Source organism: Zea mays, chromosome 7 (genome assembly GCF_902167145.1).
Source record: "Zea mays cultivar B73 chromosome 7, Zm-B73-REFERENCE-NAM-5.0, whole genome shotgun sequence".
In the NCBI taxonomy this organism is placed as follows: Eukaryota; Viridiplantae; Streptophyta; class Magnoliopsida; order Poales; family Poaceae; genus Zea; species Zea mays.
In genome coordinates this window covers 145,310,294-145,380,796 of record NC_050102.1, presented here as the reverse complement: position 1 = coordinate 145,380,796, position 70,503 = coordinate 145,310,294, and the positions used below count along the sequence as shown (strand labels likewise).

Genomic DNA, 70,503 nt, shown 5'->3' with positions numbered 1-70,503 from the left:
CCGGTGGTGCACCGGACTGTCCGGTGCGCCAGGCGACAGAAGGCAAAAATTGCCTTCCTGGAATGCTCTCAATGGCTCCTAGCTGCCTTGGGGCTATAAAAGGGACCCCTAGGCGCATGGAGGAGTACACCAAGTATTCTCTAAGCATTCCTAAGCACCAAGACTTCAAATCCGCGCATTCGATACTTTGTGATAGCAACTAGAGCTCCATTTGAGTAGAGCAATCTTTGAGTTGTGTTGAGAGCTCGTGTTGTGACTTGTGTGCGTATTGTCGCTCTGATTTTGTGTCTTGTGTGCGTTGCTCATCCCTTCCTTACTTCTGTGCTTCTTTGTGAACATCATATTGTAAGGGCGAGAGGTTCCAAGTTGTGGAGATTCCTCGCAAGCAGGATATAGTAAAGTGAAAGCAAAACACCGTGGTATTCAAGTGGGTCTTTGGACCGCTTGAAAGGGGTTGAGTGCAACCCTCGTCTGTTGGGACGCCACAACGTGGAGTAGGCAAGTGTTGGACTTGGCCGAACCACGGGATAAACCACTGTGCCATCTTTGTGTTTTTATTCTTATGGTTATCGTGGTGTGCAAGAATTCCTCTCTAGCCACTTGGCTTTATTGTGCTAACTCTTAACCAAGTTTTGTGGATTAAGTTTCAAGTTTTTACAGGATCACCTATTCACCCCCCCCCCCCTCTAGGTGCTCTCAGGTGGACACGGAGCCCTTTCCGATGAACATGATCGACTTTGAGGGCAAGAAAGTCCTGGTTCGGCCAAACACAACTGATAAAGGCAAAGGCAAAGAGATAGTCATCGGCAATACAAGAGAGGCCGATGAGAATCATAAAATTTCTTGTAGGAAAGTAGTGGTTGAGAAGACTCCTGATGGAGTGGAGACTCTTAAAGTGACCATCATGACCTCCGGCACTGGGGGGCAAGTACGGGCCAAGGAGTAGGAACCCGTGCTACGCATCCCGGACGGTTCGACACACAGGCGCGAACGGTCCGGGACCACGTCGGACGGTCCGGATAATTCCAGCGGACGGTCTGGTCCTACTCAAGACTCGCAACGGCCATATACCTTCAAACCACGACGACCAGAGATAGGTACGTGGAAAACAAATACATTCAAGGCAGCTGGTCGGTTGGTCAAAACCGGCCCGACTTTCGATCAATTATTGTCTAAATACGTGAAAAAGAAGGTCGTCCCCAGTGACCGGCCAGCAAAGCGACCCCGCTCACCCATTCATGAGCAACGTCAGGTCAGGCCGATTGGACCACCCCACCCATTGGAAGAAATGAAAGATCATACTGTACAAGTGAGACCTAACATACCTACATGGACACCTCCACCCCCTTATCCGCCTATGCCATATCTATACACATATTTACCTCCACCATATGTCCCAAATAAAATGTGGGGCATGCCACCATATCCATTTGGGATGGCACAGTACCCCGCTTGGGGCACCCCAAACATCTGTATTCAACAGGTTGGCACCTCCAGTACAAGACCGATTGAGCGCCGCTCAATCCGGTCATCAGGCACAGGCCCAACAAGAGTGCCGGAGTACTCGGCCTCAAAGGCCGACCAATCCGGCAGGGGGGCATATACCTGCAGCGACCGAAAGAACAACAAAAAAGGACATCATCAAAATAGGTACTGCAGATGTTGTCATACAGGAAGATAATAAAGGGCTGATGATTTTTGGTGAATCGGCCAACACAACCAAAAAAGAAGATACGGCTACCATCAAAACAGCCGATCCAAAATACTCCATGCCTCGATGGTGCCCAGCAGGATTGACACGGTCCCAAAAGCGGAAATTACAACGCCTAAGAGCGAAGGAGAGCCAGGAGAAGGAGGCGGAAAAGATATTCAATGACACACATCCACAGTACCCGCCATCGCAAAAGAAATGGAGACCAAAGGCCGTTGAGGAAAAACAAACGGCCACAAAAATAGAAAATAAAACAGCACTTGTGCAGCACCCTACAGGTATGGCAGATAGCATGGCCAACAAGGCCGGACAATCTGCACCAGGCGCGGACCGTCCGCCCCCGGAGTCCGGACCGTCCGCACCACACCAGGAAGCCTCCAACGACATGCCAACATCAATGGAAGAGGATGACCTACTGGGAGAAGATCTGGTCGACTACGAAGCTTCTCCAGAGCGCCCAGGTATGGATGTAAATGTTATTACATTTTCCGCCGACTGTACTATTGTCGGCGACGATGAACCTATTGTTGCCCAGTTTGATTTTGGTCCTAAAGAAGCCGCCTTTACTAAACCAAAGGAATTGGTAAATCATTTAAAGTCGCTCTTCGTGCGCGGTCACATTGATGGGATACCGATTGCTAAAATGTTGGTAGATGGAGGGGCGGCTGTAAATCTAATGCCTTATTCATTATACAGAAAATTAGGTAAACAAGATGACGAACTTGTCAAGACCAACATGACTCTTAGCGGCGTTGGAACTGATAGTTTGATCAAAGCCAGGGGAGTCACGTCCGTTGAATTAACCATCGGGACTAAGACCCTTATTGCTGCATTCTTCGTCGTTGATGTAGAAGGAAATTACAGTTTAATCCTAGGCAAAGATTGGATTCATGCCAATCAATGTATACCTTCTACATTACATCAAATGTTAATACAATGGGTAGGCGATGATGTAGAACAAGTACATGCTGATGTATCGGCCTGTATCGCTGTGGTCGATGCCTCTGTACTCTGGACTTATGAGACTGCTACATGTCTCACAGGAGTAGATTTTTCTGATTATCAGTTCATAAGTATAGACTAGGTGAATGCCCGTGCGTTGCAACAGAAACATATAATACCATAATAACTTATGTACAAATATGTGTTATAATGTTATGAGAAAAGATTTGATCTTGCACAAACACACTATTTTCACCTCTAACTTGCAATAGAGTCATAAATCTTTGTATTTATAAGAAAAGAATGTCCGAAGTACAAGCCTTCCTATAAAGGGAGGATGAGATCCACCAAATAACAGAATTACATCTATACTACTAAACAAAAAAACGCAAACCCCAGACACAGTACGCCTAAAAATAATCCAGATGACTCCAAATCAAACAAACACATACTATTGATTCCAGATTTTCACCATTTGAAAAAAATAAATGAAGGTTAACCTTACAATACAAAATAAACTTCCGTCTTGCGAGGAACAGTAGATTGTTTCTATGAAACAAATGCAAGTACTGTGAGGGTATGGCGGCGTGGTGGCCAGGTCGGGATTGACGCAGTTTGTGGGGTCTCATACAAAGAAAAAGGTATCTACAAGTCAAGAATCAAGTAAAACCAGATTCTTAGTCATTTCTCCAGATGTAAAAAGTAAAAGTGGGCTGCAGTTTTAATAAGTGCACCATGACAGGGAATACGGACACAGAACATTGCTGGATCACACATCGTTTTTAGCTTTTAGGTAATAGTATGATTTTAGAAGGATTACAGTTCAACAGTTTTATACTAAGAGGCGATGCAACAGAAATCACAATAAAGTTGAAATGCAAAAGAATTGAAAAATATTACATCCATCAAAAGAAAGTCATGTGCGGTTGTACACTGAACTGTAGCCTTCTAGTCACAAAAACTAAGAAGCACAAAAACATGTTTGTGAGTCATGCTGGCAACACAAGCGTAGGTTCAGGCACATAAACGTGTGATGAGCCCATGTAATATCATCACAAATCGCTGCATGTTTCTTTGGGTGCAGAATGAGAATAATAAACGCAAATTAAAAGGTCAGACGTGTACTAACTTGAGAAGAACAATGAAGATTTTTGGGAACCAACCATTCTACAGGGTGGAAAGAGATGGACCAAATTAAATTCTGTACATAGTAAATTTTATAGTTAATGTTACTGCTAGAAAGTTTACTTGGAGTAGAACTGAAAACTCCCTGAAGAAGATGACAATAGCTATTGCTGCATGCAACAAGTGAAACACCTCATGAAATAACTATTTAAACAAGATACAAATGTAAACAAGTTTGTACTCTCAAGATGATAATAAGCATGTAATGAATCAAGCATTGCTTATAAGTGTAAGCCATCATAGCACTTAGCAGTTAGATTTAGGACAGACCCAGTGCTGGCGGCTCCCACATGACTGGAGTCTAAGGAAAGAATAACCAAGGCAAGCCTTAACGCTGTTTTTTGCAGAGAGACTTCGTCAAAGCGAGGACCTTTGGCTCAGTGGGGAGGCTTCTCACCACTGTGCCAGACCTGTCCTTCACTTAGCAGTCAGATTATAAAAATAAAGAAGTGAAAGCCTAGATGTTATGTACCTGAGACCTGACTAATAATTTTGTATCATGACACCCAGTGTCATCCAATAAACCCAACATGTTCAAATGTCTTCCATAATGCAATGGGGGAAAACGACAGAATTGTTGGACTTGCTGTGGTAGCATAAACTTTAATCCAGTCCAAACCAAAATACAACTTTGGATAAAGAACAAGAGCAATTCCTAAACCCAACTTGGACAGGAAACCTTATAGAAATTACCCTATACAACTTCTATAGTTTGATAAATGAAAGTTTAATCCTGTGTTGCAGCCATATGAACAACTCATGACTACAAGCAGCCACTGATTTTAATTTATCCAAGTTATGAGAAATCTGATCATTTATGCATAATGGAATAGTAAATGTCACATATAAATGTCTGTCAAAACAGTGGATTTGGAACTTGCACTAACAGCACAAGAACTTAGGAAGACACATTAAGACTTGACTATCAAAGGAACATTGTTAGTGCACAAGTATAACACAAAACTTTCGCCCCTACACACGAACAAATGACAAAACACAACAGATAATAATAGGAATCAAAATGCTTCAAATGCTTAAGCAAAGCACGTGTATGATAGTTGCGTGTACCTAGGAAACGGAGGGCAGCGGGGCGGTCAGGAGTACTAATCTCCTTCAACCGCGGTGACAAGATAATGGAGTCCTCTCCTTGATCACCAAACTCCTGAAGAAAAGACACAATGAAATCAGAAGCGAACAGCCCTACCATATTTTCTCTTGAAACAAAGTTGAACCATCGTCACCAAGGGAGAAAGAGAAAAACAACACTTTCCTGCTCGGTTTCATGTGCGTTTAAGATTTTTCTAGTTCAATTTCTCTGATTGGTCAGATATTTTTATATCTACGATTAAGCACGAGAAGAAATCATGAGAATTCCAAGTCGCCACCGCCACGAATTGGCATCCAAAGGTGTGCTCACCTCCATGAAGCTGCGGAGAGTCTCCCCTACTCCTGCCATCGCCTCCTTCTTTGGCTCCTCCTGCTCCACCTCGCTGCCCACCGCGGCGTTCTCAACTACGAACAATTTCCCCACCATGAGACGGACGCAGTATCCTTGAACCTATTCATGATAGCATAACTATCATATGAGTAGCAGTATCCTTTATTTAATTTCTCTATTAAATATCTCAATAGGTGCAGTAAGTAGAGCACTACATAACTGAAAATGACAACTATCAAAAATAGTTCTAGAAATTTAAAATTATAGCCTTGAGTCTTGACACATTACTAATATTCTTATGAATAAGCATTTATTAAATTCCATCTGTGATTTGGCTAGAAAGGGAGAACCTTATTAGTTACAGAAACTCTTCCCATGAGCATATGGACAAGACACTATGTTCAACCTTTTCCTTGTGCCCAGGATCAACCTTACCAAAGCTTATAATTGCTTAAAACAAGAATGAAAGATTGTCAGTACATTATAGCTTATCCACATAGCCAGAAAATTTATCGAACTTACTTTTCAAATATTTTGTTGCATTGGGAAATGTCATGAGCATCTGAAAAGAACAATGAATTATTTGAAATGCCTAAGCTTAGACATCATTCAAGGATCCAAAGCTAGCCAAAAATATTAACTACTCCAAACAAGGAAGATATTCAGGGCCGTATTTTAAAATATTAAAGCATGAGAAAAATAATTGTTGAAAAAAGTCTAGGGCATGTAACATATTTCATTCGATGCCATCTCGTGTCACTGTACATACTACAAAAAAAACTATTGAGCCATTATAGTGGGTTAGCAAAGCCATCCAGTCAAACTAAAAATATTAATATCAAGGGGGTGCTTATGACTTTGTATCATGGTCACACAATAGAAAACCAAATATATTTCACACAGTAAGATCAAATAACATTTCTAACAGTAACATGATATTTGGGCGGCAGTCAATAAAGCAGGGAACAGTAAGCAAAAGATAAACCTGTCAATTATGCAAATAAGTGCATAAACATGTCTGACAACTCTCCAAAGGAAGAATTGGGTAATTATGACACCAAAACAAGTATAGCAGAGCGATTTCATGTCTCCAGCTTCATCATACATAAAAATTAAGGAATAAGTAAATGTAATACTCTTCAAATGGAATCCAGTACATGGAGAAAACAAGAATAACTATAGTGCTGATGACTGGTTTAAATGAAAGACGAAGTTTATCTAGAAAATAAACTATCTTCACATATGAAAACTGCTACAGGGTCGTGACAATAAGACAATACATGTAGTATCTTTTTTATTTAAAAATAATCAATGGATTCCCAAAATAAAAAAAAATGCAATAGCATGAGAAGTCTGGCATAATCTGGAGCAACAAAACTAAGATATTCATAATTTCATAACATGTTGTCCCTTTAGAGTGGTAGAGTTCTGCAAATATTAAGGGTTCAAAATTCATCCCACAACCAATCAACTCCTAAGGCTCCTGCATTATCCCTACCTAGCAGCGAGGGCCTAATGAATTCAACAATTAGGCCACTGGCATGATCATCTGTGTTGGATACTACAGTTTATTTTCAACCCAAACTATTCAATCACTTGTTAAATGGGTGGTGACCTTTCATAATTTGTAGTTCAAATAAAATATGCAAATACTGGAACTTGTGATGAATGCTAAATAACTGGTCCAGTTTACACCTTCCCTACTAAACAGCTATCCGTGGAAGGTCGCTGAAAACTAACAGCCAAATCACACCCAACAGGCCAGTAGGAAGCCAGGATACAACATAGTAGAAACATGCTAGTATTAGAAAAAATATAATCACGGTCTATTAGTCTGTCAAACATGGAGAAATATGTGATAACCTATACTTCCATGGAGAAACATGGAGGAACTAATGGTCGTCGGAAACTTCAAACAAACCATATTTAAACAACGATATGCAAAGCACGTAACAAAACCAGGTACCAACATTTTGGCTCTAGAATATGATTTAGCCTCTAGAAAAGGAGAAAGGACAAGAACAATGATTAGTTCCTCTAGGTTTATCTCGTTTCTCTTAGGCGGCTAAATCCTAAATGGTGCTAAAAGCGACACCAAGTGCAGGATTGGGGAGGCACATGCTGTGCGGACTTTTTCACATGGAAAATTGTAGTGCCCTGATATCATTTAGGTGTAGGTGCGAACATAAATACGTCACAAAATGACATTGCCCAAAGAACGTCGAGAGCAGCAAAAGCCATTAAAAGAGAAGGACTGGCTCCTGCAAGGATTAGAACTGCTCCTGAAACTGAAAAGAGCGCAAGAAAAGAAGTGATGGACTATGAGGAACAGAGGAATATTATTGACATGTCAGCACGACGAGGCCCATAAGGCCATAACAGAGGAGAATATTGGTCGTTTCAAGAACGCCAAGACAATAAACAGTGGTAAAAGTAAAGATTTCATAAATACAGGAAAGCCGCTAGATGAATTACACAAACAGAAGAAGAGAAGGAACCACTGCAGGCACATCACACATTGTGAAGGGGGGTGAACCACAAGGATTTGTTGTTTATTACCGACGGACATGAGGATGTCGACGGGGACGGGTACAGGCATGACTTTGATCTCTTATACCTGTACCAACAACAAGATAACACTAAGCAAAGCTATACCAACAAAAAGTTATACCAACACATGGGCATACATTGTAGTATTAATTTATCGGCTACACATTAAATAACTAAAATGTAGCACCAAGGTTATTAAAACGACGAAACGTTGAAACGCTCATGGGTGGAGTTTTAACTTTTAAACGGTTTAAACAAAGTTTAAACGTAGTTTTAAACAACATAGAGAAATTTCAATATATAATAATTTCAGACAATAACATAAAGTCAAATACCAAACAACCAACATAAGTTCACATAATAATATTGTGCAAAATAAAGTGGAATGCAATGTCCACAACCACAAGCACACATGTGTTACTCAAGCACTCAATAACCATCATCCAAATCATCTAAACCAACATCATCCGTGCTAAAATCAGCCATTTCTCCTCCAATCTATTCTGCAATAATGGAATGCATGTTCAGAACACAGCACTTCAATCCTTCAGCAAGCGAGCAACAGGCAAGCTGTTCGCTTGAGCAACTGCTGAAGTGCTGAAGCAACAGCAAGCGTGCAACATCAACTGAATGCAATGTTGTTCGCTTGAGCAATGAGCATACCAGATAGATTAAACGTCGTCTGATGGGGATAGTGCTTGAGCATACCAGATAGTGCTGGAGCAAGCGAGCAGGCGGACTGGCCCTGCTTGGCGGGTGGCGGACGTCCCTGTTGTGGCCTTGTGGGGGCGGCGGATGGGCGGACGCGGACAGGGATGGCGCTGCCTGGCACAGGCGATGGCGGCCTGGACTCCTGGAGGCGCCGCGGCGGCTGCACCAGATGGGCGTGGGCGGACAGGGACAGGGACGGCGCGGACTGGAGGCACCGCAGCGGCTACAGCGGACTGGACGGACTGGGCGGGCGGAATCCCTATTCCCTAATTGGGCTGGCCGCTGGGCCAAAATTTGCTGGCGGAAGTAAAACGCCCGAAACGCGGCGTTTAACGCTATTTTGCGTTTAAACGTCAAAACGTGACGTTTAAACGTCGTAAAACGACGTTTTACGCGCAAGTGTTAAACGTTTTAGCGTTTCGGTGTTCTGGCAGCGTTTTATAGTTTAAACGTCGTTTAAACGACATTTTAACGTCGTTTTAATAAGCATGTGTAGCACTTTACTTAGACTCAAAATCCATATCCAGATTGCATAGCCTGTCCAAATTCACATAAAGATAATGAAAATTGTGAGAGGTAATTACCTTTTTCCAATCCTCCATCCTCCTCCTACTCACTATATCCTTGCATCGGCCCTTCCCTTTTAGGTCCCTCTCGATCAAACTACTCTCAAGCTGCTGCAGAATCGGATAGACAATTGCTGCAATGGAAGAAGGCTTATGAGAATTCCAGTCCAAAGCAGATTGATGCAGGGGTTACAACATGCCCATATAGGCTAGAGACTACCATAGAATTCCCTAAGGCTTGCTCGCCTTTCATATGTCGACACTGAGCTATCTCCATCAGCATAAACCTGCGAAAACAAAACATAACAGATTTTAATGCATGAAACCCAGGTCTCCTGTACAGAAAAATATATATAAGAGGTCCAAATTTCAGAACCACATACTGCAATTTTACCTTGCAATAATCAGTTTATCCCGTTGGAGTTCTTATATGTTTTAGTAGTTCTTCTATAGGAGAAAAAACTGCAATACCTAGGAACAGATGTACGAAACAGCACACAATAAAATCAAGAAACGTGAACTAATCAGTAATTAGAAGCTCCCCCCAAAATCTGGTTATGCGTGTTATTTTAGAGCAACCAACACTACATGCCTCTTATAGTGAAATATGAGTTTCTGTCCATCAATGGTTTAAGTTATAGGAAAACAAGCACATGGCACACTGAACACATTGGCGTCAAGCATGCCATTTCAATACCTTGTTTTAAGTACAATATGAGTTTCTATCCATCAATGTTTTCAGTATTGAAATCAAGTAAATACATTAATCTGAGAGAAAAGACACAATAACGAGATTTAGTACTATTCACCATCAACAAAAGTAGGATGTTGTCAATATAAGAAATGCCATTAGAGCCCCCCCACAATAGCAGTCCTTTGATATTAGATGTTAATACTATAACCAAAAAATGTAAATGCAATAATAAAATTAGAGCACAAATATCTATCGAGTTCCAAGTTTTGTGCATCAGGGTTTCTTATATCAATGAAGACATCTTGTGAATTTAGTGTCACCTAGTGTCCATGGAAGTGCAGATATAAGAAGAGGAATATAAATATTAGGGCATTAAGCCATAGCATTCCTGTAGACAAAGAAGAAATCACTGACTTTAGTTGCTGAAACAATCTAGGACTGGAGAAGAAACTGTAAGAGGACTGTTAAGGACTGCTAACTTAAGGGCTTTGTTTGAGTGATTCCCTGCCTACGTAGGTTCATGTTTGGTTTTGGGTTCGCAGTTTAGCTAGAGTGCTACGAGCTAACTTAAGTTCCCAAAACTTGAGTGGATATTACACAAGGAATCCAGGACTGCTAACTTAAGAGTTGAAAGGTGGCAACGTATGAAATATCCACTCAACTTGAGTTCCCAAAAGACTATGGATCTACATGATATCAACAATAGGATTCCGTTGATTTTCTCAATGCAAAACAAGAGAACCAACAACTGACCAACGAATATGCAGGAACGGGAGATGCGCGTATGGATAGGTATGGGATTAGCACCTGGTGGCCGAAGCAAACGCGCCAAGGATGCGCTTGACGGCAGCGTGGAGGCGAGGGATGAGGTCGAGGAGGCCGAAGATCCAGGGCTGGTCACCATGCACGTTAGCACAGCTCTGAAGATTACGATCCCTTCGAAGCTGACCGTCTCATCGTCAGTGGGGAGCTCCTCTTCGTCGAGGCCAGCTGCTCGTAGGGGTCCCGCGGCAGCGCCGCCAGGAGCTCGTCCGGCAGCACGAAGTCCTTCGCCTCCGCGTCGTCGCCCAGTGGCATCGCCTCCACCGCCAGATCTCTCCGTGGAGGCCGGGCGAGATGGGTGAGACAGAAGCCTAATCGGATCGGGCGGGTGCCTGGTTTTGCCCGCTGTTGCGCTTTGGAGCGGGCTGCTTCCATCGCGCGTGGGAGGGTGCGCGGTTGTGTGGCTAGCGCGAGATCCGCGGCGGGGCGGCGAGGGAAGAGTGGAAGGGCAGGCGGGGGTAGGGCGGGGGCTGGCGCAAGATCCGCTAGGGTGCGATCCGGGGCGGCGGGGAAGGTGCCTGCTTCCAAGCGCGTGCGTGGGAGAGATCGGCAGAACCGTGCCCCAATCTGTTGTGTGGACGCCTACACTAGTAACTTAAGTAGTAGTAGAGATAAGAAGGGTTTCATTCCTGTAATGCTAGAGCCGATGGAGAATCGGCTAAATCCTAAATAAAGTTTAAATGATGAGTACACACAAAGTTCATGAGTCTTTAGTCACGGACAGTTCGGCTTCTAAGGCCGGATGGTCTGGTCTTTCGCAAAACAGTTCAGACTTTAAGACCGAACATCTACCGCAGCGTAAAGACAGTATTACGGATGATCTAGTCCCCAAGACCGGAACACCCGCCATCACACAAAGATCATTTGATTCCTCTGCGGGGAACATGATAGAGGAATTCAGAGATCTTGATAAACTAGGACAGGGGTTTACATCAGCTGATCCTTTGGAGGAGATTGACATAGGAGATGGTAAAACTCCAAGGACGACTTTTGTAAACAAGACCATGGAGACCGATCCTAGAAATGAGATGATCGATCTATTGAATGAATATTCAGATTGCTTTGCTTGGAATTACACTGAGATGCCTGGATTAAGCCGAGAGATCGTAGAGCATCGGCTGCCTATTAAGTCCGGTTTCAGACCTTTCAAGCAGAAAGCTAGAACATTTCGTCCAGATCTTCTCCCACAGATCAAGGACGAAATCCATCGGCTGCTAGAAACTGATTTTATAGACCTTGCAGATACGCAGAATGGGTCTCCAATATTGTGCCGGTGGAGAAGGAGTCGGGTAAGCTTAGAGTATGCATTGATTTTCGCAATTTAAATAGAGCAACTCCTAAAGATGAGTATCCCATGCCCATAGCCGACACATTAATCAATAATGCATCAGGAAATAGAATTATTAGCTTTCTTGATGGTAATGCTGGATATAACCAGATCTTCATGACCGAAGAGGATACGTCTAAAACGGACTTTATATGTCCAGGCTTCATTGATTTATTTGAATGAGTTGTCATGACATTTGGTCTTAAAAGTGCTGGTGCTACTTATCAGAGGGCTATGAATTTGATCTTCCATGAGTTGTTAGGAAACACTGTGGAAGTCTATATTGATGATATTGTAGTCAAATCGACTGAGTTTAGTTCTCATAAAGCTGATTTGCGCAAAGCCTTTGATAAAATGCGTCGGTATGGTTTGAAAATGAACCCACGTAAATGTGCTTTTGGAGTGTCGGCTGGTAAGTTTTTAGGATTTGTCATCCATGGACATGGTATAGAGATAGACCCTGACCGAATCAAGTCTATTCGGAATGTGGGACCTCCGACCTGTAAAGTCGAAGTGCAGAAGTTTCTCAGCAAGGTGAATTATTTATGAAGGTTTATTTCTAACCTAGCCAGGAAGATTGATGCCTTCACCCCTATCCTTCGGCTTAAGAATGATGTCGAATTCACTTGGGGGCAGAGCAGCAGGAAGCATTTGATCTCATTAAAAAATACTTGTCTTCGGCTCCTATATTAAAAGCACCACAAGCAGAAGTACCATTTCGATTATACATTGCAGCTGAAGATAAGGTCATTGGGGCTGTTCTGACACAAGAAACTGAAGGAAAGGAGCATGTGGTGACGTATCTAAGTCGGAGGTTGGTGGATGCTGAAATGAGGTACACTTTTATTGAGAAGTTATGCTTATGCTTGTTTTATGCATGCACCAAGTGTAGATGTTATTTACTGTCTAGTCATTGCACTGTTCTGGTCAAGCCGATGTGATCAAATACATGTTGCATAACCCAATTATGAGTGGTAGAATTGGTAAGTGGGCTTATGCACTCATAGAATATGACTTGGCCTATGAACCATTGAAATCTATGAAAGGTCAAGTCGTAGCGGATTTTATTGTAGAACATCGGATTAATGATATTCATAAACTAGACATGTCATACCTCACTATTACTCCTTGGACTTCTCTACTAATAATTAAGATCCCTCTGTAGACCGCCCCCGCCCCCTAAAACCCCGCGCCCACCTCCGCCCACCTGCGCACGCCGGAAACGTCGCCACCAAATCCGCCCACCTCCGCTCGCCGGAAACGCTCGCCTCGATCCCAAGCCGCAGTCCCGCCTCAGTCCGCCACGAAATCTGTGCCGCCCACCTCCGCTCGCCTGTGTGCGCCGGAAACGTCGCCGCCAAATCCGCTCACCACCGCCCACCTCCGCTCGCCTCGATCCCAAGCCGCAGTCCCGCCTCAGTCCGCCGCGAAATCTGCGATGCCGCCCCACCATCCCCACGCCGCGCCGCAAGCCCGCTGAGACCGCCGCGAAAGCCACTCGCACGCCGCAATCCCACACGCCCCACACGCCTCTGCATCCGACGCGACCTTCACGAACCGCCCGCGCCGACCATTGCCGCACACCATGGTGGATCCATGGAACCCCGCACGCCCGACCTCCGGATTCCTAGCTGCGGCGCGATTCTCGGCAGGATTTGGATGGGGCGACGCAATCCGTTCGCCGCGGCTACCTACAATCCTGAGCCCCCCGTCGCAATCCCGTCTGTCGCATCGTCAACGCTGCATACTCCGTCGCGCGCTCCGAGCTCAATCCCCCGCACGCGAAGCCCCGAGCTCAATCCCCCATGCACCGGACCGAGCTCAATCCGCCTCCACCTCGCACGCCTCGCCTTCACCTCTGCTCGCCCTCGCCCGACGCCTCGACCCTGGCCCCAATCACACCAGAACCGTTGCCGTCCTCCAACCTCGAGCGCCTCGCCTCCACCTCAGCCTCGCCCCCGCTCGACGTTTTGAGTCTGGCCCTGATGATACTGGAGCCGCTGCCGACCTCAACCTCACGTGCCTCGCCCCACCCAACGCTTCGACCATGGCCTCGACGCGACAAAGAGAAAGGACAGCCGCCGCCGACTAGGGTTTTCCTAACCTCCTGATCTTTTTTGGCAGTTCATGCGCCTTGGTCATGGCGAGTGGGGCGAAGGCGTGGCTGATGTCGCGGCATCGAATCTCAGCGTCGCGAATCTCAGGGATCCTCGGTCTCTTTGCCCATGAGGTTCTACTTCCCGTGCTGATTCTCAACTCCACTCCTGACGTGTTGTTCTGAGTTTCTGTTCTGTTGGTTTGGTCTATCCTCTGCAGGAGAGGCACGACAATGGTTGGGAACGATGGGCCGACCAACTTGGAGAAGGAGCAGGTAAGTTGGCGCACCTTGCTCCTCCATTTCCTGTTTCAGTTTATGTATTTGTTGTATATCGTGTTCTACAACAGCGGTGGCAGCCCCATCGACGTCGTTGTCGTTGGTGGATGCAGGATGTGAAGTAAAATTTGTTTGATATATTTTCATACCTGTTCGAGAGATACTGATAGGAGTCCTTGCATTGCATTGCATTGGTGGAGAAGCAGGGAATTTTTGAGTCAACACATGAATTATTTGGTATACACACGCATGTCAATGCATTACTGTACTGTAATGATCAACTTCGTTTCTTTTACAAACTTTAAGCTCTCATGACAATTCTTCAGACTCTGTTGATAGTTCTTTAGAAAAAGAACACATACGCACTATGAATTACCAGTGGAGAAGCAGAGAAATTTTGGGTCGACACATGGTTTCCTTGTTATATAGACATCAATGCATTACTGTAATTATCTCTTTTACAAAATCTAGCTCTTCTGATAGTTCTCCAGAAAAAACATATACACATGGGCCTGATTGGATTGGTGCTAAGATGAGCTTGGCTGAGCTAGGATAGGCCTATTACGTGCAACATATTTTGTTTGGTTTCCTGCTTTCTGTCTTGCAGCTGTATTAGTTCTCCCCCATGAGCGAGTCTTGGAGGAAACATAATTGATTCTTGTTTTCCCCATGGCCAGGCTCAGCAAAGATAAATTAAGGTGAGAGATAGAGAGAAGTAGAGATAAGATGTATTGGAAAAAGAGAAAGATGTATTGAGAAAAGAGAAATGTGTATCGAAAAGTGAGAAGGTCTAAATGTTTCACGATGAATTTTGAATCCTATAATGGTCTTCTATTATCGAAAGAGGGAATTGTTATCTGTGTGTGTATATATAGAAATGCTATTGTTACAAACACATATGGACTATATGCAGTTACAACTATATGCAGTCACACTGTCAGTGTTTTTTCTTTTACAACAAGCTTTTGTTCTGAAATTATATTGTCTATGATTTGTAACTTGCTTGGTGGTTGGTGGTATCAACAAGCTTTTGTCTGGTCCTTGATCGGGTAGGCGGTCGTGTTGTGCATGGCGGACTTGAGACAGTTGATGGTTTGTCCGAAGCATTGGAAATCTGAGAGTGAGCTCCCTTGTATGATTGCTTTGGCTAATTTGGTTTTGATATGCAACCTGTCTCTTTATTTATAACAAAACCAGCTTAGTCTATGCTCCAAATCATAAGGAGTGACAGGACAGATCTTTTTTTATTCTTCTTCTTCTACGGATTTTCCATCAGAACAAATAAGCAGGGTAGTAGTTAGTTGATTACAGGAACGAGAGATGCTGCAGGTTGCCGAGTTGCTGTGGGATGCCTCCGGTGAAGCTACAGCCTGCCAGGATCCTGAGAAGTATATAGTTCAGTTTTAAGCTCTGTACGTCGGACAAGGAAAAGCAGGGTCGGAAAAAATGGAGAGTAGTGTAGTAGGCGCCATACAGCGTGGTGAGCTGCGCGAGGTTCCCGATTGTAGCAGGCATTCGGCCGTCGAGACCGAGGTTGAAGGAAACGTCCCTGTAGGTGGTTATGCTGTGAGATATAACACCTTTTTCCTTGCTCGCTTAGAAACTTCGCATATCATTTCTGTCGCATTATATTATTATAGAATATAGTACGCTCGTGTATATCTTGTTTCAATTTATTTTATTTTTTTGGTTAACATAAGCTTGACCGGTGAAGCCTGAAGAAAGCAGAGTTTGCAAGGCACTAGCTACAAGCCTATATGATGCAGTCATGCAGAAGTGTACATGAGCTCTGACCAGTTCGAAATCTTTGTACCCTACACCGTCTGAAAGGCAACAGCCATGGTGATTCGGAGGTTGGGGGAAGCAGGTGAGGTGACTTAGAGGTACATGAGCTGGGTGAGCTGTCCGACACTGTCGCTGAGCGTGCCCTGGATGTTGACACTTGACAGCCGCCTGCATGCAAACAAGGCACGCACGAAGCATGAAGACCCGTTCAGTCTGGTGGCTCGAATCGATCAGTGAAGAAAGGAAGGAAGTTGCGCGGTGATTAAGTAATATAAAGACACTTGACTACATCTCTGCTGAGGGTGGCCGGTGATGAGCAACCTGTCTCTTTATTTATAACAAACTCATACCAAGAATGATAGGTGCTTTTGCTTCTATATTTGTTGATCTACTATATTTGCTTCTATATTGGGAGTTCAATATAATGATTAAGTAATATAAGTCTCGGGATATATTTTAGTTGATCTACTATATTTGTTGTCTGATTGGAATCCTAATACTTTTGTTAAGTTATTTTTGTTGACCTAATACTTTCAAGTAACTGCAGATTGCTTCTGTGAAAATTATACGGAACAAGCAGACTGGGCACTCAGAAGGCTATGGTTTTATTGAGTTTTCCTCTCGAGCTGCTGCAGAACATACTCTGGTGAACTTCAATGGGCAGATGATGCCAAATGTTGAGATGACTTTTAAGCTGAACTGAGCTTCTGCTAGCACTGGTGATAAGCGTGGAGATAGTGGTTCTGATCACACAATATTTGTTGGTGATTTGGCTCATGGTGTTACTGACTCCATGTTGGAAGATGTGTTCAGAGCTAAGTACCCTTCAGTTAGAGGAGCTAATGTTGTTGTTGATAGGATGACTGGATGGCCCAAAGGATATGGTTTCGTGCGTTTTGGAGATCTGAATGAGCAGGCACGTGCTATGACTGAGATGAATGGAATGTTGTTATCTACAAGGCAAATGAGGATTGGTGCTGCAGTTAACAAGAAGAATAGGGATGCTCAGTAGACATATGCAACTAACGGTATGTACTTGTCGAACATCTTCATATAGGTTTTAATGTTCTCCTTCTTCACCTCGCTGGGTGGGTTCGGGGGCAGCTCGGACGGCGCGAGGGGCCGCACCAGCGTCGGCCTGTCCAATTCCGAGTCCAGGCCAGACAGTGTGGCACAGCGTGGCTTCGACCACGACACTGAAGAGAAGGGTGGAGGAGCTCACATTGAAGAATTGCATCAATAATGGTATCCAGCCTGAGGTTTCTACTGGTGGGAGCACAAGAAGCAGGGATAGGCCTACCCGTATTAATGGCTTGTGGGGTAATTTTACACGGAGAACTAGCAATTTGGCCAGCAGGGAAAACGCCGCACTGAGTTCTGGTGACATTGCAAACTTGAGGGTTGGTGATGCTTCAGCAAAGGTGAGGTTTCTATTGTCTCAAGGATGGTACCTGCACTTGTCAAACATAAAAGCTCGCTACCTATTTTATTTAGACACAATTAAGGCAATAAGGCTTACTGGAGTTTCTGCATACTCAAGGGTTAATGGGCATCCCAGACTCCCAGCAATGGAATCTGCAAGGTATGGCTCATTCGAACATAGGTTCATGGGCATCCCAGACTCCCAGCAATGGAATCTGCAAGGTATGGCTCATTGGAACCATATGTGGAGAAGTTTAATTCCTTATTAGTGAGAGCAGAAGATAGAAAATGTAGAATAGTTGTATAGTGTTTCAAAGGCGTTGCCTACGCACGTCCGGCCTCTGATGCTATTGATATGAGGATCTCAGTTGATGAAAGAGTAAAGGACAAGCTCTCAAATTTGGTAGCCAGGCTCCAAAATCAAAGCTTTACCGCTTCCCGAAAGAACTAGCATCACTCTCAGAGTGCTTGTTTCATCTGAAAAGGAGACCACTTTTAGGTGGCATAATCCGACATGAAGATGAAAGATCTGTACTTAGGAATTTGTTCTTGAATGCTTTGTTTGACCTTTCACTTCGTATGCTACCACTTCAGTGTATAATGCATTGTGAAGATGTACATTTGTGCTTGTTTGATCTGAAAAGGGGACCCCTTGTAGATAGCATAATAGGATATGAAGATGAAAGATTTGTACTTAGGAATTTGTTCATGAATGCTTTGTTTGACCTTTCACTTCGTATGCTGGCACCTCAGTGTATTAAGTGTTAATGTTACGGTTATTCTTGGATCAACATCATTCGAGTATTTGACTATTGCTTGTCACGTGCACCTGTTATTCTTGCATCACTATTTTAAACCAATTTTTAAGCTACCGTAGCAACGCACGGGCATGCACCTAGTATATTTTGATGGATCGGTTTGCAATGAAGGGCAAGGAATTGGCATCGTACTTGTTTCACCAAGTAATGTCTCTTTCGACTTCTCTAGCCGATTGAAAACTTATTGCACTAATAATCAAGCCGAATATGAGGCCCTTTTATTCGGCTTGGAACTTTTAAATTGTATGGGAGTAAAACATGTGAAGGCATTTGGTGATTCTCAGTTGGTCGTCCAACAGGTGTTAGAAGAATATCAATGTTTTGATGGTACTCTAAATAGTTACCTTAAAAAATGTTGGAGCATAATCCATTTCTTTGACGAATTCAGTATTTGGCATATCTCTAGAGTTGAGAATCATAGAGCTAACAATTTGGCACAAGAGGCATCAGTTTATCGGATAAAGCGGGGGAGATTTCACAACACTGAAAATCTGATAACCGGTACAGGGCCAATTCCCCAGGTCACGGACCGTCCGCGTGAAGACGCCGGACCGTCCGGGGTTACCAGGAAAGTTCTCTTAATCGATTCGGCTGATAATGAAGCCGATGCATGTGATTGGAGGACGCCCATAACTAATTATTTACGAAATCCCAATGTCAGGACAAATAAGAACATTCGGCGTACAACTTTCAAGTATGTTTTGATGAGTGGTGAACTCTACCGCCGAACAGTCAACGACGTCCTGCTTAAGTGCTTGGGCACAGATGATGCTATATTAGCCATGGCCGAAGTACATGAAGGAATTTGTGGTACCCATCAATCGGCTCCAAAGATGAAGTGGCTGTTGCGAAGGTCTGGTTTTTATTAGCCTAACATGATAGCTGATTGTTTCAAGTACTACAAGGGTTGCCAAGTGTGTCAAAAATTCGGCGACCTACAGTTGGTCCCTGCAGCCGAATTACATCCTATCATCAAGCCTTGGCCTTTCAGAGGATGGGGATTAGACTTTATTGGAGAAATTCATCATTCATCGTCAAAGGGGCATCAGTTCGTGTTGGTTGCCACTGACTACTTTACCAAATGGACTGAAGTCGTTGCTCTGAAGAACATGACACACAAGGAGGTAATTGAGTTCATAACTGAGCATATTATTCATAGATTCGGCATTCCCCAGACCTTGACTACAGATCAAGGAACTTCTTTTATGTCAAAGGAGGTACGTGAATTTGTTGAATTATATAGAGTTAAGTTGCTTAATTCATCTCCATACTATGCTCAGGCCAATGGACAGGCCGAGTCTAGTAATAGGACATTGATTAACTTGATAAAAAAGAAGATATTCGATAATCCTAAGCATTGGCATAAGATTTTGTCTGAAGCTTTATGGGCTCATAGAATATCTAAACATAGTGCTACTAAAGTATCTCCTTTTGAGCTTGTCTATGGGTAGGAAGCAGTGATGCATGTGGAAATAAGTTTGAATGTTGTCAGGTTCGCCAGAAAAAATGATCTAACTATCACTGATTATTATAATTCAATGATGGATAATATTGATGAGGTGACCGACAAGAGGATGATAGCTTTGGGAGCAATAGAAAAGGACAAGATCATGGTAGCTAGGGCCTACAACAAGAAGGTCAAAGCAAAATCATTTCAGATAGGAGACCTGGTGTGGAAGACCATCTTGCCTCTAAGGAATAAAGACCAGAAATTTGGAAAATGGTCGCCAAGCTGGGAGGGTCCTTACAAAGTAAAACAGGTAATGTCTGGTAACACCTATTTACTACAAACATTACAGGGCAAGGATTTACCCAAGGCTTTGAATGAGCGTTTCTTTAAGCAGTACCATCCTAGTATGTGGCAAGATGCTTAAGAAAATCGATGTAATCACATCGAGTTAAAATGTTTTTGGTTTGCTCAGCTCCACCAAAAGACAGGGGGCATATGTTGGACACCAAATTGAGCACCAGACGGTCCGGCCCTGAGGTCGGACGGTCCATGTCTATGGGTTGGACGGTCCGTGCAAGCGCAGAACGGATTAGGGTTCCGAGTTTTGTGCTACGGTTGTTAGCTAGATTCGCGGGATTCGCTCGGAAATCAGTTTGTAAAGGGTCCAGCCCCCTCCTCTATAAATAGAGAGGTATACGGCCGATTTGTAATCATCAATCGAATCAATAACACTTCTATTTCGCATTTATTTCTAGTACAATTAGGAGTAGTTCTAGTCTAGTTCTAATTTAGCGTCTCGATCCCCAAATTCTCCGCTTCTCTTCGACTCTACGTCGATTAGAGGAGTCTAGGTCGGCCTGCCTGAGCCTAGACAATTCATAGGATCTCTCCTCCCCGACGGGGTCCCTCCCGGGAGCGAGATCCAGGCACCGCCGGCGATCTTCCGCCGCCCCTGCGCACGCGCGGACCGTCCGGCCGTCAGGCAGGAAACTCTAGCCTCGCGCCAGGTCGCGGACCGTCCGGCCCTATGCCGTGGACCGTCCGCGTCTCACCAGAGAGCACCGTCGCTGGTTCTTGTTGAGTGTTTGGCGCCCGAAAAAGGTGTCAACAGGTGTATATTGAGATTGATATATGATGCATACATAAGTTCATCAATACGTTGATGATAGGGTTTGATGTGTTAGTGACTTGATCTTTTTAAACATATTCCTAAGTAAATAGCTTGTAAATGATTGACGTTTCTGGTGCCCTCCGCGCTCTCACACCTCGATCTATCATGATAAAGCACGTACACGAAGAAAATAGGTAAATCAAAGCTGGAAGAAATTGAAAAACGAGTGATAATAACCCGGCAGAACGAATTGTCGACTTGCACGGCTGAATATATGGCTGTGCTTCGTTCGTGGAGGCTACAAAGTTCAAAGAAACGGCCATCCATAAATCCAAAAGCTACCGGTACCAACACCAACACAGTGCAAATGCATGCCATGAGTTCGATCGTTTGGTGACAAGAAAAGGAACCGGCCATTTTTCTCCACCGTAGTCGATCTCGATCGCCTTCCCATGTCCAGACCTTCTCGCTGGTGGCCGGCCGGAGATGCATGGCCGCCACGGCGCCACCACACACCCAGTTCCTTGCATTGTAGCGCGCACGTGTGATGCTGGTACAGCAGGAACGGTTCAACCGAACGCACGTACGCGTGCTTTCTATAAATACCAGGCCAGCCGCGCCGTCGCCTCAAGGCAGTGGTAGAGCCACAGCCGCCTCCGCTGCCGGCTCGATCCGTACGTCGGCGATGGGCTCGCCGCTGCGTTTAGTGGTGGCTCTGGTCCTCGCCGCCGCCCTAGTCGTCGCAGCCGCGAGCGTGATGAGCTGTGTCCACGCCGTCGGCTTTGCTGCGCCGGCAATGAACGCGAGGGAGGTGGTGGCCGTGCTCGTGGCGCGGCTGCCGGCTGGGTCTAGCCCTCGTGGCGCGGGGCACTGAATTCGCGCAGGATGGATGCATGAAGTGTGTGGTTGCTGAAAAGAAGCGGGGAATCCGATCGTGGTCTGAGATCAAAAGATTATCGCGCTGGTCAGATCAGAAACATTCATATGGTGGTGCGGTTCAGTTTCGTCTTGCTGTATTGATGTCGTCTCCATCCGGGTCCAAATGCTCTTCTCAATCAGATTCCCCATATATATTATTCCGCTCATGCTCTCTCTCTCTTTATATATATATATATATATATATATATATATATATATATATATATATATATATATATATATATATATATATATATATATATATATATATATATATATTAGGAGCTCTGGGCTTCCTATAACTAAAGGAAGCCCAGGCCAGACAGTGCAATCCGGTCGAGCCGAACCAGGTCCAGATGTCTATAAAAGAAAATCCGTAGTGCTAGGGATCAGTTTTTCACGCCCCATCTCGATTCGTTATCGACGGCGGTTGCCCAATAGCGCGCGCGGCGGTGGACCCCCGACCAATGGCTGCGGTGGCCGCGGCTTCCAGACATCGACATGCGGTGGCGGCGGCCCCCGATCCAGAGGGCGAGCGACGGCAGTGCCCTTGTGCGGTGGCGGCGGTTCCCAGGCCGGTGGCCGCAACTCCATTATCTCGACGCGCGGTGGCGGAGGTTCCTCGATCTGGAGTAGTGACGGCGGTTCCCCGATCCAGAGGGCGAGCGACAGCGGGGCCCTTTTGCGGGCAAGCGGCGGCGTCCACGAAGCCCCGAGGAGGCGGCACTTCCAAGGCCGGCGTGCAAGCGACACCCGTCGACGTGCGAGTAGCGACGGCGACGCATGAGGCGCGATGTTCGAGCGAGCGACGTCACGTAAGGCGCGAGATGCGCGCAGCGAAGATCCCGCGTGACATCCTCCGATCCGGCGCAGTTTTCTTTTCGATTATTGTGTTTTATGCCTACCACATGTACTATTTACGCTAAAAACTGTACGATTTTATGCTTGAACACGGAGTTCGTATATCAGTTTACTGCATGCACATTGGAAAGACAATTCCTTGATTTATGTTGTTCATAATTTGCGCGCATGTAATAGAAACTCCCACGATTTTGCCATAATTTTTGGATCTGTTTAAAAATAGAAACTGCATGCATGCGGCTGCCATGTTTTTGGATCTGTCATAAAAATATGATCGTAATAACAACCTACTAGAGCTATCAACCTCTCATTGACTCGATATTTACGCTTATAATTGAGGGATTTTATGCTCAAAACTTAAGGTTTTTACGCTCCACCCGAAGTTGCGTCCACCAGTGAACAACATGCCATATTTTTTACGCAGTGTAAGGAATTGCATAAATACCTACACCATGTAGTATAATTTGTTTCAATATACAACATAAACTAATTCTAATGCGCTGCATGGCTGTTGGAGGGATCCTATATTTATGAAGAAAATAAAACATTAAATACGATTTTTTGTTTCTATGCATACAATTCATTTCCTTTCATTGCATATTCTTTCCATCATAAATTCGTGTGCATGCAGCTGGTAACAGATTTTTACACATTATACCCAATTGCATAATTATCTACACAGTATAGCATATTTAGTATAACTATATATCATAAAATAATAATTACGAGTCTAGCTGCATGGCTGTTGCAGTGATCCTAAATTTATGGAGAAAATAAAGCATTTAAAATAGAAACCGTCACACATATCTTTCCTAAATTTACGCGCATGCAAGGGAACGTGTTTGACTCATGCATGTATTTTGCCATAATTTTTGGATATGTATAAACGCATGCATGCGGCTGCCATATTTTTTGGATCTGCCATAAAAATATGATCGTAATAACAACCTACTAGAGCTATCAACCTCTCACATTGGCTCGGTATATACGCTTATAATTGAGGGATTTTATGCTCAAAACTTAAGGTTATTACGCTCCAACCCGAGATGCGTCCACTAGTGAACATGCCAGATTTTTTTACGAAGTGTAACAAATTGCATAAATACCTACATCATGTAGTATAATTTGTATCAGTATATATCATAAACTAGATTTAATGTGTTTAGTGAAAGGGAAATGTGCCCTTGGGCCATTTCTAAGTATTTTGGTGATTGAGTGCCAACTCAAGTGCTTAAATGTGAATTTATGCAATGGATGAACAAAGTGCAAATCTAGAGCAAAGGTATGTTTCTAAGTCTTAGTACATTGGTTTTGTGTACTAATATATTTGTCTAAGTGTTAGAAACAGAAAGAAGAAGAGAAGAGAAGACTTGGCTGTGTACAGCCAAGAGGCTGTTTCGGTCTGGGGCACCGGACTGTCCGGTGGTGCACCGGACAGTGTCCGGTGCGCCAGGCTGCCCCGACCGAAGACGCCGCTCTCGGGAATTTGCCGACGGCGTACGGCTAAAATTCACCGGACTGTCCGGTGTGCACCGGACTGTCCGGTGAGCCAACGGTCAGCCAGGCCAACGGTCGGCCGCGCAATCTGCGCGGGACACGTGGCCAAGCCAACGGTCGGAAGGGGGCACCGGACTGTCCGGTGTGCACCGGACATGTCCGGTGCGCCAACGGCACCCGCATCTGCAACGGTCGACCGCACTGTTTAAGGAAGGAAATCGGGCACCGGACAGTGTCCGGTGTGCACCGGACTGTCCGGTGCGCCCGACGACAGAAGGCAAAGATGGCCTTCCAGATTTGTTCTCAACGGCTCCTAGCTGCCTTGGGGCTATAAAAGGGACCCCTAGGCGCATGGAGGAGGACACCAAGCATTCCTTGAGCACTCTTGATCACTCACACATCAATCTTGCGCACTTGTTCGACATTCTAGTGATTTGAGCTCCGTTCTAGTGTGCTAGTCTCTTGAGCTCAAGTCTGGGCCTTGTGTGTGCGTATTCGCTGTGATCTTTGTGTCGTGTGTGAGTTGCTAATCCCTCCCTTGCTCCGTGATTCTCGGTGAACATCTTTTGTAAGGGCGAGAGGCTCCAAGTTGTGGAGATTCCTCGCAAACGGGATTGAGAAAAGAAAAGCAAGAACATCGTGGTATTCAAGTTGATCATTGGATCACTTGAGAGGAGTTGAGTGCAACTCTCGTCCGTTGGGACGCCACAACGTGGAGTAGGCAAGTTTTTGTACTTGGCCGAACCACGGGATAACCACCGTGTCATCTCTGTGATTGATTTCTAGTGGTTATTGTGTTTTGACTCCTCTCTAGCCACTTGGCCATACTTGTGCTAACACTTAACAAGTTTTTGTGGCTTAAGTTTTGAAGTTTCACAGGATCACCTATTCACCCCCCCCCCTCTAGGTGCTCTCAATTGGTATCAGAACCGTTCTCTTCAAGAAAGGGACTAACCGCCCGAAGAGATGGATCCTAAGGGGAAGGGAATCGTGATCAATGACAAGGAGAAGGAATCCTTCGTCAACGAGCCCAAAGAAGACAAGCCTACCGACTCCGGCTCGGGCCATAGACGGAGGGAAGGGAAGAAGAAGAAGACAAGGCGCATCAAGGAGATCGTCTACTACGACGACAGCGACGAATCTTCCTCTTCCCAAAAGGACGACGACCACAACGACTACGAGCAAAGGAAACCGGTTAATTCTAACTTTTCCTTTGACTACTCTCGTATTCTGCAAAGTTCAAATTCACATTTGCTTTCCATTCCACTCGGCAAGCCCCCACACTTTGATGGGGAGGACTACGGATTTTGGAGCCACAAAATGCGTAGTCACCTATTTTCTCTCCATCCTAGTATATGGGAGATTGTAGATAGTGGAATGCACTTTAATAGTTCGGATAGTCCTATATTCATTAATGAGCAAATCCATAAGAATGCACAAGCTACTACTGTTCTTCTAGCTTCATTGTGCAGGGATGAATATAACAAAGTGAGTGGCTTGGATAACGCCAAGCAAATCTGGGATACCCTCAAGATCTCTCATGAGGGAAATGACGCTACCTTGCTCACCAAAATGGAGTTGGTGGAGGGCGAGCTTGGACGGTTCGCGATGATAAGGGGCGAGGAGCCAACTCAAACATACAACCGGCTCAAGACCCTTATCAACAAAATAAGGAGCTACGGAAGCACGCGATGGACGGACCACGACGTCGTCCGACTAATGCTAAGGTCCTTTACCGTTCTTGATCCTCATTTGGTGAATAATATTCGTGAGAATCCCAGGTACACCAAAATGTCGCCCGAAGAAGTCTTAGGAAAATTCGTCAGCGGTCGAATGATGATCAAGGAGGCAAGGTACGTGGACGACGCCTTGAATGGACCGATCAACGAACCACAACCTTTTGCTCTCAAAGCAACAAGAAGTAAGGAGGCGCTACCTAGCAAGGTGGCACAAATTGAGGCGGTCGGACTTAATGATGAAGAGATGGCTCTCATCATCAAACGCTTCAAGACGGTGCTGAAGGGTCACAAGGGGCAGCCAAGCAAGACCAAGACGAAGGGGAAGCGCTCATGCTTCAAGTGCGGTAAGATTGGTCATTTTATTGCTAACTGCCCCGATAATGATAGTGACCAGGAAAAGGGAAACAAGAGGGAAAAGAAGAAGCATTACAAGAAGGCAAAGGGCGAGGCGCATCTAGGCAAGGAGTGGGACTCGGATTGCTCCTCTTCCGACTCCGACAATGAAGGACTCGCCGCCACCGCCTTCAACAAATCAACCCTCTTCCCCAACGAGCGTCACACATGCCTTATGGCAAGGGAGAAGAAGGTATGTACTCGCAACTCTACCTATGCTTCTTCAAGTGAGGACGAATCTAGTGATGAGGATGAAGTAGATTATTCATGTTTGTTCAAGGGCTTAGATAGATCTAAGATAGACAAAATTAATGAATTAATTGATGCCTTGAATGAAAAGAATATACTTTTAGAAAAGCAAGAGGATTTGTTATATGAAGAACATGATAAGTTTGTAGAGGCTCAAAAATCCCTTGCATTAGAAATTAAGAGAAATGAAATGCTTGCTTGTGAAGTGTCAACATGCCATGATTCTATTTCTAACTTAAAGAGCATAAATGATGATTTAAATACTAAACTAGTAGAAGCAAATAAATCCAACTCTTGTGTTGAATATGTTGAAATTTGCACTAGGTGTAAGGATATTGATATTAATGCTTGTAGCGAACACTTAGTTTCTATTTCAAAATTGAATGATGAATTAGCTAGTCTTAATGCTCAACTTAAGACTAGCAAGAGTAATTTTGATAAACTAAAATTTGCTAGGGATGCCTACACGGTTGGTAGACACCCCTCAATTAAGGATGGGCTTGGCTTCAAGAGAGAAGTCAAGAACTTGACAAGCCATAAGGCTCCTATCTCCGCCAAGGAGAAAGGGAAGGCTCCTATGGCTAGTAGCACTAAAAAGAACCATGCTTTTTTGTATCATGATAGAAGTGCTTATAGGGGTTATAATGCTTATGATGATTTTGATGCTCATAGTTCTTCCTTTATGCATGGTAGAAATATGTCTAGGAAAAATGCTATGCCTAGAAAGAATGTTATTCATGCTCCTAAGAAAGTAGTGAATGAACCTTCTACAATTTATTGTGCTTTAAATGCTTCCTTTGTTATTTGTAGAAAGGATAACAAAATTGTTGCTAGGAAGTTAGGGGCAAAATGCAAGGGAGACAAAACTTGCATTTGGGTCCCTAAGGATATTTGCACTAACCTTGTAGGACCCAACATGAGTTGGGTACCTAAGTCCCAAGCCTAAATTTGCCTTGCAGGTTTATGCATCCGGGGGTTCAAGCTGGATTATCGACAGCGGATGCACAAACCATATGACGGGGGAGAAGAAGATGTTCACCTCCTACGTCAAGAATAAGGATTCCCAAGATTCAATCATATTCGGTGATGGGAATCAAGGCAAGGTAAAAGGGTTAGGTAAAATTGCAATCTCTAATGAGCACTCAATTTCTAATGTGTTTTTAGTTGAGTCTTTGGGATATAATTTATTATCTGTAAGTCAATTATGCAATATGGGATATAATTGTCTTTTTACAAATGTAGATGTGTCTGTCTTTAGAAGAAGTGATGGTTCACTAGCTTTTAAGGGTGTATTAGACGGCAAACTTTATTTAGTTGATTTTGCAAAAGAAGAGGCCGGTCTAGATGCATGCTTAATAGCTAAGACTAGCATGGGCTGGCTGTGGCATCGCCGCTTAGCACATGTAGGGATGAAGAACCTTCACAAGCTTCTAAAGGGAGAACATGTGATAGGTTTGACTAACGTGCATTTCGAAAAAGATAGACCTTGTGCAGCTTGTCAAGCAGGTAAACAAGTGGGAGGAGCGCATCACAGCAAGAATGTGATGACCACTTCAAGACCCCTGGAGTTGCTGCATATGGATCTCTTCGGACCCATCGCCTATCTGAGCATAGGAGGGAGTAAGTATGGTCTAGTTATTGTTGATGACTTTTCCCGCTTCACTTGGGTGTTCTTTTTGCAGGATAAGTCTGAAACCCAAGGGACCCTCAAGCGCTTCCTCAGGAGAGCTCAAAATGAGTTTGAGCTCAAGGTGAAGAAGATAAGGAGCGACAACGGGTCCGAGTTCAAGAACCTTCAAGTGGAGGAGTTCCTTGAAGAGGAAGGGATCAAGCACGAGTTCTCCGCTCCCTACACACCACAGCAAAATGGTGTGGTAGAGAGGAAGAACAGGACGCTCATCGACATGGCGAGGACGATGCTAGGAGAGTTCAAGACCCCCGAGTACTTTTGGACGGAAGCCATAAACACGGCTTGCCACGCCATCAACAGGGTCTACCTTCATCGCCTCCTCAAGAAGACGTCGTATGAGCTACTAACCGGTAACAAACCCAATGTATCCTACTTTCGTGTATTTGGGAGCAAGTGCTACATTCTAGTGAAGAAGGGTAGAAATTCTAAATTTGCTCCCAAAGCTGTAGAAGGGTTTTTGTTAGGTTATGACTCAAATACAAAGGCGTATAGAGTCTTCAACAAATCATCAGGTTTGGTTGAAGTCTCTAGCGACGTTGTATTTGATGAGACTAATGGCTCTCCAAGAGAGCAAGTTGTTGATTGTGATGATGTAGATGAAGAAGATGTTCCAACGGCCGCGATACGAACCATATGGCGATTGGAGACGTTCGGCCACAGGAACAAGATGAACGAGATCAACCTTCTTCCTCAACTATGGTGCATCCCCCAACTCAAGACATTGAACAGGTTCATCAACAGGAGGCGTGTGATCAAGGGGGAGCACAAGATGATCATGTGATGGAGGAAGAAGCGCAACCGGCACCTCCAACCCAAGTTCGAGCGGTGATTCAAAGGGATCATCCCGTCGACCAAATTTTGGGTGACATTAGCAAGGGAGTAACTACTCGATCTCGATTAGTTAATTTTTGTGAGCATTACTCCTTTGTCTCTTCTATTGAGCCTTTCAGGGTAGAGGAGGCCTTGCTAGATCCGGATTGGATATTGGCCATGCAAGAGGAGCTCAATAACTTCAAGAGGAATGAAGTTTGGACGCTGGTGCCTCGTCCTAAGCAAAATATTGTGGGAACCAAGTGGGTGTTCCGCAACAAACAAGACGAGCACGGAGTGGTGACGAGGAACAAGGCTCGACTTGTGGCAAAAGGTTATGCCCAAGTCGCAGGTTTGGACTTTGAGGAGACTTTTGCTCCTGTGGCTAGGCTAGAGTCCATTCGTATCTTGCTAGCATATGCCGCTCACCATTCTTTCAGGTTGTACCAAATGGATGTGAAGAGCGCTTTCCTCAACGGGCCAATCAAGGAGGAGGTGTACGTGGAGCAACCCCCTGGCTTCGAGGATGAACGGTACCCCGACCATGTGTGTAAGCTCTCTAAGGCGCTCTATGGACTTAAGCAAGCCCCAAGAGCATGGTATGAATGCCTTAGAGACTTTCTAATTGTTAATGCTTTCAAGGTTGGGAAAGCCGATCCAACTCTTTTCACAAAGACATGTGATGGTGATTTGTTTGTGTGCCAAATTTATGTCGATGACATAATATTTGGTTCTACTAACCAAAAGTCTTGTGAAGAGTTTAGCAGGGTGATGACGCAGAAATTCGAGATGTCGATGATGGGCGAGTTGAACTACTTCCTTGGGTTCCAAGTGAAGCAACTCAAAGACGGCACTTTCATCTCCCAAACGAAGTACACGCAAGACTTGCTAAAGAGGTTTGGGATGAAGGACGCCAAGCCCGCAAAGACGCCGATGGGAACCGACGGACACACAGACCTCAACAAAGGAGGTAAGTCCGTTGATCAAAAAGCATACCGGTCAATGATAGGGTCTTTACTTTATTTATGTGCTAGTAGACCGGACATTATGCTTAGCGTATGCATGTGTGCTAGATTTCAATCCGATCCTAAGGAATGTCACTTAGTGGCGGTGAAGCGAATTCTTAGATATTTAGTTGCTACGCCTTGCTTCGGACTCTGGTATCCAAAAGGGTCTACCTTTGACTTGGTTGGATACTCAGACTCCGACTATGCTGGATGTAAGGTCGATAGGAAGAGTACATCAGGGACGTGCCAATTCTTAGGAAGGTCCCTGGTGTCATGGAACTCTAAGAAACAAACCTCCGTTGCCCTATCCACCGCTGAGGCCGAGTACGTTGCCGCAGGTCAGTGTTGCGCGCAACTACTTTGGATGAGGCAAACCCTCCGGGACTTTGGCTACAATCTGAGCAAAGTCCCACTCCTATGTGATAATGAGAGTGCTATCCGCATGGCGGAAAATCCTGTTGAACACAGCCGCACAAAGCACATAGACATCCGGCATCACTTTTTGAGAGACCACCAGCAAAAGGGAGATATCGAAGTGTTTCATGTTAGCACCGAGAACCAGCTAGCCGATATCTTCACTAAGCCTCTAGATGAGAAGACCTTTTGCAGGTTGCGTAGTGAGCTAAATGTCTTAGATTCGCGGAACTTGGATTGAATTGTAGCATACATGTGTTTATGCATTTGATCAGGTTCATTCTGCATTTTGTTGCTTATTGTGGTGCTCAAGTTGTACAAACACTCCCTGGACCTCACAAGTCCGTTGCAAAGTGATGCACATGTTTAGGGGGAGATGTGTTACAACTTGACCCTTTGAGACTAACCATTTGCTTGAGTTTGATTGATTTAGTCTCGAAGGTGGATTGAAAGGGGAAAGGTGAACTTGGTCCATGCAAGACTTCCACTGCACTCCGATGAGAGGGTAACTTATTCCAAGTTCATCTCTATGATCTTATTGCCTTTGTACTCTTAATTGAAGATTTTGGTGAGGCAATGGGGTTAAAGGGCCACAATTGATCCCGTTTTGGTGCTTGATGCCAAAGGGGGAGAAAATAAAGGCCAAAGCAATAAATGGATCAGCTACCACTTGAGAGATTTTGAAAATAGTAGAATAGAGTTTTTGTTTTGTTAAACTCTTTTATTGTCTCTTATTGTCTCTCTTGTCAAAAGTGGCTTCTTGTGGGGAGAAGTGTTGATTATGGGAAATAGGGGGAGTTTTTGAAATCTTTGATTAATCACTTTTGGAATGACTCTCTTTATGCTTCAACATGTGTGTTTGGCTTAAAGATAGAGATTTGAGTTTGATTTCAAAAACAAACCAAGTGGTGGCAAAGGATGATCCATATATGCCAAAAATGAATCAAAATAAATTTAAGTGTCATTTGAAGTGATTTTGCACTTGTTCTAGTTGCTTTATGTTGTGTTGGCATAAATCACCAAAAAGGGGGAGATTGAAAGGGAAATGTGCCCTTGGGCCATTTCTAAGTATTTTGGTGATTGAGTGCCAACTCAAGTGCTTAAATGTGAATTTATGCAATGGATGAACAAAGTGCAAATCTAGAGCAAAGGTATGTTTCTAAGTCTTAGTACATTGGTTTTGTGTACTAATATATTTGTCTAAGTGTTAGAAACAGAAAGAAGAAGAGAAGAGAAGACTTGGCTGTGTACAGCCAAGAGGCTGTTTCGGTCTGGGGCACCGGACTGTCCGGTGGTGCACCGGACAGTGTCCGGTGCGCCAGGCTGCCCCGGCCGAAGACGCCGCTCTCGGGAATTTGCCGACGGCGTACGGCTAAAATTCACCGGACTGTCCGGTGTGCACCGGACTGTCCGGTGAGCCAACGGTCAGCCAGGCCAACGGTCGGCCGCGCAATCTGCGCGGGACACGTGGCCAAGCCAACGGTCGGAAGGGGGCACCGGACTGTCCGGTGTGCACCGGACATGTCCGGTGCGCCAACGGCACCCGCATCTGCAACGGTCGACCGCACTGTTTAAGGAAGGAAATCGGGCACCGGACAGTGTCCGGTGTGCACCGGACTGTCCGGTGCGCCCGACGACAGAAGGCAAAGATGGCCTTCCAGATTTGTTCTCAACGGCTCCTAGCTGCCTTGGGGCTATAAAAGGGACCCCTAGGCGCATGGAGGAGGACACCAAGCATTCCTTGAGCACTCTTGATCACTCACACATCAATCTTGCGCACTTGTTCGACATTCTAGTGATTTGAGCTCCGTTCTAGTGTGCTAGTCTCTTGAGCTCAAGTCTGGGTCTTGTGTGTGCGTATTCGCTGTGATCTTTGTGTCGTGTGTGAGTTGCTAATCCCTCCCTTGCTCCGTGATTCTCGGTGAACATCTTTTGTAAGGGCGAGAGGCTCCAAGTTGTGGAGATTCCTCGCAAACGGGATTGAGAAAAGAAAAGCAAGAACACCGTGGTATTCAAGTTGATCATTGGATCACTTGAGAGGAGTTGAGTGCAACTCTCGTCCGTTGGGACGCCACAACGTGGAGTAGGCAAGTTTTTGTACTTGGCCGAACCACGGGATAACCACCGTGTCATCTCTGTGATTGATTTCTAGTGGTTATTGTGTTTTGACTCCTCTCTAGCCACTTGGCCATACTTGTGCTAACACTTAACAAGTTTTTGTGGCTTAAGTTTTGAAGTTTCACAGGATCACCTATTCACCCCCCCCCCCTCTAGGTGCTCTCATTTAGCTGCATGGCTGTTGGAAGGATCTTATATTTATGAAGGAAATAAAACATTAAATACGATTTTTTTTGTTTCTATGCGCGTAATTCATTTCTTTTCATTGCACACTATTTTCATCATAAATTCGTGTGCATGCAGCTGGTAACAGATTTTTACGTAGTATACCGAATTGCATAATTATCTACACACGGTAGCATATTTAGTAGCAGTATATATCATAAAATGATCCTTACGAGTCTAGCTGCATGGCTGTTGCAGCGATCCTAAATTTATGGAGAAAATAAAGGATTTAAAGATAGAAACTGTCACATATATCTTTCCTAAATTTACGCGCATGCAAGGGAACGTGTTTGACTCATGCATTCATTTCCTTTTTTGCGCGCACAGACGTGAGCACAGGTAGTGCAACCGACATACTGGTCCAGTCGGTGCGCTGGGTTGAACCAGACTGCAGGGATGATCGGCCTGAGCTTCCTTTAACTATTGGAAGCCCAGGGCTCCCGTTATACCTACTATATATATATATATATATATATATATATATATATATACCGAAGAAGCAAGTAGAGTCGTCACTAAGTAAAGAAGCTAGATTTATGTTACAACTTGCAACGACGGTGCCCAAGTAGGCTGAGCCGAAATGAATGACACACTTCACTTTTACAACTAACTGTCAAAATATCCTCTCTTTCTCTCTCTCCACACACACTGTACAATCAAAATTTCCTAGTTATCTTGAATCGCGTGAAGGTTTTAGTTCAGGTAGTTCTCAGAAGCGACCTCGCCACACAAAATTCTATTAAAAAACAATGACCAGAGAAGAATAAGAAGAAAACGAAACATGTTTCCGCAGGTGGAGTTGCATATTTCTGATCCTTGGTGTCTCGCTACTGAGTGTATCTTCCTTCCTCGGCCAAGCCGGTCGCTTGCAATTTACCAATAATGCGGTTTTGAGTGCCTTGCTCACATTTGCAATGTGTTGCTGTGTAGGAGTACTTGTCATCCAAGCCAAGACTGTCATCAAGCAAATTGATGATTTCAGGAAGTGTTGTTTATGATGAGGGTCTGATGTCAATAATAAAAAGGAAACCTCCCAAGGCAACCTGGAAAATGGTTCATGCTCAGAGAGCCACGGTCAATGGGGGTCCTCAATTTGCATAGTCACAATCCAAATCTACTTCTGAAGGATCTTCATAAGCTCTTCGACTACTCAGACATACCATACCTTAGGTGCGACGTTCGGTATCCGAATGGCAGGCCTCCAACTTTATCACACAGGGGCTGTTTCTGGCGGAGAGATATCCAAGAGCTTTTTTTGGTAACCTTCAAACTTCAAAGTCATGGCAACTACTACAATTATCCAAGAGCTTTTGCTTCGTCACTTGTATTGATCCATTGTATAAACGAGAGCATCATCGTGTTTATGGGTTACTGCCACACAAATACATTACGCTCGTGCCTCATGATATTTTACACAATTCTGCTTCATGTGACAAACATTTCTTAACAACTACTAATGAGATCACAATATTGGAGGAGGCTGGTGATCAATCCTAGTGGCAAGCTTAGTCTAAACGAACTGTCGCGCCAAAGCATAATTCTTTCCCTGGCTCAAATGCTGCTTCAAGTTCTTCGTAGCTATGCTGAACACTCAGATTCTTTGATGCAGTCAGGCCCTCCTGTAATACTTATATGAGAAACAGGCAAACATGTGTAAATAAATACATGCCTAATAATTGCAGCTTGGTACGACGCTTCCAATGATATCATTGGAAAAACAATAAATCAGTAATAAGGAATGATTCATGACCATAAATGACTACAACAATAGTAATCAATAGTAATATGCTAATTGAGTTGCTTTTTATCCCCCCAAAAGTTGGCAGCACCACATAATATTGAACCCCATATAAAATAGCCTCTTAGAAGCATAACCAACAATTTTACATTTAGATTCAGAGAATTACAGAATAACATATACCTTTCGAACATACTCAACAACCGTGCTATTTATAATTTTCATTATGGTTTCTTTCTTCACTTTTGATGGCCCAATTAAGTGTAGAGCGACTTCTTTCGGTATCTTCAGCACCACAAAAGAGTAACTACTAATTAGTTAGTTAGAACAACTTCTACATATATGCAAATGAGTTCGAACTTATATAAACTGAAATCAATACTTTTGAATGTGAACTTACGTCTGGAGTTTTCCCTGGATGATTAAGATAGCACCATGTGGAAGACAATGTCAACAAACGTAAGCAGTGTTAGTTTTCATATGGCAATTTTAAACAAGGTATGGTACAAGCAACCAAACTACTTTACGGCTTAATTGGTATGGCATATTGAACACGTATCCTTTAAGTACATATGAGGTGAATTCAGAATTTGCAGGATGAGGGTACAAATCACATGAGCACAGTTTTAGGCAATTTGAAATTGTCAAATGATGGAAGAAATCTGGGGTTGTAAAAGTTTCAGAAGTATACCTCCTTTCATTCGTCGAAAACCAGGAAGGGGTTGTGCGGCGGCAACATTCTTTGTGAAAACTTTCTTGAAGATGGAATCTGTTATTGTGCCAGATACATGGACCTGTAGCTGCATTTTATAAGAAAGGCAATGGAAACATGAAGTCAATAAGACATTGGTCAAAACTGTTAAGGATTCATTGACACCTTCCTCCTTCCACACACAGATGACAGTAAAATTCTAGCTAACCTTTATCAGACTATTCTCTTCAGTACACACTGAAACAGAGAAGTCACTGAAAGATACTAACGACTGCATCAGGTTTTCTGTACCTGATAATTCAAATTATTGTCTGAGGTCAATACACAAGAATTTTCAGAACATACACAGTTTCAAGAAATTGATAAGAGGAATAGCTGCACATGAAGCAAACGACAATCATTATGGTTGGTTCTGCAAGAGAAATTATATAATCAATCCCAAAGGATTAACTCATTAGCACTATGCACTGGACATCACCTCCATGATACATTGTAGCATAAGAGAAATAGATTGGGCAACAATCACTGATTTGGCCATTGCAAATCATCCCTAACTACAGTTCTAAGGTAAAAAGAACTGTATATGCCAATAGGAAAGGTACAAGGCACAAAAAACAACCTACCTTGTGAAGGTTGTGTGTTTAGACCAATTGAACAAGCTACAAATGGCAGTCTATGAGTAAATTGGCATTGAAGTTGCACCCCCTGGCACAAATTTGATTGGTTACTGTCGGGGACCATAATTAGGGGTACCCCCAAGACTCCTAATCTCAGCTGGTAACCCCCATCAGCACAAAGCTGCAAAGGCCTGATGGGCGCGATTAAGGTCAAGGCTCAGTCCACTCAAGGGACACGATCTCGCCTCGCCCGAGCCCAGCCTCGGGCAAAGGTAGCCGACCCCGGAGGATTCACGTCTCGCCCGAGGGCCCCCTCAAGCAACGGACACACCTTCGGCTCGCCCGAGGCCCAGTCTTCGCAGAGAAGCAACCTTGGCCAGATCGCCACGCCAACCGACCGTATCGCAAGAGCATTTAATGCAAGGATCGCCTGACACCTTATCCTGACGCGCGCTCTTCAGTCGACAAAGCCGAAGTGACCGCAGTCACTTCGTCGCTCCACTGACCGACCTGACAAGAAAACAGCGCCGCCTGCGTCGCTCCGACTGCTGTGCCACTCAACAGAGTGAGGCTGACAGCAGCTAAGTCCAGCCTCGGGCGCCATAGGAAGCTCCGCCTCGCCCGACCCCAGGGCTCGGGCTCAACCTCGACGCTGGACGACGGACTCCGCTTCGCCCGACCCCAGGGCTCGGACTCAGCCTCGGCTCCAGAAGACGACGAACTCCGCCTCGCCCGACCCCAGGGCTCGGACTCAGCCTCGGCTCCGGAAGACGACGAACTCCGCCTCGCCCGACCCCAGGGCTCGGACTCAGCCTCGGCTCCGGAAGACGACGAACTCCGCCTCGCCCGACCCCAGGGCTCGGACTCAACCTCGACCTCGGAGGAGCCTCCGCCTCGCTCGACCTAGGGCTCGGACCGACCACGTCACAGGGGGGGCCATCATTACCCTACCCCTAGCTAGCTCAGGCTACGGGGAACAAGACCGGCGTCCCATCTGGCTCGCCCCAGTAAACAAATAATGATGGCACCCCGCGTGCTCCATGACGACGGCGACTCTCAGCCCCTGACGGAAGCAAGGAGACGTCAGCAAGGATTCGACAGCCCCGACAGTTGTCCTTCCACGGGGCCCAAGCACTCCTCCGACGGCCACGACATCACATGAACAGGGTGCCAAAACCTCTCCGACTGCCACGACGGCATGTACTTAGGGTTCTAGCTCCTCTCTGCTAGACACGTTAGCACACTGCTACACCCCCATTGTACACCTGGACCCTCTCCTTACGCCTATAAAAGGAAGGTCCAGGGCTCTCGTACGAGAAGGTTGGCCGCGCGGGGGAACGGGCCGGCGCATAAGGCTCTCTCTCTCCCACGCGGACGCTTGTAACCCCCTACTGCAAGCGCACCCGGTCTGGGCGCAGGGCAACACGAAGGTCGCGGGTTTCCCCTTTGCCTGTTTCTTCCCCCTTCGTGCTCCGTCTCGCGCCGACCCATCTAGGCTGGGACACGCGGCGACAATTCACTCGTCGGTCCAGGGACCCCTCGGGGTCGAAACGCCGACAGTTACCTGAAGGACAATTTGCATATTCAGACTGTAATTCTCAAGAGAAGAGCTAGATTAGGAAAAGTAATACTAGTGATGAAAAACTAGATGATGCAAGGCTAAATTATCCCTTCATTCAATAATCTTCCCAAACAAATTGCCATGCGTAATTAATTTGCAACAACATTTGCCTATGTGAAGGCAGGACATGTTTTAGACTTGTATAAACATTTTACTAGAGCTGAATAAAATGATATCAGCACCGGTTTCCAAGTACCAAATTTTCTAAAACCCAGTTGAAGTCATACTTGAGTTATTGTACAGACGATCCCACGAGCAAAATAATCACTGAAGAGCGAAGACTGGACCCTATTTTTCTTCCATCTGAGGAGAAACAGACAATAAAGTGCCCAACCTAAAACTAGAGCTTTAACAGCGGAGCAGAAGGTATGGCTAAAAATATCTTACGGGGCGTTTGAATCCCTTCATTTTAGAAAAATTGGAATTCCTCAATAAAGTAACTTATTTAGTTTAGAATTTGATATTCCACCGCTTTCTAAAATTAAGATATAAGACTATCTCAAATTTATGTGACGGAGGATTAGAAATGATTTTATACATTAGTACCATTTGTTTTTACTCTGTAACTTATATGACACTCTTTGTCTTACTTCTCTATAATAAAAATGTAGTATATAAATATCTCTAACATCTTGATAATAATAATATACAAATATATTTTACATAAAATTGAATTAACTTAATTAATATATATCTAAATTACTATTATTAGAATGTAATTCAATTTCAATGATACAAACGGGACGTTAACCTAACTTGAGCCATCCTGTAGCATAATTTCCCACAAGGTGTTACTGCAACCGAGATTATCCTCACAACCACGCAGAGAAGCATCCGACTGAGGGAATCGCTCACCTTGAGGTTGGGGCTGACGAGGGCCATGACCGCAGTTCTAGCAAGGGATGGATAACTCCATTGCAGCATTGCTCCGCCTCCTCGGAGGTCGTAGGCTCGCAGCAGCAGTTGAAGCCGCAATTCCCCGCTCCCCTGTCCCCATTCACAGCTGAGGAGATCGGACGGTTAGCTTGAGGTTTTCTCGTTCTTTGATCCATCTCAGCCGTTGATTTCCATATAGGACGGGGGAAATGCCTCCGTGATCGGTTTAAGTTCTTTCGCTGCGGAGATGGCAGCGGCGGCGGGGCCGTACAAAGAGATGCTGGAAGTGGTGAACGCGTGCGCGGCCCGGATCCGGTGGCGCCTTCGTCCAGCTTCCAAGCGCCGCCTCCTCAACGGTCAGTGCCCACTCGCTTGCTGCTTTCTCTTAGTAGTTGTAGTCGTTTTTTAACGGGAAATACAGCAGGGAAGCCACCAGCCCACCACTATAGGATTTTATTCATTGAAAAATAGTGTTGTAGTTATTATTATCTCTATTTAGGACTTGCTGTTGTCAATTGTCCTGTTTCTTGCTTAATTCGCTACCGCCATGCTGTCTTTCTGTTCTACTGCTAAAACACTTAATTTTTGTGGTCGTTGAATGAATTGTTAACCAAACCCAATTGCAGAAGACATTCATCCACTAAATCGTCACATGATCCACCTTAGTTCATAAGTTTATACCACCCTAGTTATAGGTCACTTGGTCAGTAGCTGCAACTTGCAAGTGATTTAGGGTTTAATAAAAAATTTCTGGTAGTAAAGTTGAAAGGTATGGTTTGAGGAGAGTGAATGGTATCATGTCGAATTACAGTACATTACAATTTACAAGTAAATTGATTAGTCCTCTGGTCTGTTGATTAGTCGCATGTTTTTCCTGTGTAATTGCCTCTGTTCTTCTTCTTTAGGGGCTAGGTTCGTTGTAATCATTTGACCGTGGGGATGTTTGTACTACATTCTTATTTCTCTTAAGGAAAATCATGCTAATGCACGGCCGCGAAAAAAAAGTAAATCGATGAACAAATCTACCTAACTTATGATTTCTGTTGGATTTTAACTCTAGTCTACCTCTTTGAAATTAAAAGGCTGTGCTGTGGTTGTTGATGAACAAACCTAGTTGTTGCCAGATATCCTGTTTCTCTGCACTGGGTTGCGGCCTGTGGTACTGGTCGACTATGGTGGCACAATGCCTCAGCTACAAGAAAATCTTTGTGGCCTGCTATATCATGCCCGGCAGGTAATTTCGTGACTTCGATGTATCAAATATTAGGATTCTCTGTACCAGTTCAACACAGAATCAGGTATTGCATATGGATCATTTTTCTCCACTGCTAATTGTCATCCGACTGACAATAAACGATCGCCGGAAATAATACTGCCATCTGTAGTGTTACTCCCTTGCAAGCGCATCAGAATGATGTGGTTCTGGTCACTGTTTAAATTTCACCCACGTCAGCACTGTATGCCCTTTCCCCTTCACTCACCTGGCAAACCCCTGTTCTATGGAAGGATCCTTGTGCCAAAAGACATAAGTTTTTTGGATCTTGATAGTGACTAGAAGTTTGTAATATGTATATTGCTCTGCCATGCAACAGTTACATTTACAACAGATATCTTGAATAGTAATGTTATTTTATTTCTTTTTCTTAAATAGTCCTCATATTTAACTTTGTTTTTATATCATACTATGATCTTAGTTCGTAACTCTAGCCACAAAAAATAAAAAAAACGGGGGTGTATATCTTTAGGATTGGAGGGAGTTGTGATGGGAAGTCGAAGTCCGGTGGCCGGTGTAGGTAGTGGCTGCGGCGGCCTTCCCTCCACTTCCGCGTAGAGATAGATCGGATCTCACTAGTCTGTGTATGGATGAGGATGTACAATGAATGTTGGTTCGCGTACCGGCCTTGATCCCTATTTATTTACATGGTATGAAAGGGGGCCACCACCAACACGGTCAGGATGCGAGTGAGGTCCGACTCGATCCTCTGACAGAGTCCGGATGAGATCAACCCAACAAAACTGACCTGTGTCCTGTTCAGTTTCCAACTGTTTCCATAACCAAACTACTATCTTTAGTAGAGGTTATTTGGATGTCCTCTGTATATCCAACTGCATCCAGTTTCGGCATATTGAGTCATGCTTGACTTGCAGGAAACAAGCATATTGAATCCACTCCGCGTGATGATTATTGGAGATATGCTTTACTTGATCCATGTTAAAGGACTTGCGGAACATGCATCACCAAACGCAAGGTCGCAGCAAGGGCTAGCTTTCGTGGACCTAGAGAAAAGATGTTGCAATGTATTTACCTTCTCAGACCACACTTTTGTATTTCTGTCTACTGTGAAGTGAATGTGTAGTATTTGTTGTTAATGAAAAGTTGTTTGTGTTCAGCTGCTTACAACCATAGAAGAGAATGACACTGTGCTGGAGCTTGTATCCATACAAGATCAATTCACAGCCAAATTTCCTCTAGATCTGTCTGATGTTCGACCTGGAATAACAAAGCAAATGTCAGGAAATCCACAGAGTACTGTTGTTGCAGAGTGCACTGACAATCACGTTGAGGACAGGACCCTATTGGTCGTTGATCTGAGTAGCTTCCTCGAGAACACCCAGATTGCCTTGCCTTCTCTGAATGGGTAATTTCTGGTTCTGTGTCATCAAAACTGTAACCATGAAATTCTTGATCTAGTGAAACCACTGTTTGAACACTTGGAAGAAAAAAACATTTGCACAGCGGCATCAGCATAAAAAATGGCAAATTTATTCGTTTTGATAGTTCTAATAACATGTAACAGAGGTGTGGTTCATACTGCCATTGTTATGGATGCTATCTTGATTAAGTTTTGACATTTGCTCTGCTCTCTGAATAACATGCTTCTGTTTCAATATCTGCAGGTGGCTTTTAGGTTATCCGGTAACATATTTGTTCCGCAATGCAAGTTCTGAGGCAGCGATACAGAACCTCTCAAGGCAGTCTCTGCATATCTACCGAGTATATGTGTGCGGAAGTTATCGGTCAGCTGGCGAACGAAGAGAAGAGGAACTGATGAGGTAAAGTGCATCGATTTGTAAGCAGCCCCAGTCGGCAGGTCCGCTCTTTCCTTTGGGAGCGGGATTTTACATGGAATCTTGTAAACTAGCTGTAGTATGGTTGCCAGTTTTTCAGTTCCATGTGGCGCGAGCACGAAGCGTGATGAAGAAGTATGGGCTAGATCGTTCATAGCTCGCATGAATGAGAAGCTCAGGCGATGCAGCCAAGTCTGGGCATCCATAAGGCTAGAAGTCGAGGTTTTCCAGAGCCAGTCGCAGGTCATTGTGTTGTAGTTGAGATCAGTATGGCTGTTATTACGGGCTGATGGCATAAACTCCTTATACAAAGCGACGTGTCTCAGAAGTATCACTGCCCTGGGCCAAATAAACGAGTTGGATACAAGTCATGCATGCAGAGGCCGGAGGTCATATCCATTATATATTTTATATATTTATCTAAAAAAGCCATTATATTATGCTCGAATTATTGAGCAGTTTATGTCACTATAAATTCAAATTCGTTTTAGTCGTTTCTGTTGACTTTGTATAACCTAATCCTTGACGCCGACATGTCTTTTATATTTACATCAAAATCACAAAGGATGAATGCTCGAGTTACAATTTGAAGTTGTTGTTGTTTTGTTCCACGTGCTCTTGGACTCAAGGGTCTGTTTGGTTCAGGTGTTTGTTTCCAAAAATCTGATTTCGCTGAGTTGTGACTGTTAGAAAGATGTCGTGAGCTGATGATTATGAAAAAAATAAAATATGTTTGGATGAAATAATTGTCAACTATAGATTCTATAAAAATATGATAGCTTAGTAATATAGATGACCGTATATGAAAAATCAAGGTAGGTGATTCTAAGGTGTGGTTTATAAAGACTAATTTTTAGTCACTCCATTTTATTACCTAAATTATTAGATTTCGTATTTAATAATTTAAGGATTAAAAATTAGTTCATAGAAATCAAAGACCCACTAAATTAAACTAGTTGTTCGAACCTTATTGAGAAAGCTGAACTAAATTCATCCTCAGTCTTGTCGGCCTAAATCGAATTCACCCAGTCTTTTCGGTCTAAATCGATCTGGCACATTGTTAGTACTCCTGCTACGTACTATGTTTCTAGTAGCCCACAAGATCTAGCCCAGTCCAAACCTTTCGATCCGTGGTGTGTTGGATCTGAACCCAAGCTCCGAGTCGCTTTCGGGGTGGGCATTCTCCTCTTCGTCTTCGGTTGCAAGAAAGAAAAAGGTCACCCCTCTAACACCACGCCGCCGCCGTTTGCTGCTCGGCGCCTCTCCTCACAACCCGTACGCCAACGTCTCCAATCTCGTATACTTTCGTGCTCAGCATCATGGACGGCTTCCCCAAGAGCGTCGGCGGTGGCGGCCCTAACATTCCGGCGGGATCCCACCCCGCAGGCGGGAGCCAGGCGGCGGCAGGAGGAGGCGCGACGCAGCGGACGCAGTAAGTCTGTCCGCCTATGTTCGGTTCTTGCGTTCGTGGTTCAGATCGCGACTTCGCGTTACTTTGCCTACCCCCCCTCCTCGTCCTCCTCCTTCGGGTGAAGATTTCGGTGCTTCCGGTCGCGGTTCAGATCCCTACTTTGCGTTACTTCGCTCCGCTTCTTTTGGGCGAAGATTTGAGCAAATTTTGCGGTGGACTATTAGTCGAATATTGAGAAAATTGATATTTTAGGACCGATAATATTAGGTTTCGCATATTTATGACTTCAAACGTTGGCTTTGCAAAATTAGTACTTATATCATTGACATCTTGATTAATACGACATCATAGTTTATTTCTTGTTTTCTAATCCGTTTTCTAAAATGCTTGCCATCTAAGATGACTCATGTCCCTGTGTCAGCTGCTACGCTTAGAGAGTGCCAGGAAAAATATCAAAAAAAATAAACAAAAAATAGAGATCAACAGGACTTGAACCTTGACTGCCAAGTTCAAAAAATAGTACTTACACCACTATGCTAACTAACCTTATATGATCTTAGGGTGTGTCGTGGCCCATATGGACCACCCACTCCCCTGCTGTGTCATTAATTGTGTGAGTCTGATCCTTGTCCGCCACACCATATTCGTTTCTGCCCTCCGCCTTGAAGTGTACACTAGATGAGAGATCGGATCAGAACAGTGGCCTGCATGACCTGTTGTTTTGACTCGAAGCAAGACCAGAAGAAGGTAGCTGATCCACGGAAAAAAGAATGAACAGATTCGGCTTTAGGGGCTTCATATAGCTTCCAACTGATGAAGCAAATTCCATGTGGCAGCATCCAAACTCTGATGTCTTGCAACTGATCTGAATAGCTGAAGCCAAGACACACTAGCCTGTCACTCATCACATTTTTTGGTACCTGAAACTAGGTGCGCACAGATTAGCTTGGTTGTCGAGAAGCAAAAGCTGCTTAGCCTCAAGGTCTGTTGCCACCTTTTCACCAATGGGGAGAACCAATTCAATATTAGTCATTTGATCTTGTATAAACAGAAAAACCAACCAATGTATTGTAGACAAAATAAGAACGAACTCTAGTATTTATGGGATGTCAAATAACATGACAAAGGAGAGGCGGCTGGGATCGAGCAGCAATAGAAAGAAAGAACCTAGAGTTGCTAGGGATAGTTTGGTCATTTGTAATATCTTAGAGAGATAAAAAAGGATTTAATTAATTAAAAAAGCTTGAAATTTTCTATCTATCCTAAGAAAACAAGGATGGAATCGAATCTACGTCATTTATGCGGAAGCAAGGAATGTGACCCCGTTTCGTCGTAGCTGTATGGAAAGGAGTCCTAAATAATCAATTTTCTCGTCGAATATTAGGGTGTTTTAACGTGGAAGGTTAAATTTCATCTTCCATCGGTTTGCCCCCCAACCCACCCACACACCCACAAAAAAACATAGGCTTTTATTCATGGGTTTCTTTGATTGGTGCCAGAGCATCCCCAAGATAGGCTCTAAATGTTGCCCTATTTTAAATATAGGGCTCAGAATCACGGAACACCCTTCCAACAACGGTCCTATTGTATAAAAATTCATCAAATGATTATAGGGCTTGGTCTCTTAAATATAGTACCTTATATAATGGAGTCTTATCCTCGTTTTTCTCGTAATCTCCAACTATTTATTTCCTAATAACATGATTTATTTTCTAAATAGCATTAATTAAGGCATAACTCTTGGAGTAAAAATTTCTTTTGATGCCTTAAACAATCTAAATACCGTCCTATTTCAATTTTTAGGACTCTATTTTAGAGTTTATTGTTGGAGATGATCGTACAATTCCAGTGGATCTAAAAAATGCCATTATTGTTCACCTATTGGAAGACGAACCGGGAAAATGACATGCCATTATATGTGTTAGCGACTCCTTGTATTCAAGACTCTTGTGCATGGCTAGGCGGTCTTCCACTCATACTGGCTTAGCACTACCTATATATTTGTAGGCAACGTATCCGGTGTTCAAAGGGTTACGGTGCTCACGTGCATATTTTAAATTTGGGACATTTATCTTGCATTCAACCGAAGCAGCAATTTTATAAAGAACCCCTTCGACCTCCCTCTCATGGTGAGAGAGGGTTTTCATAAAAGTGGCGCTGCTGTTAGATTCAAGATGAACGTCCCAAATTTAAAATGTGCACGTGAGCATCGTACCCCTTTGAGCACAAGATATGTTCCCAAATATTGTAATCACTTTGGATCAATCAATCAAGTTGTTTTTTATCATTTTCTCTACGCTTCATGGTATCATTTTAGTTTCTCTTTTTCGCTTCTCACTTTGCCATGATGCCACGCTCAAGGCTGCCACTATGGCCGATGACGCATTCCTAGCGGAGGCAGTGCGCCATGTTGTAGCTGTGGCCACCGCTATCCCCATGGAAACTGTTGTGCACCAGGATGCAGTCGTGGCCACCAGTGAGGCCACGCTCTAGGCCGAACTACGTCAACTCCAGGCAGATGATGCGCTTCGTGAGCGTGTTCTCGCTGATGCGCGGCGACATCTTCGGGAGGTCGATGGCACAATCCACAATGCCAACAACGTTGCCTTTGACGACCTTGGTGTCGCCGCCAACTTGGATGATGATGTTCCCGTCCTCAACGACACCACCGCTGCCCTTCACACCTAGGCCTTTGGCATCGTCAACATCTGCTCCCTAGTCCCGGTGGTGCTCAACCTCGCCGCACCCTCCTCCAGATGTCGTCTCTTGATGATCCTTGCTCTTGGCAAGTCTGCTCTAGCGAATCATGTCCTCCGTGACACCCGCCCGACAACACCCCACTAGGTGTGCATGGACCACAACGTGCTCTTGTGGCTTTATGGCTCCATCACCATTGAGCTCTTCGAGATTGTCACCACTGACTATTGTCTGCTCACGTCTTGGATTGCCCTTGAACAATAGTTCGTTGGCAACCAAGAGACACGCGCCCTTGTCAACACAGAGTTTTGGACCCTCTCTCAGGGTACTCCATCCCCGACTGGCGACTAATGCTGGAATATGAAGGTGTTGGACGACTCTTGTTGAGCTTGGCGAAGCGGTTTATGACTGCTCGCTCACTATCAACTTGTTGCATGCTCTTAAGAGCTCTACAAGCTCATGCGCGCTTTCATCAAGCGACAATGGCCACTCCCCCTTCGTCGAAGTTCGCTCTGATCTCCTCGAGGCGATGTCCTTGGCACCTCCCATCGCCTCGCCCGACACAACACTTGTTGCCTTAGCCAGATCAGGGTGGTGTGTCCCACTGGCAGGGAGGGGAGGTCGGGTGCGGGCTTGGGGTGCTGGCCTGTGCGGGAGATTGTGCTGGCCTGTGCGGGAGGTTGTGCTGGCCGGTGGCAGGGAGGATGGAGCAGCCAGGAGAAGGCTGGGCGCGAGCCACAAGGCAGGGGCGTGTCGGAGTGCACCAGCACTGCCGACTGTAGATTTTGCCGGCTTGGGGATGGAGCGGCGGCCAGAGGCTCTCTAGTGAGGAGGCGGGCCGACTACATGTCGAAGGAGAGGAGAGGCGACAGCGAGACCGGGGAGGGGCATCGCGAGCGGCCGGCCGCTGGTGCTGCTGAGAGGGCGAGAGGATCGCTGGCCGCGGTTGAGGGCAGGTGGTGGGGGAGGGGGCGCCGGCAGCCATGGGGGAGGAGCAGCCGGCGCTCGGAGTAGGTGTTGGGGGGAGGGAGGACTAAGACTGTGGCTAGGTACCATATTGAAGAATAGAAACTCTAACCCTAATTTGGGCAGGGGTATATTAATATATACACGTACATATACATGGGCCAAGGTCCAATACAGTGATACAGAACACAACACGCTAACAGAATTGGACTTAGTTTACTTAGTATGTATGCTTTTGTGAAAGTGTACAACCAGTTTCTTACAGTATGCTATGTTCGAAGTGTAGTCTTTGTCTATGTTTCCAATAGCCTCTCTGTTATGGCTATATGAAATTGTTTCCTAGATCTTTTTTTTTTCAGAATGGTTGCAGTTTTCAAGCTTCTTATAGTGTGGCACTTCTATTCAACTTATCTAAGTTATATTATGATGCTTTCGTTTTTGACATGTTTATCAATTCACATGATTTGCTCCTGACATTGTCTCACATTAACAGGTATCCGTATGTGACTGGTAATTCAGTCATTGCCTTGAAATACAAGGATGGTGTGATCATGGCATGTGACACTGGAGGTTGGTCCCAGTTCTTCTGCACAGATAATTACCATTATCTTGATGGGGAACTTAGTCTTATCTTCTCTTTGCAGCCTCTTATGGATCAACTTTGAGATACAAGAGTGTGGAACGCATTAAGGCAGTTGGCAAGCATAGCATCATTGGAGCAAGCGGAGAGTTCAGTGACTTCCAGGAGATTTTGCGCTATTTGGATGAACTAACGTAAGTTCCATCACTAAGGATTAAATATGGATCTTCATAATGATTGTATGGGGAACCCATGTTTCTCTTTCTAATGCTACGGAAATTTCAAACACGTCATTTTCCCATTCTTTTCAGTCTGTCTGATCATATGTGGGATGATGGAAACTCGCTGGGCCCCAAAGAGATCCACAGCTATTTGACAAGAGTGATGTACAACCGGCGCAACAAGTTTGATCCTCTCTGGAACTCACTTGTACTTGGTGGGGTGAAAAAGGGTCCAAAGGGTGATGAGAAGTATCTTGGGATGGTAGGATTTTCTTCAAAATGATAGCACCACTTATTCATTGGTTTTGGTTTGTCAACATCCTATGCCTAATTATTGGCCTGTGCAGGTTAACATGATTGGTACCCACTTCGAGGAAAACCATGTCGCTACTGGATTTGGAAATCATATGGCAATCCCGATACTCCGTGCTGAATGGCGCGATGATATGACTTTTGAAGAAGCTGTTAAGCTGGTTGAGAAGTGCTTGGTGGTCTTGCTGTACCGAGACAGATCATCTATCAACAAATTCCAGGTATGAACCTATTGATCTTGGTTACACATTCAGCAAATTTTCATTTTATGATTACAGATTGCTCTAACCTGTTGTTGAATTACAGATTGCCAAGATCACAAGTGAAGGATCAACCATCTACCCACCATATTCCTTGAAGACCTACTGGGGCTTCACTCACTTCGAAAACCCAGCCCAGGGCGCTGTGGGATCATGGTAGATTTATGCTCTGCATGCCGCGTATCATGCCATGAACTTAGGGGAGAGCAATCTGTGCTGCTGAAATCAAAACCCTTGTGAACGTTTGTTCTGAACATAACTGGAACTCTGCATTTGCTTGTATGACATGCGTATGGTTCAGGAAGTTTAATTCCAATATTTGGTCACTAAAAATGGATTGTGCGGTTGTGTTCTCAGATGCCGTTTTTGTGTTGATTGTGCTATGTGGAGAACTTGGAATGCTAACTCTGTTTTTTTTTTACTGTGTCATTCTTTTGCTTTATAATTTGTGAAAACTTGTTTGTGCCGTCTGCGAGTGATGAGCATCACTTGGTAGACTCTAGCAGAGGCGCAAACTGTGTAGGCAAAGGCCAAGTTTTCCATGAGTGAGCTTCTCCGTCCAAGTTCCCAATCTCTGACAAAAACAATATCTTACATCAGATACGACTGACAAAAACAATATCTTACATCAGATACGATGAGAAAGCGCAATGAGAAAACTGGGCATGTTTGGTTCTTTAGTCAGAGTAAAGTTTAGTTACGAGACTCAAAGTATTAAAAACGTATTAAATAAATTATAAGAGGACTAAAATACTCTTTAGTATTCTCTCGTATTGTAACTGAAATAAAAGAGGAACAAAGTGAAATTTATATGATTTAATCTTTTTTAGTCACCGTTTAAGGAAATAAAGACAAACTGTTTTAGTTCCTACTTTAGTCCCACTTTTTGGTAGTTTAAAAACTAAATGGAACTAAAATACAGGGACTAATTTTTAGCCCCTCAAACCAAACATGGCCTAAGATAACAAGCATGGTAACACATGTTATGCATTAAGAGGGAATTCCACCTCATAAATTCATCAAACTGAGGTACAAATCTAGGAAGGGTTCACTTGCTACATCATTTCATGGCAAAACTGTGTCACTGACACTAGAGCATTTGGAAGATTTGTTACAAGGCATGGAACGGGGACAACTCCCAAGATGAACGGCTACTATTGTTTCGTTCCAAAGAGGATGTACAAGGAAAACAAGAATCTTATTGGCGCCAGGTTAAAAATTGTTGCTGTTCTCAACGAATGTCCACAAATACCTAACTACTAACCGCCTATGATCCTCGTTGCTTTCTTTACTTGTCAACTCTATTGCTCCTTTCATTATCTTGGAATACAGCCTCTCGAGCTGCGGCACGCCATAGCTTGCAGTGAGTTCCATGAAGCGTTGCTTCAGGGCTTCTAGCTGTTCTAACAAGTCGTCGCCAGTAGCCGCGGCAATTTTGCCGTTGTCACTCTCCATGGGTTCAGGGGAAGTAGATACTTCTGGTTCTTTGGCTGGTGAATCGTTGGCTTCTTTCGTAGTGCCATTTGACTCTGGTTCTTTTGCAGCTTCTTCTGCGTCAGTTGGCTTCGACAAATCTACATCTTCAGGAGACTTTTCATCTCTAGTCATGCCTGAAACGACAGTTCAATATTTTCCATAATCATTGCAATCACAGTTAACAAGCAAATGCAAGTGTTATAGTTCAGATCGTAAAACTGACTTTGTTCATTTTCTGCACTTTTCTTTTGCCGCCTTAGCACTTCATAACTTTGTGACAGGTTTACTTCAGGCTGTACATTTCGAAGCCTTGCACTTATTCTAGTACCAGAAACCAGCTGAGCAACAGGTGCTGCTTGAAGAATAGCTCTATCTTCATCATCCACAGCCTGCAGTGGCCCCCCTTGTGAAGCAATTTTATCACAGAAGGACACCAAAGATGGGTCCATTTGTGACAACATGCCTTGGACCTGGCCAAAAAGAGGTTCATTAGACACAACAACGATAATCTGTAGAGGCATTGTCAACAGTCTAATGTAGGAGAAAGTGAGAACAAACAAGATACCACATCTCTGAGTTCACATGCTCTACTGACAATCCTAGATCCATTGTAGTCATCCCCGTTGTAAGTCTGTGTAGGTCACACAAGTGGAAGCTTGCCATTATTTAAGCTGTCATCCTCACAACTCCCACCACTGAATTGTAATGTACTTGTGCAATGTAGGGCCATAACATATGCAAACATGAATCAAGAAACTAAGTTCACCAAAAGATGTACCTTTGCGTTTGAGACAATAAGATCAATATCCTTTATAAATGCTGCCCTGGTAAGGTACTGTCCAGAGTCCACCCGCTGCAAGACAGTAGCCATATCCATAGGCTTGTGGATTATTGATCGATAGTCAGGCACCTCATCTTCTAATACTGGGAAGTGAAATACATTGAACCTTTTGTTGTACAAAATGCTGAAAAGATAAGCAGTCACACTATTAGCTAGATCTATCAGGTTCCAAAAGCCAATTTAACAATACTCAATACTGTGACAAGATTGCAAGGGATAAAGGGGGAAAATAAAAAGATACCAACACAAGCACTTGTGTCTCTAACCAAAGTCAAGGTAGATTTTATGATTTTGAAATATCACAGCTTCTGTAATTATTAATTAGAGTAAACTGCATACCGATTACAGATATCTCGGAGGCACATCCTCATTCGACGAACAGCATGCTGCTCAGCTTCTGCCCTAGCCTTTAGCTCAGAAACCTTAGGGCCCTCCACTTCTTTCGGGGCTTTGGGAAGGTCAATAGCAGACTTCTGTTTCTTTGACTTGTTTCTTGATTCTTCCATTTGGAAAGAGAGCAATGACTCAAACAATATACTGAAGTACCTCAATCTATCGTCAAAACTTGGTTGATCCACTTGATACCTATATCAAACAAAGATTTTAATTTTCATGGTGAAAGATAAGATATGAGAAAATCCAGTGATCATGACATGAAGCAGGTGAAAGGTTCGCAAATAAAATGTTATACAAAGAACTAAAGTACACAAGTTAATGAAAAGGAAACAAACTTTTACCTCAATTATGTGCCTACCATCACAGCAATACCATTTACAGAGATTAATAGTCAAAGTACAAGAACAATAATAAAAGATCAGTAAGAAAGAAATAGTAAATGATGGAGAACTAATCAATCTAAGTAATAGGTAGGCAATGATCACGTTGTATCTAGCTTACATCATCAAGGGCAAAGCCAACACAACCCAGGAAAAGTAGAAAAAAACATTTGGCAAGGAACCTACACATTGCGAGAAGAGAATATGGAAGCACACTCTTCTTCAAGGTCAGTAAAAACCACTGATGATGTTCCAAGCAATAAAACTGGAAGGTTGGAGGGCAACTCGTTCAACAGAGTCAACAACACAGCCCTTAGTTGTTCGTGTGCCTGTAACATAAAGAAAGTACTTGACTAGATGATCATTATTAAACATTGTCAGAATTATGTCAAAGCAACAAACTTCAAATAATAAAACTGTGTCTAGAGTCTACTAACCGTATCCCACCAAAGATGGAACTGAGGTATGTATAGAATGGACGGGGTTGTTCTCTTGGCTTCCCCAAAGATATGCACAAGAGCTTCTTCAGGTGTCTTCGCACTTGGATCAGAGAGAAGAGACGGCAGTCCCAAAGAGTGAACAGAGAACTTCTCAAGCTCATGCAAAACAGCTGGTCCCACATGATCCTGCTAAGCCAAAAACACATCAGACAGTGAAACGGAAAAGCGCTTAATATGATACCATCTATTATTGAGAGGAGCAGTCGTACCAGTCCGACACTTTCACCACCACATATCAAAAGGCGAGGTCTATAAACAAGAGGGATGGAAGATCCATAGGAGAGAGCAGAGAACTTGCTAAAATCTATGGATGAAAGGAAAGGGAAAATATCAGAAATATGTTCCATTATTTTCTCAAGATGACTCTTCAGACATGGAGCGATAACTGTTGAAAGTGGCCTTGAATGCACAATAGATCCCCTGTGAGCAGCAGGAGTTATTGTAGACATAGCTTCCAAAAAGTGGTACTTCTCGACACTGACCGAATCAACATCAATGACAAACTTGTCATCACTAGTGTAGACCTGAGGATACTTCTCTCTAAATGCTCTAATAGCTGCTTCTGTACATAATGCCTTCAAATCAGCTCCACAATAGCCCACACAGCTAGCAGCAAGTTCCATCTTTAGTTCCTTCGGTGGAGGATCCTTCCATTTCCTTGTATGAATATCCAGTATTTCTGCTCGAGCCTCATAGCCAGGTAAAGGAAAATAAAACTCACGATCAAATCGGCCAGGTCTACGCAATGCTCCATCAATGGCATCAATTCTGTTAGTTGCTCCAATCAAAACAACTTGCCCACGTGAATCAAGGCCATCCATCAAAGCAAGCAATGTCGAAACAATTGAATTGTGAATCTGCTCTTGCTTGCTAGACCTCACAGGTGCCAGGCCATCTATTTCATCAAAAAATATAATTGACGGCTGATTCTTTTGAGCTTCCTCAAAAAGTAACTTTAGCTGCCTTTCAGCCTCACCCACCCATTTACTAAGAACATCAGCTCCTTTGCGCATATAAAAACTGACCTTCTGGCCAGCTTTAGAGGCAGCACAGGCTAAGGCACGGGCAATCAATGTTTTTCCTGTGCCTGGTGGGCCACAAAGCAGAACACCTCTGGGAGGAGTGATGTGATAGTTTGCAAAAAAATCTGGATACAATAATGGAAAGAAAACCATTTCCTTTAGAGCATCAATGTACTCCGAAAGTCCACCTATATCTTTAAAGCTCACATTCTCGTCAACCTGCAGAGGTTGAATGTCGGCTCCTCCCTTAGAACTTGGTCCAGCAGTTTGCACCCCAGGCATGAGTGAAGTAGAAGTGTCACCCTGATGACCCCAACCAGATGCTCCAACACTCAGGCCCCATGCTGCTGGACTATGCATGTCCAACCCACCCATCAACCATGGCATACTTCCCCTCCCACTGCGCATCCATGGCATGGATGGGCCCTCGTCCGGCTCATCCACAAGAAGGGAATCATCTGAATCATCTGGCAAAGAGAAACGAGGGCGCTTATGCATGCGCGACCCACCTTTTTTTAAATACTTGCTGTTCTTTGGACCAATTCCGTGAACTAGTACTCTACGAGGAGATTGTGGTCTGTGCTTTCCTTCCTTACGAGGGGATGGTCTACGAACCTCTGAACGTTCCCTTAAATCATATCTCCTCCTTCCTTCTTGCTCTTCCTCACCATCTTCGTCATCTCCATCTCCTTCAGCTTCATCACCTCCATCAACCTCCTCCTCATCACCAACATCCTCTTCAATCTCATTGCCATTTTCTCTTTGATCTTCTGCACCTTGTTCATCAGAGCTTTCCTGGTCATCCTCAGATTCATGGTATGGATGCAGTCTTTGTCCTCGCAAAGATCTTCTAGGCCGTAAACCTTCACGACGAGGTATGGAGTTAGACAACTTCTGGCGCTTTGGTCTAGCTGACACTTCATTATGTGCAGCATTGTTTCCCCCCTTACTCTTTGAAGATCGATATCTAGGTCTCTGTAGAGAAATGTGAGATGATTAAGTAATACGGTTTTTTAAGGTGGTGCCCTTAGTTTTGTTGGTATCCTCATTTTTACCCTTAGTCGTGCCTTTTGCTCATCCCTTCCAGTGCTATAGAGCAGAAGGGCAAAACTGAGCAAAAAATACGACTAAGGGTAAAAATGAGGAAGGTGGCAAAACTAAGGGTATGAATTTAAAATTTTAGTTGCCAGTTCGAACAGAGGGTACTAATGTTAACAAGTAACTTTTAAGCAAATGTAGAAACTTACCATAAGATCGTCATCTTCCATACTGGAACTATCTGTATCATAGCCCTCCAGATTTACAGAAATCCTTCGCTTTCTCGTTGAACGGCGCAAATTTGCTGCAACACACTATAAAGGAAATCATCATAAGCTAGCCAACTGAGCACAAAAAAATGGAGTCAAAACACAGCAGTCCTTCATATTATGCAACAGCTGTCCTCAAACTTGTTCTGTGGTGTCACCTAGGTCCCTATACTTCTAATTTACAGATATGGGTCCCTGAACTCGCTGATTGCGCCACACAAGGTCAAAATATCACTAATTAGCATGTGTTTACCTGTCTGTGAGAGAAAGATGATGTCACAAAACAACATGTGGCTCCATGGTGATATTTTAGCATTGATTAGGTAATCAACATTAACTGGGTAGGTTTGAACCTTGAGTGATCCACTGGTGAATTCTACTCTTTCAGAAAAAGGAACAGATGAACAATTGGTTAACGTTAAAATATATCGTACCAATAAAAGACTATTGTCAATCTAGTTTTTGTGTGTGTGTGTGTGTGCGCGACATGGAACCAGATAAATAATATCCTCATAGCAAAAGCTGCTACATAAGCGATGCGGATTTTCAATCATGACTACAGATAAATAAACTAACAACCAGATAAATCAATTAAATAAGATAGATTTAAAATATAATCATGAAAGCAACCACTGTTAGATTTCATTAACGAGGAATTTTGATAAATAACAATTCATTCTTTCCAAAATGTAAGCTGTTTACTAGCTTTGATCAAGTTTGTAGAAAATATAGTAGAATCCACAGTGCCAAATAAATGCATTAACAGGACACTTCATGGAGGATTTAATCATTAATTAATGAAACTAATTTGGAGTTGTAAATATTCAATCGATTTTTATAAACTTGATCAAGGATAGAGACGTTTGACTTAGGACAAAACTAAAATGACTTTCATATTGGAACAGAGGTAGGTGAAAAGGCCTCTAGCTGAGTTGGTTAGGTGGTCTGAGTAGCGTAGCGCTTGTCCTGAGCTCGAATCCCAGTGGGAGCGAATTTCAGACTAAGGTTTAAAAAGGTCACTCGCTGGTTCTCTGGTTGTGTGCGCATGAGATGGACTGACCTATGGGGGCGGATCCTCGTGTAGGGGCTGGGAGGGCTCAAAGAACGAGTAAAGATCCGGCCTATAGGGGCAGACCCTCATGCTGTACTGGGGGAGGGGGCAGCTTTCGTGACCTTTCTCGGTCGGGGCTCTGATTGAACTTTTTAATATAATGCCGTGGGGGCGGTTTTTCCCCTACCGGCCGAGTTTTTTTTTTTGACAGAGGTAGTACTTTCAGTGAGCAACAAATCAGGAAAGAGACAAAAATATACAGAACCGACTTCAAAGGTCTGTTTTGACCCTATATAGTGATGTCACGAACCCTTAAACCCACACTGAAATTTTTTTTTCTTCTAGAAACACACCCACCCTAAAAATGCTCTTTAAAATTGGTTTCTAGAAGATTAATGAGCAAAAAAAAGCAGAGTCATTATAAAGGTTGACAACCCACTACAGAAGAAATGCATATACTCAGGTACTGCATTACTGCTTGTAGCGTTGTATTCAATATTTCAGTTTCAGTTCTGCTATAGTGTTATATGCCTATATTGCCTTTCAATCTGTTACTCAGTATCAATTTCAGACTTATATAATACCTATTGCAGTATTGCTTATATATACATATATCATATTATATATACATATGTCCAGAAGTATATAGGACGGTTAGGGGACGACCAGAGGTCGACCAGGACCGATTAGGTGTCCTAATCGTCGCCCTATTCGCGATTAGGTGCCTGGTCGGTCCTCTGGAACGACCAGCTGGTTGCCCGACCTGAAAACAATGTCAGACACAGCACAAACTACACAGAAATGAAAGAGATAGCAGGCATTCAACTCAACCAAAATGTTATATGCATGCAGGACCTCCAAACTACTAATTATCCAACATTCCAGCATAAAAACAGTGAACTTATCAGATATTTAGGCCTACACACGATAGACCTGAACCTGATCCATCTTAGCTAGCTGTTAATTGGTAATCTATTTTACTTACACCTATAAGTGACAATAAGACTAAAGGAATACAGTATTACTCAATCAATTCCATTTAGAAATAACACCATCAAGCACACCCATCGAAGGGCGGGCCTGGTGCAGCGGTAGAGCCTACCGTCTGTAACCGGAAGGTCCCGGGTTCGAGCCCCAGCCTCTGCATATTATGCGGGTAAGGCTTGGCGCTTAAAGATACCCTTCCCCAGACCCCGCACAGTGCGGGAAGCCTACGGCACTGGGTACGCCCTAAGCACACCCATCAAGGCTACTGAATTCACTGCTACACACGCAGGTTTTAAAAATTCAAAATGATGCATAAATACTAACATTCTGTAAAACGCACGCACACATTGCCACTCCCACACATGTAGTTATCAATACAAACAGATAACCACAAAGAACAAGTGAGAACAGAGGCTCATTAGGCATAGGCAGACAAATTAGCTTACATCGGCAGGTGGTGGCCGTGCAGCTGGCTTGCGAAGCAGTTTCTTAGCAATCTGTGATGCAGCAGTTCGCTTCTTAGACTTAACCTTCTTCCTCATGGCTGGATTGTAGTACATATAGCCACGAGCATAGTACTTTGGACGCTGCCGCAGCCGGTCACTAGTCCTCACCGGCGTCACTGACGCGTCCCCCTTACCCTCCATCGCCACCATCCCTCCGTCCTCCTCAGGTCCACTTCCTAACCATGTTGTACATTGCTCCTCAAATTACGCCAAACAACCCCACGATTGTAGTCAATCCCCAAACCCTAGCCCCAAATCCACCAACCTGCATATACACAGATAAGATATCAAACAATAGCAGATTTACCTCTAGTGCATTACAAAATGGTACCGGCTGTTTTTTTTCCACACCAAACAGTCCCCAAAAAATTCCCAGGAAAAAAAATCAAACCCATGAACAATAGTACGAATCCGCCCCCACCAAACTCCAGTCAACCAACCACGAATCATCAAAAAATCATACAACCTAATAACAAAACCCCACCCAACGCCAGATGCCCGAGCTAAAACCCCACGAAAATGAGACCAAAATCATCACGAAAAAACAGGGGGAAATCCCGAGCCCGTCGCCGCCAGGTGCTAACCTCGAGAATCCGATCCGTGGGGGCGCGAGGCCCTCCGAGCCAGGGCGGATTCGAGGCGGCGGCGGGCCAGCTGAAGGGGACGGGGGCGAGGCAACGCGACTCGCGAGGGTTCCCTAGCTTCCTTCGCGTCGGGGGTTTCGAAGCGGAGAGGGGTGCCGAGACGACCACAAGGGTTTCGGGTTTCTTTCCTCTATCAGCCGCACGCGCGAAGCACGTGAGTGGGAGGCCGCCTCGGTCGCAGCGTTCACATGGGGCTACAGCGGGTGCGGCTTCTGACAGGTGGGCGTAATGGTATCTTTGGGCCCGGTGACAGTGGGTACAGGAAGTCTGACTCGGGATTAAATGGTTCAGGGAATTTGTGATTGGGATTTTCCTGGGCGTTGGATGGAGACCGGACGGTGGATAAGTTATTCCAGTTTTATGGGGAGCTATGTGTAATGTGTTAAGGCACTCGTGTACCGTTGGAGAGAACACATTTTAAAGTAGTAGTAAGGACTAGGGAGTCTACATGCATACCTCTTTTGTCTTTCTATGCCCTAGGATTTTCTAAACCTATAACGAAACGATATTTGTGATAATAAAAGAATTATAGTTACGAATAGAGAACATCAATCTATATAATATGGCTATGACTTTGCTCTGGGCTGATTGCATACACGCTGTTTGACACCAAAATGAGCCGGCGGACTGTCCGGCCCTGAGGCCGGACGGTCCGCGGTCCGGACGGTCCGCGCGTGCGCAGAACAGATTAGGGTTCCGAGTTTTGTGCTATGGTTGTTAGCTAAAATCATGGGATAAGCTCGGAAATTAGTTTGTAAAGGGTCCAGCCCCCCTCCTCTATAAATAGAGGGGTATACGGCCGATTTGTAATCAACAATCGAATCAATACAACTTCTATTCGCATTTATTTCCAGTACAATTAGGAGTAGTTCTAGTCTAGTTCTAGTTTAGCCTCTCGATCCCCAAATTCTTCGCCTCTCTTCGACTCTACGCCGATTAGAGGAGTCTAGGTCGGTCGGCCCGAGCCTAGACAACCCCTAGGATCTCTCCTCCCCGACGGGGTCCCTTCCGGGAGCGAGATCCAGGCGCCGCCGGCGATCTTCCGCCGCCCCTGCGCACACGCGGACCGTCCGGCCCCAGGGCGCGGACCGTCCGGCCGTCACGCAGGAAACCCTAGCCCCTGTGCCAGGTCGCGGACCGTCCGGCCTCAGGCCACGGACCGTCCGCGCCTGACCAGAGAGCACCGCCGCCGGTTCTTCTTGAGTATTTGGCGCTCCGAAAAAGCGTCAACATACTTTTTGGCGACTCCGCTGGGGACAACACATATAGACCTATCAAATCGGCCCTCAATGGCCGGTTCAAAAGATAGCTCTGAGGTTTCCACCAGCAATATCATCACACCGACATGGGAAGCCTTGCCGGCTGAAGAACAGCTCCTGTTCGAGGAGCGCCAGGAGCAGCTGATCCAAGAAGCAAAGGCGAAGTTCCTGGCTGACTTCAAAGTGGACAGGAACAACAAAGTCGTTCGACAACGGGCGACAGATCTGGCTTCGCTCCGACCTACTACGATTACCCCAAATGTAAGTAGCACCAACGAACTCCAATCTCTTAAAGCTTACATAGACGAACAGCGAGAACAGATGCAAAATATCATAGGGGTTATGCAAAACGATTGTAGGAGACTAGTACGTGCATTTGATAAATCTAGTATAGCAAATTTTCCTTCACACGAGGTTGAATTAGGAGATAATACACGTAATACATCGGTTAAAGGTTGTCACGACCAGTCACAACCCCCTTATGGGATGCCGATGGACACGTACCCTGAGCAAACGCAAATCGGCAGTAAACCAGCCGATCTACACATGTCCGGACCGTCCGCTCGCGAGCGCGGACCGTCCGGGTCAGCCACAGCCGGGCCCATTTTTTATGAGTTACCTAGACACGCACCCGAGCCACCACATAGGGCACCGAATTTAAACTATCCAGTCGGACGGTCCGCATACAACGACGGACGGTCCGCATATAATCACGGACGGTCCGGGTACGTATCCGGACAGTCCGCGCATGAGTCTTTTGAGGGGGATTATTACCTGAATCCTCGCCCGTCCCAGCAACACTTCCCATCACATTATGCAATGCACCAGCCCATTAATTCAGGATCCAGAGCCCAGGAAAGCTTTCCGGCCCCACCTAGAAGGCCGAAAAGAAACGATCAAACATATGAGCCATATAGGACAAATGGAAATGCACCACGTAGCTCAAACCAATGGGGGGAACGACAACATACTAACATGCAACCAACCCCACCTATGTTTGACCAGAGAGCCGGTGGTCTTGCACCGGCTGCCATTGGTATAGTGAGGGAAGAAATAGCCGGGGCGTTCCGAGATAAGCTCAGAGTAAGCATGATCCATGGGGGGCAATCATATCGGAAGCCTTATGACAGCCGATTTGATCACCACCCATACCCACAGGGAACCAGGATACCCGAGTTTGCAAAGTTTTCGGGTGACCAAGGAAAAAGCACGCGTGAGCACATAGGCCAGTTCCTAGCACAATTAGGAGAATTGGCCGACACCGAAGCATTCCGTGTGCGTTTATTTTCATTATCCTTAACAGGGACTGCATTCACATGGTATGCCACGCTCTCTCCTAATTCCATTTTGTCATGGGGAGACTTAGAGCAAAAATTTCATGAACATTTCTTCTCTGGTGATTATGAGCTAGATTTAGTAGACTTAGTGACCCTACGACAAGAAAAAGATGAATCGGTTAGTGATTATATCCGGAGATTCCAGGATACGAGAAACCGATGCTTTCAAATTCATTTAACAGATAAACAACTGGCGGGAATAGCCTTTGATGGATTGCGCTATTATTTAAAAGAGAGATTAGAAGGCATCCAGTTCTTTACTCTAGCACAATTACATCAGAGAGCTTCGGCTTGTGAAAGCCGAAGCAAAGAACTAGTCAGAACGGTGCATCATAATGTCCCTATAGTAGAACACAATCAAAGTAGTTCGGACGATGAACCAAAGAAAGTTTACACTGCCGAAATAGTTTGGCCCGAGCAGGCCAAATCTTCGGCTTGCTCCTCCTTGCAGTCAGTTCAAAAGGAACGACAGGAGGAGGTTAAGTTTACATTTAATGTCGGCAAATGTGATAAGATATTCGATGAATTACTAAAAAATGGTAACATTAAAATTGATTATATCGTTCCACCTGCCGACGAACTAAAGCGTCGCGCATACTGCAAGTGGCACAACTCATTTTCCCATGCCACTAATGATTGTAATGTGTTCCGACGACAAATTCAATCGGCCATTGATGATGGACGATTGAAATTTCAGGAGGACACGGAGCCCTTCCCAATGAATGTGATCGACTTTAATGGCAAAAAGGTCCTAATTCGGCCCAACACAGCCGATAAGGGCAAAGACAAAGAAGTCATCATCGGCAACGCACGGGAGGCCGATGGAAACAACAAAATTTCTTGCAGGAAAGTGATGGCTGAGAAGACTCCTAATGGAGGGGAGACACTGAAGGTAACCATCACAAACTCCAGCGCTGGGGGGCAAGCACAGACAAAGGGATATGCGCGAGAACCCATACTACGCATCGCGGACGGTCCGGTGTCTAGGCGCGGACGGTCCGTAACATCACTGGACGGTCCGAAGCGTTCCGACGGACGGTCCGGCAACGTCGAAGAGCCGCGGCGACCACGTACCTTCAAACCACGACGACCAGAAATAGGTACGTGGAAAACTAACACGTTCAAGGCAACTGGTCGGTTGGTAAAATCTAGCCCGACCTTTGATCAATTATTGTCTAAATATGTGAAAAAGAAGGCTGGCTCTAGCGACCGGCCACCAAAGGGACCTCGCTTACCCACCCAGGTGCGATGGCAGGTTAGGCCGATTGGACCACCACACCAATCGGAAAGGACGGGAGGTCATAATGTTCAATTAAGACCTAACGTACCTGCATGGACACCTCCACCACCATATCTACATATGCCATATTCATACACATACATACCTCCACCATACGTCCCAAATCAAATGTGGGGCATGCCACCATACCCATTTAGGATGCCACAGTACCCCGCTTGGGGGGCACCCCAAACATCTGTATTCAATAGGTTGACACCTCCAGTACAAGACCGATTGAGAGCCCCTCAATCTGGTCCACAAGCACAGGCCCAGCAAGATTGCCGAACAATTCGGCCCCAAAGGCTGACTAATCCGGCAGGGGGGCATACAGCTACAACCTCCAACAGTACGAAAAAGGGAGACGTCATTAAAATAGGAACGACAGATGTCATCGTGCAACTGAAAGGGAATTAGGCTTACACCTAGTTCCTAAATAATTTTGGTGGTTGAATTGCCCAACACAAATAATTGGACTAACTAGTTTGCCCAAGTGTGTAGATTATACAGGTGTAAAAGGTTCACCCTCAGCCAATGAAAAGACCAAGTTTTGGATTCAATAAAGGAGCAAAGGGGCAACCGAAGGCACCCCTGGTCTGGCGCACCGGACTGTCCGGTGTGCCACCGGACAGTGAACAGTTCCTGTCCGGTGCACCAGGGGACTCAGACTCAAACTCTTCACCCTCGGGATTTCTCGGAAGCCGGCGCGCTATAATTCACCGGACTGTCCGGTGTGCACCGGACATGTCCGGTGCTCCAAGGAAGCGCGGTCTCCGGAACTCGCCAGCCTCGGGTTCGCGTGGCAGCCGCTCCGCTAAAATTCACCGGACTGTCCGGTGTGCACCGGACTGTCCGGTGTACCAGCGGAGCAACGGCTCTTTTCGGCGCCAACGGCTCCCTGCGGTGCATTCAATGCGCGCACAGCGCGCGCAGACGTCAGACATGCCCATACCGGTGCACCGGACATCAAACAGTACATGTCCGGTGTGCACCGGACACCCAGGAGGGCCCACAAGTCAGAAGCTCCAACGGTCAGAATCCAACGGCAGTGATGACGTGGCAGGGGCACCGGACTGTCCGGTGTGCACCGGACTGTCCGGTGCGCCATCAAGCAGACGCCTCCAGCCAACGGTCAAGTTTGGTGGTTGGGGCTATAAATACCCCAACCACCCCACCATTCATTGCATCCAAGTTTTCCACTTCTCAACTACTACAAGAGCTCTAGCATTCAATTCTAGACACACAAAAGAGATCAAATCATCTCCAATTCCACACAAAGCCCTAGTGACTAGTGAGAGTGATTTGCCGTGTTCATTTGAGCTCTTGTGCTTGGATTGCTTCTTTTCTTTCTCACTTGCTCTTGAGATCACAACTCCATTGTAATCAAGGCAAGAGGCACCAATTGTGTGGTGGCCCTTGCGGGGAAGTTTTGTTCCCGGCTTTGATTTGAGAAGAGAAGCTCACTCGGTCCGAGGGACCGTTTGAGAGAGGGAAGGGTTGAAAGAGACCCGGCCTTTGTGGCCTCCTCAACGGGGAGTAGGTTTGAAAGAACCGAACCTCGGTAAAACAAATCCGCGTGTCACACACTTCATTATTCGCTTGCGATTTGTTTTGCGCCCTCTCTTGCGGACTCGTTTATATTTCTAACGCTAACCCGGCTTGTAGTTGTGTTTATATTTGTAAATTTCAGTTTCGCCCTATTCACCCCCCCTCTAGGCGACTATCAATTGGTATCAGAGCCCGGTGCTTCATTAAGAGCCTAACCGCTCGAAGTGATGTCGGGAGATCACGCCAAGAAGGAGATGGAGACCGGCGAAAAGCCCACTACAAGCCACGGGAGCACTTCATCGGAAGAGTCCCGCACCAAAAGGAGGGAGAAGAAGAAGAGCTCCTCCAACAAAGGGAAGGAGAAGAAATCTTCTTCTCACCACAAAGAGAAGAAGGAAAAATCTTCTTCCCACAAGCCGCATCGGAAAGGCGACAAGCACAAGAGGATGAGGAAGGTGGTCTACTACGAAACCGACACTTCATCAACATCGACCTCCGACTCCGATGCGCCCTCCATCACTTCTAAGCGCCAAGAGCGCAAGAAGTATAGTAAGATCCCCCTACGCTACCCTCGCATTTCCAAACATACACCTTTACTTTCCGTCCCATTAGGCAAACCACCAACTTTTGATGGTGAAGATTACGCTAGGTGGAGCGATTTAATGCGATTTCATCTAACCTCGCTCCACAAAAGTATATGGGATGTTGTTGAGTTTGGTGCACAGGTACCGTCAGTAGGGGATGAAAACTATGATGAGGATGAGGTGGCCCAAATCGAGCACTTCAATTCTCAAGCAACAACAATACTCCTCGCCTCTCTAAGTAGAGAGGAGTATAACAAAGTACAAGGGTTGAAGAGCGCCAAGGAGATTTGGGATTTACTCAAGACCGCGCATGAAGGTGATGAGCTCACCAAGATCACCAAGCGGGAAACGATTGAGGGGGAGCTCGGTCGGTTCCGGCTTCGCAAAGGGGAGGAGCCACAACACATGTACAATCGGCTCAAGACCTTGGTGAACCAAGCGCGCAACCTCGGGAGCGTAAAGTGGGATGACCACGAGGTGGTTAAGGTTATTCTAAGATCACTTATTTTCCTTAACCCTACACAAGTTCAATTAATCCGTGGTAATCCTAGATATACCAAAATGACCCCCGAGGAAGTTATCGGGAATTTTGTGAGTTTTGAATGCATGATCGAAGGATCGAGGAAGATCAACGAGCTTGATGATGCCACCACATCCGAAGCTCAACTCGTTGCATTCAAAGCAACGGAGGAGAAGAAGGAGGAGTCTACACCAAGTCGACAACCAATCGACGCCTCCAAGCTTGACAATGAGGAGATGGCGCTCGTCATCAAGAGCTTCCGCCAAATCCTCAAACAAAGGAGGGGGAAAGACTACAAGTCCCGCTCCAAGAAGGTTTGCTATAAGTGTGGTAAGCCCGGTCACTTTATTGCTAAATGTCCATTATCAAGTGATAGTGACAGGGGCGACGACAAGAAGGGGAGAAGAAAGGAGAAGAGATACTACAAGAAGAAGGGCGGTGATGCCCATGTTTGTCGGGAGTGGGACTCCGACGAAAGCTCTAGCGACTCCTCCGACGACGAGGACGCCGCCAACATCGCCGTCACCAAGGGACTCCTCTTCCCCAACGTCGGCCACAAGTGCCTCATGGCAAAGGACGGCAAAAAGAAGGTTAAATCTAAAACCTCCACTAAATATGAATCCTCTAGTGATGACAATGCTAGTGATGAGGAAGATAATTTGCGTTCCCTTTTTGCCAACCTTAACATAGCTCAAAAGGAAAAATTGAATGAATTGGTTAGTGCTATTCATGAAAAGGATGACCTTTTGGATTCCCAAGAGGATTGTCTAATTAAAGAAAACAAAAAACATGTTAAGGTTAAGAAGGCTTATGCTCTTGAAATTGAGAAATGTGAAAAATTATCTAGTGAGCTAAGCGCTTGTCGTGAGATGATTGACAACCTTAGAAATGAAAATGCTATCTTAAATGCTAAGGTTGATTCACATGTTTGTAATGTTTCAATTCCCAATCTTAGAGATGATAATGTTGACTTGCTTGCTAAGATTGATGAATTGAATGTATCTCTTGCTAGCCTTAGATTAGAGAATGAAAAGTTAATTGCTAAGGCTAAAGATTTCGATGTTTGCAAAGTTACAATTTCCAATCTTAAAGATAAAAATGATATTCTTCATGCTAAGATTGTGGAACTTGATTCTTGCAAACCCTCTACATCTACCATTGAGCATGTCACTATTTGTGCTAGATGTAGAGATATTGATGTTAATGCTATTCATGATCACATGTCGTTAATTAAACAACAAAATGATCACATAGCAAAATTAGATGCTAAAATTGCCGAGCATAACTTAGAAAATGAAAAATTTAAATTTGCTAGAAGTATGCTCTATAATGGGAGACGCCCTGGCATCAAGGATGGCATTGGCTTCCAAAGGGGAGACAATGTCAAACTTAATGCCCCTCCTAAAAATTTGTCTAACTTTGTTAAGGGCAAGGCTCCCATGCCTCAGGATAACGAGGGTTACATTTTGTACCCTGCTGGTTATCCCGAGAGCAAAATTAGGAGAATTCACTCTAGGAAGTCTCACTCTGGACCTAACCATGCTTTTATGTATAGGGGTGAAACATCTAGCTCTAGGCAACCAACCCGTGCCAAGTTGCCTAGAAAGAAAACTCCTAATGCATCAAATGATCATGCTATTTCATTTAAAACTTTTGATGCTTCTTATGTGTTGACTAACAAATCCGGCAAAGTAGTTGCCAAATATGTTGGGGGCAAGCACAAGGGGTCAAGGACTTGTGTTTGGGTACCCAAAGTTCTTGTGTCTAATGCCAAAGGACCCAAAACCATTTGGGTACCTAAAGTCAAGAACTAAAATTGTTTTGTAGGTTTATGCATCCGGGGGCTCAAGTTGGATACTCGACAGCGGGTGCACAAACCACATGACAGGGGAGAAAAGGATGTTCTCCTCATATGAGAAAAACCAAGATCCCCAACGAGCTATCACATTCGGGGATGGAAATCAAGGTTTGGTCAAAGGACTTGGTAAAATTGCTATATCTCCTGACCATTCTATTTCCAATGTTTTTCTTGTTGATTCTTTAGATTACAACTTGCTTTCTGTTTCCCAATTATGTCAAATGGGCTACAACTGTCTTTTTACTGATATAGGTGTCACTGTCTTTAGAAGAAGTGATGATTCAATAGCTTTTAAGGGAGTATTAGAGGGTCAGCTATACTTGGTAGATTTTGATAGAGCTGAACTCGACACTTGCTTAATTGCTAAGACTAACATGGGTTGGCTCTGGCACCGCCGACTAGCCCATGTTGGGATGAAGAATCTTCACAAGCTTCTAAAGGGAGAACACATTTTAGGATTAACAAATGTTCATTTTGAGAAAGACAGGATTTGTAGCGCATGCCAGGCAGGGAAGCAAGTTGGAGTCCATCATCCACACAAGAACATCATGACGACCGACAGGCCGCTTGAGCTACTTCACATGGATCTTTTCGGCCCGATTGCTTACATAAGCATCGGCGGGAGTAAGTATTGTCTTGTAATAGTGGATGATTATTCTCGCTTCACTTGGGTATTCTTTTTACAGGAAAAATCTCAAACCCAAGAGACTTTAAAGGGGTTCTTGAGACGGGCTCAAAATGAGTTCGGCTTAAGGATCAAGAAAATAAGAAGCGACAACGGGACGGAGTTCAAGAACTCTCAAATTGAAAGCTTCCTTGAGGAGGAGGGCATCAAGCATGAGTTCTCTTCTCCCTACACGCCACAACAAAATGGTGTAGTGGAGAGGAAGAATCAAACTCTTTTGGACATGGCAAGAACCATGCTTGATGAGTACAAGACACCGGACCGGTTTTGGGCCGAAGCGGTCAACACCGCCTGCTACGCCATCAACCGGTTATATCTTCACCGAATCCTCAAGAAGACATCATATGAACTCCTAACCGGTAAAAAGCCCAACATTTCATACTTTAGAGTTTTTGGTAGCAAATGCTTTATTCTTGTTAAAAGAGGTAGAAAATCTAAATTTGCTCCTAAAACTGTAGAAGGTTTTTTACTTGGTTATGACTCAAACACAAGGGCATATAGGGTCTTTAACAAGTCCACTGGACTAGTTGAAGTCTCATGTGACGTTGTGTTTGATGAAACTAACGGCTCTCAAGTAGAGCAAGTTGATCTTGATGAGATAGGTGAAGAACAGGCTCCATGCATAGCGCTAAGGAACATGTCCATTGGGGATGTGTGTCCTAGGGAATCCGAAGAGCCTCCAAATGCACAAGATCAACCGTCCTCCTCCATGCAAGCATCTCCACCAACTCAAAATGAGGATGAAGCTCAAGTTGATGAAGGGCAAAATCAAGAAGATGAGCCACCTCAAGATGATGGCAATGATCCAGGGGGAGATGCAATTGATCAAGAAAAGGAGGATGAGGAAGAACCAAGGCCGCCACACCCAAGAGTCCACCAAGCAATCCAACGAGATCACCCCGTCGACACCATCCTCGGCGACATTCATAAGGGGGTAACCACTCGATCTCGTGTTGCACATTTTTGTGAACATTACTCTTTTGTTTCCTCTATTGAGCCACACAGGATAGAGGAAGCACTTCAAGATTCGGATTGGGTGGTGGCAATGCAAGAGGAGCTCAACAATTTCACAAGGAACGAGGTATGGCATTTAGTTCCACGTCCTAACCAAAATGTTGTAGGAACCAAGTGGGTCTTCCGCAACAAGCAAGACGAGCATGGTGTGGTGACAAGGAACAAAGCTCGACTTGTGGCCAAAGGATACTCCCAAGTCGAAGGTTTGGATTTCGGTGAAACCTATGCACCCGTAGCTAGGCTTGAGTCAATTCGCATATTATTGGCCTATGCTACTTACCATGGCTTTAAGCTTTATCAAATGGACGTGAAAAGTGCCTTCCTCAATGGACCAATCAAAGAAGAGGTCTATGTTGAGCAACCTCCCGGCTTTGAAGACAGTGAGTACCCTAACCATGTCTATAGGCTCTCTAAGGCGCTTTATGGGCTCAAGCAAGCCCCAAGAGCATGGTATGAATGCCTAAGAGATTTCCTTATTTCTAATGGCTTCAAAGTTGGCAAGGCCGATCCTACACTCTTTACTAAAACACTTGAAAATGATTTGTTCGTATGCCAAATTTATGTTGATGATATTATATTTGGGTCTACTAACAAATCTACATGTGAAGAGTTCAGTAGGATCATGACACAGAAATTCGAGATGTCGATGATGGGGGAGTTGAAGTATTTTCTAGGATTCCAAGTCAAGCAACTCCAAGAGGGCACCTTCATTAGCCAAACGAAGTACACTCAAGACATTCTAACCAAGTTTGGGATGAAGGATGCCAAACCCATCAAGACACCCATGGGAACTAATGGGCATCTCGACCTCGACACGGGAGGTAAGTCCGTGGATCAAAAGGTATACCGGTCGATGATTGGTTCATTGCTTTATTTATGTGCATCTCGACCGGACATTATGCTTTCCGTTTGCATGTGTGCAAGATTCCAATCCGACCCTAAGGAATCCCACCTTACGGCCGTAAAACGAATCTTGAGATACTTGGCTTATACACCTAAGTTTGGGCTTTGGTACCCTCGGGGATCCACATTTGATTTGATTGGTTATTCGGATGCCGATTGGGCGGGGTGCAAAATCAATAGGAAGAGCACATCGGGGACTTGCCAGTTCTTGGGAAGATCCTTGGTGTCATGGGCTTCAAAGAAGCAAAATTCGGTCGCTCTTTCTACCGCCGAAGCCGAGTATATTGCCGCAGGCCATTGTTGCGTGCAATTACTTTGGATGAGGCAGACCCTGCGGGATTATGGTTACAAATTAACCAAAGTTCCTTTGCTATGTGATAATGAGAGTGCAATCAAAATGGCCGACAATCCTGTCGAGCATAGCCGCACTAAGCACATAGCCATTCGGTATCATTTTCTTAGGGATCACCAACAAAAGGGAGATATCGAGATTTCTTATATTAACACTAAAGATCAATTAGCCGATATCTTTACCAAGCCTCTTGATGAACAATCTTTTACCAGACTTAGGCATGAGCTCAATATTCTTGATTCTAGAAATTTCTTTTGCTAGCTTGCACACATAGCTCATTTGAATACCTTTAATTATATCTCTTTTATATGCTATGACTAATGTGTCTTCAAGTCTATTTCAAACCAAGTCATAGGTATATTGAAAGGGAATTGGAGTCTTCGGCAAAGACAAAGGCTTCCACTCCGTAACTCACACTTCGCCATCACTCCAAGCATCTCTCTATTCTTTGGGGAGAAATGAGAATTCAAAGCAAAAGGACTTCGTCTTTGGTATAATCTTAACTCATTTACTTATGACCAAAAGGGAAGATAGTACCTCAGGGCTCCAATGATTCCGTTTTTGGCGATTCATGCCAAAAAGGGGGAGAAATGAGCCCAAAGCAAAAGGACCACACCACCACCAATTTCAAAACTTAGTGTTTTCCAAGAAGTATTTATCAATTGGGATCCTGTTGTGTTCAAAAGGGGGAGAAAGTAGTATTTCAAAATGGTATATCAAAACCCTCTTGAACACTAAGAGGAGGATTTAATTTAGGGGGAGTTTTGTTTAGTCAAAGGAAAAGCATTTGAAACAGAGGGAGAAAATTTCAAATCTTGAAAATGCTTTGCAAACTCTTATTCATTTACCTTTGACTATTTGCAAAAGATCTTTGAAATGAATTTACAAAAATTTTTGCAAAAACAAAACTTGTGGTGCAAACGTGGTCCAAAATACTAAATAAGAAAGAAACATTCCATGCATATCTTGTAAGTAGTTATATTGGCTCAATTCTAAGCAACCTTTACACTTACATTATGCAAACTAGTTCAATTATGCACATCCCTGTTTGCTTTGGTTTGTGTTGGCATCAATCACCAAAAAGGGGGAGATTGAAAGGGAATTAGGCTTACACCTAGTTCCTAAATAATTTTGGTGGTTGAATTGCCCAACACAAATAATTGGACTAACTAGTTTGCCCAAGTGTGTAGATTATACAGGTGTAAAAGGTTCACCCTCAGCCAATGAAAAGACCAAGTTTTGGATTCAATAAAGGAGCAAAGGGGCAACCGAAGGCACCCCTGGTCTGGCGCACCGGACTGTCCGGTGTGCCACCGGACAGTGAACAGTTCCTGTCCGGTGCACCAGGGGACTCAGACTCAAACTCTTCACCCTCGGGATTTCTCGGAAGCCGGCGCGCTATAATTCACCGGACTGTCCGGTGTGCACCGGACATGTCCGGTGCTCCAAGGAAGCGCGGTCTCCGGAACTCGCCAGCCTCGGGTTCGCGTGGCAGCCGCTCCGCTAAAATTCACCGGACTGTCCGGTGTGCACCGGACTGTCCGGTGTACCAGCGGAGCAACGGCTCTTTTCGGCGCCAACGGCTCCCTGCGGTGCATTCAATGCGCGCACAGCGCGCGCAGACGTCAGACATGCCCATACCGGTGCACCGGACATCAAACAGTACATGTCCGGTGTGCACCGGACACCCAGGAGGGCCCACAAGTCAGAAGCTCCAACGGTCAGAATCCAACGGCAGTGATGACGTGGCAGGGGCACCGGACTGTCCGGTGTGCACCGGACTGTCCGGTGCGCCATCGAGCAGACGCCTCCAGCCAACGGTCAAGTTTGGTGGTTGGGGCTATAAATACCCCAACCACCCCACCATTCATTGCATCCAAGTTTTCCACTTCTCAACTACTACAAGAGCTCTAGCATTCAATTCTAGACACACAAAAGAGATCAAATCCTCTCCAATTCCACACAAAGCCCTAGTGACTAGTGAGAGTGATTTGCCGTGTTCATTTGAGCTCTTGTGCTTGGATTGCTTCTTTTCTTTCTCACTTGCTCTTGAGATCACAACTCCATTGTAATCAAGGCAAGAGGCACCAATTGTGTGGTGGCCCTTGCGGGGAAGTTTTGTTCCCGGCTTTGATTTGAGAAGAGAAGCT

General features: G+C 44.7%; 4 protein-coding genes and 1 long non-coding RNA gene across 10 annotated transcripts; 3 read left to right on the top strand and 2 right to left on the bottom strand.

The window, feature by feature from the left end:
- The first annotated feature begins 13,890 nt into the window (after nucleotides 1-13,890).
- LOC109941246 (uncharacterized) lies at nucleotides 13,891-18,215 on the top strand. The gene is made up of 3 exons (XR_002263880.2): nucleotides 13,891-16,467; nucleotides 16,653-17,133; nucleotides 17,210-18,215. It is a non-coding gene; the product is annotated as an uncharacterized lncRNA (long non-coding RNA).
- A 16,012-nt stretch (nucleotides 18,216-34,227) lies between these two features.
- Nucleotides 34,228-38,397, bottom strand: LOC103634239 (trigger factor). The gene is made up of 6 exons (XM_020541697.1): nucleotides 38,256-38,397; nucleotides 35,486-35,568; nucleotides 35,257-35,365; nucleotides 34,966-34,979; nucleotides 34,749-34,850; nucleotides 34,228-34,446 (listed from the first exon to the last, which is right to left on the bottom strand). Exons 1-6 carry the CDS (start codon nucleotides 38,395-38,397, stop codon nucleotides 34,333-34,335), a joined length of 564 nt encoding a protein of 187 aa, XP_020397286.1. The 3' UTR covers nucleotides 34,228-34,332.
- LOC100277031 (uncharacterized) lies at nucleotides 38,341-42,049 on the top strand. Of its 2 annotated transcripts, none has more exons than NM_001407169.1 (6): nucleotides 38,341-38,747; nucleotides 39,474-39,625; nucleotides 40,540-40,689; nucleotides 40,783-41,030; nucleotides 41,290-41,445; nucleotides 41,553-42,049. In NM_001407169.1, exons 2-6 carry the CDS (start codon nucleotides 39,575-39,577, stop codon nucleotides 41,716-41,718), a joined length of 771 nt encoding a protein of 256 aa, NP_001394098.1. In that variant the 5' UTR covers nucleotides 38,341-38,747; nucleotides 39,474-39,574; the 3' UTR covers nucleotides 41,719-42,049. The 2 variants fall into 2 exon arrangements, with proteins under 2 accessions (NP_001394098.1, NP_001144175.2); NM_001150703.2 differs by having other exon boundaries at nucleotides 38,351-38,747; nucleotides 39,516-39,625.
- A 378-nt stretch (nucleotides 42,050-42,427) lies between these two features.
- On the top strand, nucleotides 42,428-48,326 carry LOC100283981 (proteasome subunit beta type 4). Of its 2 annotated transcripts, XM_008653275.4 has the most exons (7): nucleotides 42,428-42,676; nucleotides 42,776-42,892; nucleotides 47,028-47,104; nucleotides 47,179-47,308; nucleotides 47,426-47,597; nucleotides 47,683-47,868; nucleotides 47,954-48,326. In XM_008653275.4, exons 2-7 carry the CDS (start codon nucleotides 42,780-42,782, stop codon nucleotides 48,065-48,067), a joined length of 792 nt encoding a protein of 263 aa, XP_008651497.1. In that variant the 5' UTR covers nucleotides 42,428-42,676; nucleotides 42,776-42,779; the 3' UTR covers nucleotides 48,068-48,326. The 2 variants fall into 2 exon arrangements, with proteins under 2 accessions (XP_008651497.1, NP_001150351.1); NM_001156879.2 differs by having other exon boundaries at nucleotides 42,577-42,892; nucleotides 47,954-48,233.
- Nucleotides 48,327-48,869: 543 nt separating this feature from the next.
- LOC541979 (bromodomain protein 103) lies at nucleotides 48,870-57,271 on the bottom strand. Of its 4 annotated transcripts, none has more exons than XM_008653614.3 (11): nucleotides 56,958-57,266; nucleotides 56,314-56,638; nucleotides 53,770-53,874; nucleotides 51,710-53,497; nucleotides 51,438-51,626; nucleotides 51,187-51,353; nucleotides 50,564-50,809; nucleotides 50,162-50,348; nucleotides 49,949-50,014; nucleotides 49,607-49,853; nucleotides 48,870-49,517 (listed from the first exon to the last, which is right to left on the bottom strand). In XM_008653614.3, the coding sequence occupies exons 2-11, from the start codon at nucleotides 56,521-56,523 to the stop codon at nucleotides 49,120-49,122; spliced, it is 3,603 nt and encodes a 1,200-aa protein (XP_008651836.1). In that variant the 5' UTR covers nucleotides 56,524-56,638; nucleotides 56,958-57,266; the 3' UTR covers nucleotides 48,870-49,119. The 4 variants fall into 4 exon arrangements, with proteins under 4 accessions (XP_008651836.1, XP_035816657.1, XP_008651837.1 ...); NM_001111632.2 differs by having other exon boundaries at nucleotides 48,895-49,517; nucleotides 51,187-51,329; nucleotides 56,958-57,112; XM_035960764.1 differs by lacking the exon at nucleotides 49,949-50,014 and having other exon boundaries at nucleotides 48,879-49,517; nucleotides 51,187-51,329; nucleotides 56,958-57,271.
- Between the last annotated feature and the right edge of the window lie 13,232 nt (nucleotides 57,272-70,503).

Excerpts from the sequence above, each read along its gene's own strand:
- LOC103634239 (XM_020541697.1), bottom strand. The coding sequence starts at position 38,397 with ATGGCCCTCGTCAGCCCCAACCTCAAGGTGAGCGATTCCCTCAGTCGG. Across the intron at positions 35,569-38,255 it reads TCAAGTTAGGTTAACGTCCC|GTACAGAAAACCTGATGCAG; the intron begins GTTTGTATCATT and ends TTGAATTATCAG. Across the intron at positions 34,447-34,748 it reads TTGTTGAGTATGTTCGAAAG|GAGGGCCTGACTGCATCAAA; the intron begins GTATATGTTATT and ends TAAGTATTACAG.
- LOC541979 (XM_008653614.3), bottom strand. The coding sequence starts at position 56,523 with ATGGTGGCGATGGAGGGTAAGGGGGACGCGTCAGTGACGCCGGTGAGG. Across the intron at positions 51,354-51,437 it reads TCCATCTTTGGTGGGATACG|TCAAGTACTTTCTTTATGTT; the intron begins GTTAGTAGACTC and ends ATGATCATCTAG. Across the intron at positions 50,810-51,186 it reads ATATTCTCTTCTCGCAATGT|GTATCAAGTGGATCAACCAA; the intron begins GTAGGTTCCTTG and ends TGTTTGATATAG.
- LOC100283981 (XM_008653275.4), top strand. The coding sequence starts at position 42,780 with ATGGACGGCTTCCCCAAGAGCGTCGGCGGTGGCGGCCCTAACATTCCG. Across the intron at positions 42,893-47,027 it reads GGCGCGACGCAGCGGACGCA|GTATCCGTATGTGACTGGTA; the intron begins GTAAGTCTGTCC and ends TCACATTAACAG. Across the intron at positions 47,309-47,425 it reads CGCTATTTGGATGAACTAAC|TCTGTCTGATCATATGTGGG; the intron begins GTAAGTTCCATC and ends CATTCTTTTCAG.
- LOC100277031 (NM_001150703.2), top strand. The coding sequence starts at position 38,639 with ATGGCAGCGGCGGCGGGGCCGTACAAAGAGATGCTGGAAGTGGTGAAC. Across the intron at positions 39,626-40,539 it reads TGCTATATCATGCCCGGCAG|GAAACAAGCATATTGAATCC; the intron begins GTAATTTCGTGA and ends CTTGACTTGCAG. Across the intron at positions 41,446-41,552 it reads AGAGAAGAGGAACTGATGAG|TTTTTCAGTTCCATGTGGCG; the intron begins GTAAAGTGCATC and ends TATGGTTGCCAG.